This window comes from Sebastes umbrosus, chromosome 8, assembly GCF_015220745.1.
Source record: "Sebastes umbrosus isolate fSebUmb1 chromosome 8, fSebUmb1.pri, whole genome shotgun sequence".
Lineage (NCBI taxonomy): Eukaryota > Metazoa > Chordata > Actinopteri > Perciformes > Sebastidae > Sebastes > Sebastes umbrosus.
The window spans coordinates 10,454,852-10,526,940 of record NC_051276.1 but is presented as its reverse complement, the minus strand read 5'-3'; the positions used below and the strand labels follow the sequence as shown (position 1 = coordinate 10,526,940).

Sequence of the window (72,089 nt, the reverse complement as noted above, 5' to 3'; positions counted from 1 at the left end):
GCTGTAGAACTTGAGAGAATTTTGGTTCAGCATTTGAATACCACGTATCAATGCAATCTAGTCTAGTTGTCATATTTTGTTGTTAATCTAAGTGTTCCTTTAATGACACAGCGTGCCACCGCCCTGTGTAACATAGAGAGCTTGTACCTGGCTGTGTAACTGCCAAGCATTCCACAGCCTGAGTTAAGATAAGAGCCACAGTGTGCTAAACAGCCCTGTGATATAAGTTTGCACCCAGCTGTTACTTCCACGTGTCCAGCTTGAGTCACCTTTAAGAAACATCATCACAACTGTTACTGCCGTGCATTTTCAGTTAGTGCATGTTGTGTGTAAGCAAACTTCTTTTGTAAACCTTTGTTTACTTTACTGGCCTTTTGTTGATGCCCACTAGAGTCACTAGTTGGTCCCTTCCTCCACAGGGAGCTACCCCCCATAGTGTAGGGGCATTGTTGTTTTTGCTAGTGTACCTCCCAAACTACACCACAAGGTGTCTGCCAACGCAACACCATAGCCAACAACAATTGTTTTGTTTTGTACTAGACATCCTGTTTAGTTTCACCCTCCATTCCAGGTATAACAATGGATAACCCCTGTGTAGAGCTTTTTATTTCTTCCCTAGCACAGAGCCTAAACCCTGGCTGCCCTGAACTCATCAGCAGGTTGAGTTTCAGTGAATGCAGGAAAGAAATGGAATCGCTCCTCACAGACAGGTGTGATGCGCAGACCGCATCCAAGATTCATTGTTAAAATGCTTACTTCGGATTTTTCACAGGCAAACCAGTCTTGCCATTCAGAGTAAAGCAGCCCTGGAAAAAGAGGTAGATAGCCTAAGAACGCAAAGTGCTGATCTCCTCCATGAAGTTCAGTCAGTTGATAAGAAAGCCATGCGTTACTTAGAAGACCTGCATTCAGCAGAGTTAGCTCTTTTTCAATACATAGAGAAATTGTAAGGGCTTAGATTAGAACATCTTGCCCCACCACAGTCTGTCAGTCACTGTGATTTCTGGTTACTCAGATTCACTCTCCTCACTTGATGAGAGGTTAACTCCCTCTCCACTCAGAAGTGAAAGATTTCCAACCGACTCAAAGTCCTTGGAATGAAGTTCAGCTCCTCAACCTCCACTGAGAGAAAGAGTGAACAGCTACCTGACTACTTATTGTTCTGAAACTGAAAGTGAAGACACATGTAGTTTATCTTCAAGAAGATATCCTGCCTCATGTTCTTCTCAGCCACAGAGAAATGACACTTTCCTCTGTGCTCCTCCCTCCAAATGTTCAGCCTCCTTTCCACTCTGTCACAAGGGTGATGACAGCTGTCCAGCCTCTGCCTCTCAGCCAGAGAGAAACTTTAGCATGTGATGCACCAGTGCATTGTAATGCTAATCTAGGTCTTGCCTTCAGCAGAAAGGACCCCCCGGGGTCCACGCCATGAAGTGCTGGAATTCATAGCTAAGGACATTGAATGTTTGATCCAGGCAACTGTGATCAACACATTGATGACTATTTTAAGGAATTAGATCACAATCTAATTGACTTAACACACGCCACCCAAAGGGAGAAAGTTAAACTTGTGTGGAAAACCACATAACAAATAACATACTAAAATATGACATTTTTTTATGGAATACTATACTATGTCTTTTATAAAAAACTTTTATGGTATACTATATTATTTTATTTTTTTTACGCCATTTTTTGCTCAACTTTCTTGCTATTTTTTATGACACTAAGAGCTTTATATTTTCACATATTGCAGTAGACTTCCTCTTTACCACGGCTCATTGCATGAGTCACATCTTTTACACACTTTTATTTATTCAAAATTATTTTCCTTCTTTCTGTCCTTTCAGAAGCAGATCTCATAATGGAGGAAATATTTCATCCGACAATTGATTACGATTTAATTCAGATTGACACCTTAGTATTAATATTAACGCTATTGACAAGTAATGCCCCTGACTCGGTGCCCACGTAGCAATCACTTTCAAAATCATCAAAATGTCTGCTGAGAAGGCCCATCAGTGTTGCACTTTACATTATCACCACCAGAGAGCACTCTCTTCATTCATACCCACCCAGCTGCAGTGAGCCTGAGCTGCCTGTAGTAGGCGTGACACACATCAAGTCCATCACATTAACTCATTTGGTCTCATCTGGAGTTTTAAAGTCATGTAAAAATATAATTTCATACTGGAGATAACCATTTTTGATCATTTTCCTACAACATTGTATTCACTAAATGAAATAAGTAAACACAGCACTAGTTTATTTACTCTCAAGACAGATTTTTTTACTTTTTTGTGAAAAACTCAAAACTGGACTACATGACCTCTGGAGATGGGCTGATGATTACTGCTGGACGGCCGGGTTGTGGAAGGTCAACTGACTCATGTGACCGGGCGTCTCTGGAAAAATGTGACTTTATTGAGTGCAACCACATAGAAAGTTCAACAACGTATATTATGAGGCTGATGGAGTCCTGCCAGGGACACTGCAGTCTGTTCTGACCTTGATGATCAGATATGAATCGGGCTGCAGGATTTTCCAATTTCCCTGCAGGCCAAGATCCATATCACATCACTGCTGTGGAACGGGTTCAGATCCATTTAAATTTTACAGATCTTAGTTTACAGGAATCCAGATGTAATCTTTTTGCTGTTAATTTTGAAAGAGCTCTCTTGACTTGTATTCACTTTATTCTAAAGACATTTGATGTTAATTAGAAATTACATGACTGATCCAATGATTGATCTCTGTTAGAGCTTTCACCATGCATACAGTATTCATACAGACCAGATGCAGCTACTGGCTATCACTACCTGGGGAGAAGGGGACCCTAATAGTTGTTAATGGACCCACTCATTAACCCTTGACCTTAAAGAAGATGCACATGATTTAGAGATGGCTCTATGAATTTTGCCAGCTGCCATCTATTTCCTGACCTGTCATGTCCATTGTATTATGGGTGAATATCATACAATGTAGATGTAGTATTCATCAAAACATGTGTTACATATGTACATGGAGTCTAGGGTCTGAACAATATATTAACAGAGAACACTGCTGTGTTTCTGTATGTACTGTATAGGGCTCTGCAGACTGAGACCAGCATGTCGTCCTGAACGGGCAAAAGCCCCCAGTAATGCTGCAATAATGCGTGCCTACTGGGAGCTAAGCACTCGTTCCGAACGGCCGCGGCAAACGTTGTCTGGCTTTATCTTTCACCCTCTGGACATGTTGGTTTTGGCAGTGGTAGAAGAAGTAGGCTACTCAAAATCTTTTTTTCTGAAGTAAAACTATTAACTGTTAATAGTAAAACTATTAACACCACACAGTAAAGAGTGACAGAGAGGTATTATCAGCAGAATATACTTAAATGTACTTAACGTCTCTTCAAGGTGGAGCTTACGATTCTAATATGATGCTGGATAGTTTAATGAATAAGACTGCATCATATTTTAATTGTTATATTTTGTGAGTCAAATCTGCAATGTAACTAGTAACATTTTCTCTGTCAGGTAAATGTAGTATTAACAATGTTTTCCTCTGAAGTAGAATTACATAGTAAGTAATATACAGTTGAGTTGCATATACTTAGTGCTTTGGGGGCCTTTTGTTGGTTATTTTGGGGGTTCAATGAGTTAGAGGAGTAAACATAATTCAATATTTTTTGTTTATGTATCTAAACATCATAATAAATCTGTAGCTGTTTGGGCCCCTTTTAGTTTGGGGTCTGTCCTGCATTTAAAATGCAGATGTATTATAGTAAAATATACTAAAGCTATCAAAAGTAAAAGTACACATTATGCAGAATGGGGTTTAAGAGCCTCCATCTCTCTCACTCTTTATGTTAAACCTTCATCACTCTTATTAATACATGGAGTCATGGTGGCCTCATAAATTCCCAGCATAGCTTTGCACAACTCCAACCTGACCAGATGTAACCAGCCACAATACCTGCAAACACCTGTGTGGGTGTGCAGGACCTTTAACTTGTAATAATACAGCATACTTTATGAGTTTGATCATATATATTGTATGTAAAGAATGTCAGTCAAACCTATTACTTAAATAAGTTACTTGAATTGCAGTTACCTTCCACTGCAGCTGGGTGGTTTAATGTATAACATGCACAATCATAAAGCATCATATTCGACAAACCTGTATCTTGAATGTAAAATCTTTATTTGCATTTATTTTTATAATAAACAGCTACATTGTTTCAATGAAATACTGTAAGTAGAATCTAAAACACAAAATGGAAGTAAAGCACCTCAAAATTATACTTCAGTGAATTGTGAACTGTTACATTCCATACTGTAAAATTGTATGTAATCTAAAAACATACCAGTAGTGGAATCAGGAACGATATTGTTTCTATGCTGATGATACGACCTGATAATTATTGTTCGTTTATGTAAAAGAAAAATATAATAATAATGCAATGTCATCAGTCATTGCTCCTCGGATGAAAGCTGCTCTGGGCTGTTTAAGCGGCAAATAACATGAAAAGCAGGAGCTTAGTGAAATAATGCTCTGTGTATACTTGTCATCCAACATTCAATTTGCACTGAGCCGCCAAAATAAACAGAGAAAATACAAACAAAAGGAAAACTAATGGAAGCTGAAGCGTAAAGGCTGTTTGCACATCAAAACACTCCTCATGATGATCTAGTGCGGAACATTACAAATGAAACTCCCGTAACAGCATTTTGCTGTTCCCTGGGGTACTGAATGAGAAACCTAGATATTGAGCTCACAATTATACATTACGTACCTGTTCACATAGTGACAAGCACACTATGACAAGTGTGCGTTGCAAAAATCTATTTACATGAACCAGATTAGTAATAATAATAAAGTACAACCCACACTGTCACTTGGTTAAATCTCAAGCATTGTGCTGATTGTAAATACCCCAACATTAAAGTGATTCTGACACGTTATTTAATTGGAAATTAGCTAACCTACTCTATCTTCTAACAAATAAATCTCCTACATTTATCTGTTCCTTTCTTGTATTTTCTCATTTTTAATGAAAGCATTGCTTGAGATTTAACTAAAACTGCTGACATGGAGCATATCACAGGACGTTAGAGTGGCAGGATAAATACAGTCCTCATTATCACTGTTTGTTCTCATCTGAATTCTTTGAGTTTCTATCAGATTCCCTGAGTCAGTGCCTGACATGTTACACAAGTTAATCAAAGCAGTTCAGGATATTCTTTGACTTAAAAATACACACAAAATATAAAAAAACCCTGTTTGACATTAAACCCAATTTAAGTTAAACTCAATATTCTGTACCATTATTGTGACAAAATAACACAACTTGTATAAAACGACGGCTCACATTCAGGGCCTAGTTGCGCTAACGCTAACCCTAGAGTATAAAAAAGTGCCTTAAAAAAGCAAAAGCTCATCCTGTAATAACAAGTCCTCAGTGCATAGCATGCCAACAGTTTAAAGTCCAGTTTGTCCGTCGTGCAACGCTGCACGTCACCGGTACAACCACTCCATCCGGGTTCCCGGTGGGGACAACAGACAGAGGTGAGTATCCCCAGGTTTAGGACATCAGACCTTTGGTGGAGGAAACTGGTCTCAGAGCCTATGGAAGACAAAAAAAATGAAATATATTTAATGACTAAACTTTACTGAAACATTGGACATTTTCTGAAATACGTTTATTCTCTTTCTTGCCGAGTTAGATGATTGATACCACAGTCATGTCTAGTACGCTAAATAGGAATCTACATCCAGCCAGCCGATTAGACTGTTATCAGGCTATTAAATAGGCGTTATCAGTCGCTATAAGCCCCATAGATGTGGGTCAATAGGGGCCTACTACACCCACCAGTATATTTTATCATCTATTCACATGGTAGATCATCGAAAGAAGGTTAAATAACACAACAGCGACCTCTAGTGGCCGTAGTAATTATGACAGGAGCAGAAATCAGGTGCTGTAGTATAGACAGATTGAAACTCCATATGGTGTTGAGGTCAGGTCCGATGGATGATGGATGGGTAAACACATGACTTTCACCAAGAGACTGGAGTTTTGCATCCCGTGTGAACCACAATGTGTAGTGTCTTTGTGTTCGTAGTTATTTTAACCCCTACAACACGTTTTTTTCCCTAAACTTAACTAAGTGTTTTTTTATTGTCTAAACTTAAAGAAGTTGTAGTTTTGTCGCCTAAAGCTAAAGAAGTGTTTTTTGTTTTTGTTCAAAATGTGATGTTTCACAACATGTTAGAACGTGTTGCTTTCAAAGTTTCGTTTTCACTTTACAAATGTAGTAGGTGTAGTAAGGGCCCCTACTGACACCACATCTATGGTGCTTATAGCGACTGATAACGCCTATTTAATAGCCTGATACCAGTCGAATCAGGTGATCCAGCAGCCAGTTAGTTTAGCTTAGCATAAAGAACAACTAGCCTTGCTCTGTCTGTCCTAACAGCACCTAAAGCTCACTAATTAACACCTTCTATCATGTTTGTTTAGAGCGCCCAAAAACCACAGAGCGAAATGTGAATTTTTGGTTTTACGGGGATTATGAGTGGATTATTTCCAAGTGTCAGTAGCGGATTAAACAAGCGAGATATAACTTTAATTTATGAGCTTTATGGAGCTGGCGGGTGGATTTAGTTACCTTTGGAAAGAGCCGGCTGTTTCCAGTCTTGATGCTAAGCTAAGCTAACCAGCTGCTGCCTGTAGCTTCATATTTAGCAAACAGATATAGTTTATTCATGTCTCTTGGCAAGAAAGCAAATAAGTGCATTTATACCCAGTGAGGTCACAAGTACAGATTATCTTTTTTTTTCCTTCAGAACTAAGTGAACTCAAGTCAACGTTTGTTTGTCATTGAATCATTCAGATGTCTGGTTACATCTGAGAAATACTAAACTTGTGATCTTGTTTTGTGCTTTTCTCTGTAGTTTTAATAGAAGTTAACAGGTGGAGGAAACACGTGGCTTCCTGTGGCTGCGTGCACTGTTATAGGAAACGAGAGATTCATTCAGCATTGCAAAGGTGAGTTTACAGCAGCATACCTGCACATCGGGTGATAGTTACTTACGTTGGCAGCGTGGGATGTGGAACAGAAATCAGTTTAGTTTGGATGCAGCAGGTGACTTAAAATTGAATGTTAGTTGTGCAGAAAGCGCATGTTTTTTATTCTGTATACATTAACAAGCGGCAACGTGGAAGTGCCAAAACTGCAGTTCATTGAATGGCTACTGGAGGCTCCAAAAGGGAGTCAGTCCCCCAAACCTCCATGTTATAATGACCCACTTTACAGCAGAAATCAACATGTTTACAGCCTGGTACAAAATACTGTTTTGGTCTCTACAGCTAATTTCCCCGAGCAGCTTGCAGGTTAGAGCCCCAAGTGAATCAATGTGCAGGAAAATGAAGTAGACACTAGATTTTCAAAAAAAATACATAAATATATATATATATATATAAATATACACTACAGTGACACCTGGAAGTGTGAAAGACAAACCGGAAGTAGCGTGGGCTGAGGGAGAGCAGCCGCTTTAATATTAATAAATACGGATCACAATGATAATTTTGACACTGAAGAGGTTGAACATGTATATAGCGTGGCCGCTTTGAGCAATAGGTCACAGGCTATAGCTGCTAGCTCGGCCATGTTTGTGTCCTTTTGGAGAATTTTTCATGCAAATATCGGACAAATAATTTGACTTGCTGTGCAGTTAATTGTACTAAGGTTTGTGCTCTAGTTTGGCTGTTCACATGTTGTGTTTTATCCAAGGTGCTTGGAGGTTGCGCTCCCGTCTGCACCTGACTTTACTAAGCAACCAAAACCTGCACGCCGTGATGACGGTGATGAGGAAGTTGTGGTAATTTAGCAGTAAAAACCTCACTGACTAAATTAGACAAAGATAAATGGATTTCCAGCACCGTGAATCCTTCACAGCAGCTTCACTGCTCCATTTGTTTGTGTCAGTTTTGAGCTGTTGTGATGTTCTTGGAGGGAAACGGTGAAGCCTGTAAAAACGGTCCGTGTGACCAACCGTAGAGCTCTGGGTCGTCCTATTGTTACAGTAGACTGATATGTCTTTGGCTCCATAAAAACCACGATGGCACCAAATAGGTCGTTTGTAGGTCATTCGAGGTCAGATGCCTATAAACCTTAACCATCTTTGCGAGAGTTTGGCAGCGTGACATCACAGTGACTACGTGCACTTCTTCCATACCGTCTATGTGCGTTGATGAACGACTGTCTCACCGTAGAAGAGGGACTCAAAGACGCGTTATTTGGAGTTGCAGTGAAGAGGCATCCAGCCAGGCTCACAGTGACACTCACTTCTGTGGATTACACACCTGAAGAACACAAAAGAATCCAGATGTTATCAGATTGTTCTCATGCAGCAGCAGACCTGCTATATGCATTAACATCCAAACTAACCAGTAGCAACACAAACGTTCAGGAACTCTTAATCACACTGTACTTAACTTTACCCAACCTCACTGCAAAAAACATTTACCACACTTAGTCAGATCGAAACATTCAGCCCCACTCCTCTATGATTTTAACGTTCTCTCCATTTCCAATATAAATACATATTTAACAGGTATTTTTTTATCTGCAAGTGTGTATCAGTCTGATTTGGTGCATGTAACATTTCTATTGACATTTTTTTCAGACAAATTCAGTAAATCTGCAACGTTTAACCACCAGACGTGTAAATGGAATAAGTACCATTATATCACAACTCAAGTCTCATCCTCCTCCTCACAAACTTTAAATTCAGGATTGAAGCTTATTTGATGAGACAAACTACTTAAAATGTGTATATTGTGTCTGTCTTTCTTAGCAGTTGTATGCCATACACACCGATGGTTCGAGCAATTTGGGGTTAAGTGTATTGCTCAAGAACACTTGGACATGTGACCGGAGCAGCTTGGGATCGAACCACCGATCTTCTGTTTGGTGGACGACCTGCTATTGAGGCCTATCTTCATTTTATTGTCAGCTCACATAATTATTGGCTTTTCTTTTTTTTCTATTTCCTTTTGTTTACTGTGCTGATGTGCTTCATCACTTTAGTGTTCATTGTTTTGTTTTTTGGGGTTTCAACACTTTTAATGTTTTAATGTATTATTTGTGTTCCCTAAAGAGCAAAAAACTAAACTGAACTAAACTGTGAGCAGTGTTGGCGTGTACTTACAACGTTGCCGCTGCATTCTGCTGAAACAGTTTGTGTTTTCTGTACACTGTCTGAAGCTCCATGCACTCATTCTGGCTGCACACCTGGAGAGAAACAAGTCAGCGACAAAGACCGTTGTTGAAATTAATACACATTTAGATTTAGTGTTCACTAGTGTTCCTAGTTACAGAATGAATAATTTACTTCAATTCATCAAGACTTTACTTACTTTAGTTTTTTTGATTCTCCGTTCAGCGTGGAGGCATGAGAGGAAAAACAACGTTTTCTTCAAGAATTCAAGGTATAATGGGGGGAGTAACTGTTATACAAATGGTCATTTTGTGGTTGAAGTATTCCTTTGAAGAGACTAACTGTTACCTTTCCATCCCACACATTTAGTGCCGGTGTCCACCTGGCCGTAGTCCTTTGGGTGTAGTCTCCAAAGAAGGCGGCCTTGCAGGTGCCTACTCTGACCATGCGGCCGTAGTTTGGGTTGTCATTACCGCCTTGGCAGAAGAGCTTCCCACAAAACACGTCTCTGCAGAGGAATAGAGGGTCAAATATGAGCTCACAGTCACTTCAGAGACAATCCCTACTAGTTCTGAAAATAAATAAACTCACATTTATTCCACACAGGTTGATGAGTCAGCATAGTAATAAGACTATAAGACTAACTAGCTGAGACTCACTCTTTCTGACAGGGGATGTATGTGTTTTCATCGGGGCGTCTGCAGAAGGCGTAGTAGGTTCCTCTGGTGTTCCGGTTGTAGCAGGACGGAGCGTCTGTAGCAGCTGATCACAGGAGAGGATTACACAGTTAACCTGTCCAAAGATCATCTCTTCTCCTTTACAAAGCACAACAAATATAACACGTAAGAGCAGGACACTCACTAGGTCCATACAGTTTGACACACTGGTTTGGCCTCTGTGGACACTGGCCGTTGTAGCAGTACCCCAGACCTCCATCACATGAGACGCCATTCACAGTAAACACGTCCTCGGGACAGGTGGCGTTCTTCCCGTCACAGAACTCTGCCAGGTCACATTCATCCTGCCGCCGGCGGCACTACTCCCTGGACCGAGGCGAGATCTATATGGATCACATCAGAGTACATTGTATGTAAAACACTATGAAGTGTGCCAGATAAATCGGCATGCTTAGCTTTGCTTAGCCCTTAGGTTGTGGCCAATATACACACATTTGAATAATATATTAAATAGTATGTCATTGATTGATTTGTTTTTGTTTTTTATATCAGGTTTTCCTTAAACCTCTAATAACTGGCAGCATAAACAGGTTGTGAACACAACATTAACATATCAGTGAACATGTAGCAAACCGTTGAATTATTGAATCCCCATCATTTGGAGTCGTGTTTGTGGCCACCTAATGAATGTCAGTCTAATGTTCCCACTCTGTTATGTTCAGCAGCAGCTCGTCTCTAACTGACTGTCGGATTTTAGAGCTTTTATGATGAAAACAGCGTCCTGCTGCGGCTGAAAACGGCACCATGAGAGCAGTGGGAGTGGGCGGACAGCTGAAACGCAGCTGATCTTTCTCTGTAGGTTCATCACTACGAGCGACTCCTTTCACATTGTCACAGTGTTTTTCATATCGTCACTGATTCATTGTTGCTATAAAATATAGATTAGCCATTTCAAGGTGATCACCAGCTGGAGGTCAAAGGTCAGTTAGGCTACTTTATTAAGTAGTTACAGGGTAAAGGACTAATACAGTGACACTGAAATCTCCAGGAATTTTTGAACATACTTTATATACAAAAAGGCTCTAAATGGAATCATATTTAGGTGTCTGATATATTTTTCCACGCAAAAGTTCAATTACCTCGTTAAAAAAAAATCAAAATACTCCTTTCCCCTCATTGAAAATCCAGACACATCATTTTTTAATTTCTAAGGTTCAACATGCTGGACACAAGATGTCTCCTACTTCACTGTAATCATCTCACACGTACACGTCTTACAACACTGCACACGTTCCAGGTGAAGTAACAATAAGCCAAACACTGGCTGCATCCCAAGTGTCTTAAATGCATCCATGTTTCCCTCACTTGTGTCTCTCCATGCATCCCCAGGTGGGAGGGACTGAGATGCAAGTGAGGGAAACGTGGATGCAAATAAGAGACTTTGGATGCTCCTATAGTTTCAACTGGAGGGTCTAACAGTAACCAACAGTCCTCCAGCTCAAATATTTGTTAATACCTTAGATTCCCACTAGAGGAGGCTGCAGCAGATCAAACTATTGGATCACCATATCTCAGAAGATTTCATGTAAAGAAGTAAACATTTAAAAAAAAAAAGTCCCTGTTGGAGGTGAAGTAGCATTTCTTCATCCATACTGACCTTACAGTCTTCGCAGCACCTCTCCCTCAGCACACTGTGAACCCTCCTTCAGTGTGCAGCTGGTGGCGTTTGCAGCACGGGTTGGTGCACTCCTATAAGAACAACACACACCTCATTAGACTCCTGGTGATCCTTCTCTTCATCATGTTGTTGTTATGTTCCTTTGAGTGATGTGTGTTTTTTCTTTCAAAATAAGAGCGAGCTTTCCCGTCCCCTTATTAACTCAGCAGACACTGTGGAGACTCGGCAGATACTAGACAAAACTGGATCTAAGTCGACAGTTTGTGAGAACTATTACTCGTTTTTCATTTCCCTGTGATACTTGATTCTTGTGGTATTTATATATTAATTGATTTAAATTATCAGAAGAAAATGTTTGTGGTATTGTACCATAATGCTTCTGGTACATTAAAAGGTGCATATGATAACGGCTGAGGTTCATGACTTCAAACCACAAAATGTACCTGTATTGTGATTTTTGTCCTGTGAAAAACTGACTGAAATCTCAGTGTTAATAATGAGCGTCTAACTATTAAAGGGCAGATATCTCCAGCATCAGGGCCCTCCTGCTGCATGCCACATGGAGCTTGTTGTGCCCTACTTAATACCAGCAGAAGCAGAAACAGGTCTGAACATGATGATGATTATGATGATTATCACTGGAATGAACAAGTTAGTGGAAATTACAAGTTGTGGAACTGTTCATTACGGACTGGTGTTGAGGTTGGAATGAACAAAAAGCTTTAAAAGAATCATCCTGAAGCCACAAAGAGTGAATCAATATTCAAATAAATTCAACTTTATTGTCAATATACTATAGATTATATATAGATTTCATATCAAGAGTTCACATTAATCTACCTGCTTTCATTCTCTTTTAAAAGAAGATCGACTCTTAATGTCAAACGTCTTGGTGCATGTCAAATAGCCTCTTTCCAAATATGCCTCTTGGCAAAATAACAAACTGAAAGAAGTCAAGATCAGACAGGGACAACAAGATGTACACGCTTACTGTCTGGAAACTACGGCCCTGAGGCACACAGGTCTAAAATAATTTAACTCAGTAAGCTGTCAGAACGCTTCACATTGTTATACTGTTATAGATCTTTATAGATGTTATAAATTAGATATATTAAGATAGATTATAGAGGATACATAGAGGATTATTTAAATATGGTTTAGGACTGCTCTATATGAAATCTTGAGATAACTTCTGTTATGATTTGACGCCGTATAAAAATAACTTGGTGTAACTTCCATAGCTTCTGTATTAATACCATCATCAAGGCTTATTGATAACTGAGGGGAGAATATAGGTTTGAATATAGAATATGTTTCCTCCTGATGATGACGAGTGCTTGTTACCTCCAAGCTGCCACAGTCACACTGTTCTCCTTTCTCCACGAAGCCGTTGCCGCAGAACGACGGGGCCTCCAGCGTGCTGTAGTCTGGTTTGTCCAGCAGGCAGCTCGGGCTGCGGTTCAGCAAGTATTTCTCATAGAAGTTGGTGCTGCAGCTGCTGAAGGTCCGAGGAATATTCCAGCTGAAGAGAAATAAAACAGCAACACCTGTTTTCATTGTTAAGTCCAAAGTCACATACTTGAACTTTAACCTTGTCTATACTTCTACTTCTTTTAGCCTTTCAACACAGCCTCAGAGAAACTGTTTTTGAGTGAATCTGTTCTTATAGAAACACAGCAGACTTTATGACCTGTCATAGGAGGAGAAAGCACAGGTATACATAATAACATGAATGACTTTTAATGACTGCGTTATTTAAACCAAATCATGACAGCCAGAACAGCAACACGAGGAGCCTGAAACCAAAGCAGCTAAATGCTTTTATTATCATGTCTTTATTTCACCTGTGCTTTTTCCTAAGGAGACGTGTCAGAATGTCGTCTGTTAAAGGAGTACGCCACTGATTAATGCTGCACTTTTATAAAAAAGTTGGACTCACGATGGATAGTTTATAAAAAAAAAATACAAAATCAATGCTGCAGAACCAGAGATATCACCTTTTTCATTCCATGCAGTCTCCTTCCCCTGTTTAAACCTGCCGCCTACATTACCCACAATGCAACTCGACTGCCGACAGTTCAGCTAATGTTAGCCGCTAGCCTCAACAGCTACAGAGGTCTGGTGAGATCACTTCTTTCTACCTCAACCACATTTTTCTCATTTTCAAACTCGTAGTCTTCAGACCCAACCGATGCTGACTCAAGGTGACATCACTTGAGGCAATTTATCAGACTCACACAGCTCCCTCTGGAGGCAATAAAGGCTTTATACTACTTTTATGCAGTAGTACTCTCCAACACCTTAAAACAGACTGTGATGTTATGTAAAAAACATGCTTGCTTTTGACTGAGGTTTTGTAACACGGTTTGTTACCTGAGTGCTGCAGCCATGATGCAGCTATCACCAGAACAAGCGCAGCCGCTGGAGTCATCGTGGTTCATGCCCAGGTTATGGCCCATCTCATGGGCCAGAGTTGCTCCCACTGCAATGGGCCCGGTCATTGTGATCCTGAGAGGTGAAACTCTTTACATTTAGTTGGTAGAGTCTAGACGTGCGTTGCTCTACAGTTTGAAGTCTTTCAAATCACCATGTAAAAAAAAAGTTACTCTTCCTCTTTAAAATAATGAATAACAGAATTTTGGTCACTTATTGACGATAGTTGGGAACTTGGTTGGCAAAATAATGACATTTAAAGAATGGCTTATAGATATTAGGTTGTGTTGTGATACTAAATAAATACACAGAGGCAGGGAGAGCTCCGTACACTGATACAGAGACACAGTTCAGGTTTTACACTTAATGAGATTTGGCCTTTTTTACTCAGAATAACAAGTCTACAGCTAGTGGCCCTGTGAGGCTGGTTTTTGGTCACCTTACACATCATGTGAGAATCACAGCATCACATATCACATGAAAATCCCTAGTTTAGTGCGTCACATGTAGCTCCCACACTTCACAAGACACGGGAAACCTCTGTTGGTCTGGAGGAGCTGCAGCATTTTTTTTCTGCACAAACGTCCACTGTGCATTCACTAGATATTCTCAGAGCTAAACTAACTCCCTCTGCAGTGAGGAGTGATGCGCGCGTTCACGTCTAGAGGTGGAGCGATGCTGAGAACGCGCGCGCTCTCTGAGCGAAGGCAGGCAGGCAGAGTTGGAGAGGCAGCAGCCACACACGAACGCGCATACTGTGAGCGTGCATGTGTGACGACCCGCTACATTTATGCGCGTACAAAGTTACAAATAGTCCCTTTAAGTGTCGAGCCGCTCCTCTGAGTTTTGCTCAGCTTTTTAATTAATTATTAATATTTCTTTAAACCGTTTAACCGATGGCGTTAATCAGTTAAAATGCGTAATGTCGATTAAACGGTTAACTATTAACATCCCTAGTCTGAACAACCACAGACGGACATTACCATGGTAGAGCCATGCTGTTAGTGTGGCTAATATAAATTCCCTGGTTACAAACATTACACCCGGGCCAAGACTATATGGTGTAAATAAAAGATGTAGAGATGGAACAAAGTTAGTGTCTCTCAGGAAGGAGCTCCTACCTGTACAACTCCAACAGAGTGAGCTGAGCAAAGAGTCCCACTGAAAGCCAGCCACGGTGGCTCCTTCAAAGTCAATACCACTGAAAGACAAGTAAGGATAGTATGAGAAACACTTCAAAAAACATATCTATGCTGTCCATCCATCCATCCAGTTCTCTATTTATACTATATTATATTGAAATAAAGAGGAAACATGGCTGGATGACTGGCATCAACAGTTCTCCGGTTCTCCGGCTTCCTCCCACAGTCCAGAGACATGCAGGTTAGGTGCATTGTTGACTCTAAGTTGAATGTGAGTGTGACTGGTTGTCTGTGTCAACCCCTGTGATAATCTGTTGACATGGGTCGGTTAGGTGGTTACAGATAAACGGTGGATGTTTCCACGACGTTTTGTTTGTCTGTTTGTTTGTGGGGAGGAGAGTTTTCTTTTGGCAATCAACAGGTGTTGAACAGGTCAGGTCGGCAGCTCCTGAAAGTCAAAAGTAACTTTCAAATCCATGTTTGTTCAGCTTATCGAGGGAAAACTCACACGCCTCTTCCTCATGACTGGAGTGATACAGGCTATTGTTTAATGGAGGAAACCTGTGGGACCTCTCTGTACTTAGCTGAAATTTGAAATATACACACGTTATCTGTGACATCAATTCTAGTGTTGAAGCCAGTCAGGATCCAATTTGCAAAGACACGGAAGTTACACAGGCATAATGTGGAAACTTCCAGTTCACGTATAGAACATCCAGAACGGACGCACCAAAGTGGCTAAACTTATGAAACAAATGTGAGAGATCACAGCTTCCTTCTATTTAACAAGATATATAAAGTGGGATAGAGATGCTGGATTTTTACTGCCAGGTTGGACAAGTTAAAGACTGTTCAGACCTGATGAGATGTGCATTGTCGTGCTTTTTCCTCTTCATCAGCTCAGAGTTCCTCCACTTCATGAAAGCGTCCAGGTTGTTGCCCCGGCTTGGGGGGGGTCACAGAGATCAAGTCACCACTGGACCAGATTTCCAGCCCCACCAGAGCAACGAAGGTCCTCAGAGGCTTGTAGGCCTGCAAGACAGCAGGACATCACCAGAAATAAACCATGAGACAGGTTATGTCTACACCTGTTCACTCCGATCAAAAACAGGACCAAATTATCAGGAAACGTTTGCCGCAAATACTAGAAATGAATATGTGGCTTAAACGTAACAAACAGACAGCTGTTATGTGTCATTTGTGATCTGGAATTTGCCAGAAATCATAAAAGCACTGACTCAATGACTCTCTTGGCAAAATGTACAGTGTTACGTCATGCCAATAAAGCCATTTGAATTGACTCACCATATTGACAAAGTTGACAACTTCAAATATCCGGTTTCTCATCGCTGTCCGATCTCGATTCATCTTCACGTACTGAAACATCATGGCATCATGTTAGAGTGAGGTCACATCCTGTTTCTCAGCAGTGGATCCATCATGACTCACCAATGACCAAAATAACAACATAATGTGATTCTAGATATAGACCCAAATAGTCCAAAGGTTTTTTTTTTTTTACATTTACTCACATTACAAAGAAGTATTTAGTCATATCCTTCACAAAAGGAGTGCAACATAGCCAACTTCCTTTTTCTGAAATTTCTGTTTTTTTTTTTACAGTAAATTTCCATGTGTGTATCTTACCGCACGGTTTATCAGCAACAAGGTAGAGCTCAAGGTATTTCTGTTTCTGGACGATAGATATACCCTGGAGGACAACAGAATCAAGCAGATGAAGACAACTTTTAGTTAATGTCCTCTTTCAGCTTTAATTGTCAGATTTATTTCGTCTTTGTGTTGTGATTATGAGACTTAAGGAGGTTTTCTTTGCAGGCTGTTATGACAGCAAGTGGTGTTACCGCTGATCTGGAGCGGCTCCGGCTCGTTTGGGGTTCAAAGTCGTCACTCCAGCTGGTGTTGGTGACGCCGCACATTGCAGGTGTGGAGTTCTGTCATCAACGGTCATCACTGCGTTGGTCCCCCTCATCGCCGCCAGAGAGGGGCTCAATCAGGTACCTCTGGCTGACGTTTTTGAAGTAACCCTGCAGAAGATCACGCCAGTTAGCCTCTAGCTCGACGCACAGTTCGAGACACGGTTTTAACTACTTATATCATATACGGTAATGTACTTTAATCTACTGGTTCCCAATAGATCGGAGGATGTATGTGAGATGATAAAAAGAAAAACAAAGTTCTGTGAACCAAATTTGTATGAATGAATGAAACATAACAAGGAGCCTCAAATAAACACTGCTTTTTGAAAGGGTCACAAGCCAAGATGATTGGTAAACACTGGTTTAATCTTTACAATGTGTTTTATAAGTTTCTTATATATTTTAAAATCTGAACAGTAACTGTCACATGAATGTAGTGGAGGTAAAAAGTGCAATATTTCCCTCTGAGATGTAGAGAAGTAGAAGTAGAAATAAAATGGAAATAATCAATATACCTCAAAATTGTGACTTAAGTAGATTACTCGATGATTTAAGGACAACTTTTTTCATGAAGTAAAGTTAAAGAGAGGACGGTTTGAGGGCTCACCTGAGTCCATCACAAGTGCGATGCTGACAGATGATTGGCTTCGTTCACAATGCTGCCATGATAGTAGCAGTGATCCTGGTGAAGACAGGAGCATGATGACCAGGTTATCAAATAAGAAAAGGCCAAACTATCATTTACTCACATTGTTCAATCACAACTGTTCAAAGTCAAAGAAATGTTCATGGAATTTGGTCTTAGAAGCTTTAAAAGATGTGGTTTAGAAAAGACAGTTGTACTTTGACGTACGTTCGGGAAAGTACAAAACACTTACGACGTCATTTTGGAGTTGTGGTGACTCGAGTCCCATCTTCTTGGTAGTAAGTCTCAGTGTAGCTTTGGTGAGTAATTCACTGATGATGACAAGATATGAACATAAATGGCCATCATGCCATACTATGGTCATGATTATCTGACTACACCCCAAATGTCCCTGTTGAAAATAACCAATGTGTAATATCTGATTCTGAGTCTTGCAGAAATCTCAAAAGAAATAGCACAGCTCAGTGTGTCTAAAGGCAAAGATTGAAAACACAACGACATGATAACCACAAAATTCTGTGGAAGGCAAAAGAGAAGTAAAAGCAGAAAATAGCTCTGAGACAGTAAAAGTAAAGTAAAAACATACTTATTTCTTTCGAGTTGCATTCAATATCTCGTCCTCACCACCGTCATTCCATACTAACAGTCTCTGGCCTGAGATGCTGCGGAAAGGAAACATTCATCTTATTTCCATAACTTACATCATAGCTGGCTGTGTATAAACAGCAAACACATGTACAGTATCTCTGTGACACTAAACATAGGAACAAGTGAAAGACTGTACCTCTGCATGTCTCTTTCTAACTGTGTGAAGTCTGACGGGTCGAACCACCTCATAGTCCTTCACATCTTCAAAGTCGTGACCGTGGCTTTCTATGGAGATGCAACATACATCACGTCACGTTGATGTTATAGGGTATAAGACGAGTTAAAGGTGATTTAGTAACTGTCAACTAACTAGTCTAGCAGTTAACCCCCTGCGCTTTCCAGTCCTACGCTTTTCCAGTCCTACGCTTTCCAGTCCTACGCTTTCCAGAGTTTGACCATATATACGTTTCAGTGTCGTGCTGCCGCTGTTCATCCATTTGTGTTGATATAATCCAAATTCTTTCGTGTTCATGTTGATGTTGCTTTACACTTCAACATTTTTTTTACATTGCGTTTTGCTTTTTATTTGGCGCGTACGTCATACCCCCGCCCCAAGTGTTAAAGAAACACACAACTATTCCTTTAACAAGGTAAAGATAAGGTGAGGGCAGCAAATGAGCCGATAGCTCAGGGTTGCTGTGACCCCACCTGCTTACTGAATGACCCCCAATCCGGGCCCTGACCCCAAGGTTGAGATCTCTGCTCTAGCCCCTGACCTATGTAAAAAAAAAAAAAGACAGAAAAACAATTGCACCCGCTGCAACTCCACAGGTAGGGGCTTAATTAAAACATATTGCTGTATGTTAGCAAAACGATTGCAGCTTTTCCAGACGGATCCTTCAGATGAAAGTTAGTTGTAGAGATTGTTCAGTTATTTAATATCAACCTTCACAGCAGGCTGGAGATAATATCAGGGCCGATTAGTGCCACTAATGTTGCTGAACTGCCTGCATGCCCTCTGTTGTACCGTAATTACGAGATATTCTGTTGCCTCTGCTCACCAACCCATGACACATTCATATGAAGAGTATGAGTGTATACAGTATCAACACAGTAGCAGTTCTCTGTCTGAAACCAGTTATCAGTGAAAACCTTATCAACAGAACACTGAAGGCTTTGTGTAGCAGGAAAATGTGTGTGTCCATATTATATCAGGCTAATCAAGTTACCTTACATTATAATTTGGATCAAAAATCAAGTGTAACGCAGTGAAGCACACAGAGCTTGTTATATTAAATATGCAAACACAACATAATGTCTATCAATGAAACTACATGATTTAAGCATTTTGTTGTTGACGAAACAGCAGACGTTAACATAGAATTTCTATTTTCTTTTTCTATCTTTATGTTTTTTTTCAAAAGTTTTTCTCATTTGCTTTGGCTCAATTCCTGAATGAGAATATTTCTTAATTTTTTCTCATGTGTGTTTATAGTGGAGTCAAACTGTCCATTACTTGCATATTAATAAGGAACAAAACATAAAACACAAGTCCTACTTCATGTTTGTGGTATCAGTTCCTCACCAACATTAAGAAACTTTTTGACCAATACTTGGTTACTTCCAGTGAGCAAAAGCATGCCTGAAAGGATAGAGTCCCTGTTAGTCATGGTTACCTGTGGACAGGTAAGCAGTAGCATCTGAGAGGGTGGTGGCTTTTTTTGTGATCTGAATTCCAGCCTTGACAGTGTGGCCACAATATCAGCAATGTGTTTAAAGTAATTCCACTCATTGGTTCGGCTTAGGAAGCATCATTAGATGGTAGCTACTGAGTGTGCTTCCAATGTAACCACAGAAATTAGGGCTCATTGCTTAGCAGGATTTCACAGCAGGCAGGATGAAGACACACAGTCGGTATTTCCTTGCTAATCACATGTTGCACAAGCAAATGCATCAGGTCCAAAAAGTTCCATTATCACTGATGCACACGAGGTAAACTCAGCTAAAGGTAGATCAACCACATTTTCAGGTGGAGACAGATATCATTCATTATCCTGAAACTGATGGAAGTTACATCCCTATAGTGCCTTTAAGTCTTACATTTATGATATATCATATCCTATCTGATCATGTCTTTTAGAGCAGTGTTTTTACTTATGCTCAGGAGCAGAAACCCACAAGTTAAAGTGCTTTGAATAAATAGGACAGGCCAAATGTAGGCTTTTGTTATTAATTAGCCACTGTGCTGAGTGGAGGTAACAATATCCAGTGACTTACCTGAGGGCTTGAGCGAGGCAATTAGGATGAGGAGCCACAATAGGAGCGTTGGCGCCATTGTCCAAGTGCAGACAGTCACTGTAATAGAGCAGATGGATGCTCTGATCAGGCTATATGAGGTGTACATGCATCCTGTGTTGCTGTTCTTGCGAGGCCACACCTTCGCCTCCTGAAATTCTGTCTCATAGAAGACATACAGCGGGTAAAATAAGTATTGAACACCTGGTTGTGGCCAGTTTATGGTGAAATGATGTTCTTTCCACTTCCGGATTATGGCCCCAACAGTGCTTACTGGAACATTCAGAAGTTTAGAAATGCGTCTGTAACCAATGTCATCAGTATGTTTTGCAACAATAAGGTTGCGAAGGTCTTGAGAGAGCTCTTTGCTTTTACTCTTCATGAGATGTTTCTTGTGTGACACCTTGGTAATAAGACACCTTTTTATAGGCCATCAGTTGGGACTGAACCAGCTGATATTAATTTGCACTGACAAAGGGCGGGATTGCTTTCTAATTACTGATAGATTTCAAATGTTGTCTTGGCTTTCCATGCCTTTTTGCACTCCCTTTCTTCATTTGTTCAATACTTTTTCCCTGTGTCATTTCACATTATTACACATCACTTAATTTCTGAACTTATTTGTTTTTGGTTTCTTTGTATGTATAGATCACTTGGGTTGTTACCAACATCTGGTGAATATTTCATGTCAATAGCACCTTTGGAAATATATTTACTGAGAAATATGGTGACGTGTTCAATACATGCGTTTGGGCATCTCCGGGTCCACCTTGCCGGCCACCATCCAGCGGGAGTTGTGAACTTATATCTGCAGTCATCAGCCGCCACGATGTCCATCATGACTATACAGCTCTGGAAAAAATTAAGAGACCACTTCAAAATTATCAGTTTCTCTGGTTTAATTATTTATTGGTATGTGTTTGAGTAAAATTAAAAATGTTGTTTTATTCTATAAACTACTGACAACATTTCTCGCAAATTTCAAATACAAATATTGTCATTTAGAGCATTTATTTGCAGAAAATGACAACTGGTCAAAATAACAAAAAAGATGCAGTGTTTTCAGATCTCGAATAATGCAAAGAAAACAAGTTCATATTAATTTTTAAACAACACAATACCAATGTTTTAACTTAGGAAGAGTTCAGAAATCAATATTTGGTGGAATAACCTTGATTTACAATCACAGCTTTCATGCGTCTTGGCATGCTCTCCACCAGTCTTTCACATTGCTGTTGGGGGACTTTATGCAACTCCTGGCGCAAAAATTCAAGCAGCTAGGCTTTGTTTGAGGCTTGTGGACCATCCATCTTCCTCTTGAACATATTCCAGAGGTTTTCAAAGGGATTCAGGTCTGGAGATTGACGTTTTGGTCATTTTTCCCTGATTCCAGGGTGGTGCCCCGTTTATTATTAATGTTTATTGATAATCTTTATTAATATTAATAATTATATTATTATTTATTCATTATTTTGCTAATAACCAAAACCTATTAAGTAGAATCCCTACATAATGGTGCCCCGTGTGAGGCATATTATTCTTGTTGGCAAATGTTCATAATTGTGCAATATTAATTTTCAGCATAATTTTTAGTCAAAAACAAAAATTTCATATTCCATTTCTAAACAAACCAAAAGTGTTTACATTCTACACCACTAGTCTTCCACAGGAGTAGAAGTCCAGTTGTACTTTTAAACAAGTACATTTTGGTTAGAATTGTTTATTTAAGAGATGTTGAGTATTAACACTTTAAGCCTTTATGGTGTTAATTTTAATAATTTGCTTTTGCTGCTAATTCAAGTTGACCTACGCTGTAGAACTTGAGAGAATTTTGGTTCAGCATTTGAATACCACGTATTCAATGCAATCTAGTCTAGTTGTCATATTTTGTTGTTAATCTAAGTGTTCCTTTAATGACACAGCGTGCCACCGGCCCTGTGTAACATAGAGAGCTTGTACCTGGCTGTGTAACTGCCAAGCATTCCACAGCCTGAGTTAAGATAAGAGCCACAGTGTGCTAAACAGCCCTGTGATATAAGTTTGCACCCAGCTGTTACTTCCACGTGTCCAGCTTGAGTCACCTTTAAGAAACATCATCACAACTGTTACTGCCGTGCATTTCAGTTAGTGCATGTTGTGTGTAAGCAAACTTCTTTTGTAAACCTTTGTTTACTTTACTGGCCTTTTGTTGATGCCCACTAGAGTCACTAGTTGGTCCCTTCCTCCACAGGGAGCTACCCCCCATAGTGTAGGTGCATTGTTGTTTTGCTAGTGTACCTCCCAAACTACACCACAAGGTGTCTGCCAACGCAACACCATAGCCAACAACAATTGTTTTGTTTTGTACTAGACATCTTGTTTAGTTTCACCCTCCATTCCAGGTATAACAATGGATAACCCCTGTGTAGAGCTTTTTATTTCTTCCCTAGCACAGAGCTTAAACCCTGGCTGCCCTGAACTCATCAGCAGGTTGAGTTTCAGTGAGTGCAGGAAAGAAATGGAATCGCTCCTCACAGACAGGTGTGATGCGCAGACCGCATCCAAAGATTCATTGTTAAAATGCTTACTTCGGATTTTTCACAGGCAAACCAGTCTTGCCATTCAGAGTAAAGCAGCCCTGGAAAAAGAGGTAGATAGCCTAAGAACGCAAAGTGCTGATCTCCTCCATGAAGTTCAGTCAGTTGATAAGAAAGCCATGCGTTACTTAGAAGACCTGCATTCAGCAGAGTTAGCTCTTTTCAATACATAGAGAAATTGTAAGGGCTTAGATTAGAACATCTTGCCCCACCACAGTCTGTCAGTCACTGTGATTCTGGTTACTCAGATTCACTCTCCTCACTTGATGAGAGGTTAACTCCCTCTCCACTCAGAAGTGAAAGATTTCCAACCGACTCAAAGTCCTTGGGAATGAAGTCAGCTCCTCAACCTCCACTGAGAGAAAGAGTGAACAGCTACCTGACTACTTATTGTTCTGAAACTGAAAGTGAAGACACATGTAGTTTATCTTCAAGAAGATATCCTGCCTCATGTTCTTCTCAGCCACAGAGAAATGACACTTTCCTCTGTGCTCCTCCCTCCAAATGTTCAGCCTCCTTTCCACTCTGTCACAAGGGTGATGACAGCTGTCCAGCCTCTGCCTCTCAGCCAGAGAGAACTTTAGCATGTGATGCACCAGTGCATTGTAATGCTAATTTAGTCTTGCCTTCAGCAGAAAGGACCCCCCGGGGTCCACGCCATGAAGTGCTGGAATTCATAGCTAAGGACATTGAATGTTTTGATCCAGGCAACTGTGATCAACACATTGATGACTATTTTAAGGAATTAGATCACAATCTAAGTGACTTAACACACGCCACCCAAAGGGAGAAAGTTAAACTTGTGTGGAAAACCAAATAACAAATAACATACTAAAATATGACATTTTTTTATGAATACTATACTATGTCTTTTATAAAAAACTTTTATGGTATACTATATTATTATTTTTTTTACGCCATTTTTTGCTCAACTTTCTTGCTATTTTTTATGACACTAAGAGCTTTATATTTTCACATATTGCAGTAGACTTCCTCTTTACCACGGCTCATTGCATGAGTCACATCTTTTACACACTTTTATTTATTCAAATTATTTTCCTTCTTTCTGTCCTTTCAGAAGCAGATCTCATAATGGAGGACAATATTCATCCGACAATTTGATTACGATTCAATTCAGATTGACACCTTAGTATTAATATTAACGCTATTGACAAGTAATGCCCCTGACTCGGTGCCACGTAGCAATCACTTTCAAAATCATCAAAATGTCTGCTGACAAAGGCCCATCAGTGTTGCACTTTACATTATCACCACCAGAGAGCACTCTCTTCATTCATACCCACCCAGCTGCAGTGAGCCTGAGCTGCCTGTAGTAGGCTGACACACATCAAGTCCATCACATTAACTCATTTGGTCTCATCTGGAGTTTTAAAGTCATGTAAAAATATAATTTCATACTGGAGATAACCATTTTGATCATTTTCCTACAACATTGTATTCACTAAATTGAAATAAGTAAACACAGCACTAGTTTATTTACTCTCAAGACAGATTTTTTACTTTTTTGTGAAAAACTCAAAACTGGACTACATGACCTCTGGAGATGGGCTGATGATTACTGCTGGACGGCCGGTTTGTGGAAGGTCAACTGACTCATGTGACCGGGCGTCTCTGGAAAAATGTGACTTTATTGAGTGCACACATAGAAAGTTCAACAACGTATATTATGAGGCTGATGGAGTCCTGCCAGGGACACTGCAGTCTGTTCTGACCTTGATGATCAGATATGAATCGGGCTGCAGGATTTTCCAATTTCCCTGCAGGCCAAGATCCATATCACATCACTGCTGTGGAACGGGTTCAGATCCATTTAAATTTACAGATCTTAGTTTACAGGAATCCAGATGTAATCTTTTTGCTGTTAATTTTGAAAGAGCTCTCTTGACTTGTACTTCACTTTATTCTAAAGACATTTGATGTGAATTAGAAATTACATGACTGATCCAATGATTGATCTCTGTTAGAGCTTTCACCATGCATACAGTATTCATACAGACCAGATGCAGCTACTGGCTATCACTACCTGGGGAGAAGGGGACCCTAATAGTTGTAATGGACCCACTCATTAACCCTTGACCTTAAAGAAGATTCACATGATTTAGAGATGGCTCTATGAATTTTGCCAGCTGCCATCTATTTCCTGACCTGTCATGTCCATTGTATTATGGGTGAATATCATACAATGTAGATGTAGTATTCATCAAAACATGTGTTACATATGTACATGGAGTCTAGGGTCTGAACAATATAATAACAGAGAACACTGCTGTGTTTCTGTATGTACTGTATAGGGCTCTGCAGACTGAGACCAGCATGTCATTCTGAACGGGCAAAAGCCCCCAGTAACGCTGCAATACCGCGTGCCTACCGGGAGTTAAGCAATCATTCCGAACGGCCGCGGCTCATTGACTACCTTTGGAAATGATCTCCACAAGGTATATTTCACCGATGTTTCTGAACGCGACTAACAGCGACCTGGGTGTGTTTTTCAGGGGTGGATTTAGTGATTTGGGGGCCCCAGGCAAACGTTGTCTGGCTTTATCTTTCACCCTCTGGACATGTTGGTTTTGGCAGTGGTAGAAGAAGTAGGCTGCTCAAAACCTTTTTTTCTGAAGTAAAACTATTAACTGTTAATAGTAAAAACTATTAACACCACACAGTAAAGAGTGACAGAGAGTATTATCAGCAGAATATACTTAATGTACTTAACGTCTCTTCATGGTGGAGCTTACGATTCTAATATGATGCTGGATAGTTTAATGAATAATAATGCAATCATATTTTAATTGTTATATTTTGTGAGTCAAATCTGCAATGTAACTAGTAACATTTCTCTGTCAGGTAAATGTAGTATTACAATGTTTTCCTCTGAAGTAGAATTACACAGTAAGTAATATACAGTTGAGTTTGCATATATTTAAGTGCTTCGGGGGCTTTTGTTGGTTATTTTGGTACAATGAGTTAGAATAGTAACATATTTCAATATTTTTGTTTATGTATCTAAACATCATAATAAATCTGTAGCTGTTTGGGCCCCTTTTAGTTTGGGGTCTGTCCTGCATTTAAAATGCAGATGTATTATAGTAAAATATACTAAAGCTATCAAAAGTAAAAGTACACATTATGCAGAATGGCCCCTTTCAGAGGGTTTAAGAGCCTCCATCTCTCTCACTCTTTATGTTAAACCTTCATCACTCTTATTAATACATGGAGTCATGGTGGCCTCATAAATCCCAGCATAGCTTTGCACAACTCCAACCTGACCAGATGTAACCAGCCACAATACCTGCAAACACCTGTGTGGGTGTGCAGGACCTTTAACTTGTAATAATACAGCATACTTTATGAGTTGATCATATATATTGTATATAAAGAATGTCAGTCAAACCTATTTACTTAAATAAGTTACTTGAATGCAGTTACCTTCCACTGCAGCTGGGTGGTTTAATGTATAACATGCACAATCATAAAGCATCATATTCGACAAACCTGTATCTTGAATGTAAAATCTTTATTTGCATTTATTTTTATAATGAACAGCTACATTGTTTTCAATGAAATACTGTAAGTAGAATCTAAAACACAAAATGGAAGTAAAGCACCTCAAAATTATACTTCAGTGAATTGTGAACTGTTACATTTCCATACTGTAAATTGTATGTAATCTAAAAAACATACCAGTAGTGAATCAGGAACGATATTGTTTCAATGCTGATGATACGACCTGATAATTATTGTTCGTTTATGTAAAAGAAAAATATAATAATAATGCAATGTCATCAGTCATTGCTCTTCGGATGAAAGCTGCTTCTGGGCTGTTTAAGCGGCAAATAACATGAAAAGCAGGAGCTTAGTGAAATAATGCTCTGTGTATACTTGTCATCCAACATTCAATTTGCACTGAGCCGCCAAAATAAACAGAGAAAATACAAACAAAAGGAAAACTAATGGAAGCTGAAGCGTAAAGGCTGTTTTGCACATCAAAACACTCCTCATGATGATCTAGTGCAGAACATTACAAATGAAACTCCCGTAACAGCATTTTGCTGTTCCCTGGGGTACTGAATGAGAAACCTGGATATTGAGCTCACAATTATACATTACGTACCTGTTCACATAGTGACAAGCAACACGATGACAAGTGTGCGTTGCAAAAATCTATTTACATGAACCAGATTAGTAATAATAATAAAGTACAACCCACACTGTCACTTGGTTAAATCTCAAGCATTGTGCTGATTGTAAATACCCCAACATTAAAGTGATTCTGACACGTTATTTAATTGGAAATTAGCTAACCTACTCTATCTTCTAACAAATAAATCTCCTACATTTATCTGTTCCTTTCTTGCATTTTCTCATTTTTAATGAAAGCATTGCTTGAGATTTAACTAAAACTGCTGACATGGAGCATATCACAGACGTTAGAGTGGCAGGATAAATACAGTCCTCATTATCACTGTTTGTTCTCATCTGAATTCTTTGAGTTTCTATCAGATTGCCTGAGTCAGTGCCTGACATGTTACACCAAGTTAATCAAAGCAGTTCAGGATATTCTTTTGACTTGAAAATACAACACAAAATATAAAAAAAAAACTGTTTGACATTAAACCCAATTTAAGTTAAACTCAATATTCTGTACCATTATTGTGACAAAATAACACAACTTGTATAAAACGACGGCTCACATTCAGGGCCTAGTTGCGCTAACGCTAACCCTAGAGTATAAAAAAGTGCCTTAAAAAGCAAAAGCTCATCCCTGTAATAACAAGTCCTCAGTGCATAGCATGCCAACAGTTTAAAGTCCAGTTTGTCCGTCGTGCACGCTGCACGTCACCGGTACAACCACTCCATCGGGTTCCCGGTGGGGACAACAGACAGAGGTGAGTATCCCCAGGTTTAGGACATCAGACCTTTTGTGGAGGAACTGGTCTCAGAGCCTATAGAGGACAAAAAATGAAAATATATTTAATGACTAAACTTTACTGAAACATTGGACATTTTCTGAAATACGTTTATTCTCTTTCTTGCCGGGTTAGATGATTGATACCACAGTCATGTTTAGTACGCTAAATAGGAATCTACATCCAGCCAGCCGATTAGACTGTTATCAGGCTATTAAATAGGCGTTATCAGTCGCTATATGCCCATAGATGTGGGTCAATAGGGGCCTACTACACCCACCAGTATATTTATCATCTATTCACATGGTAGATCATCGAAAGAAGGTTAAATAACACAACAGTGACCTCTAGTGGCCGTAGTATTATGACAGGAGCAGAAATCAGGTGCTGTAGTATAGACAGATTGAAACTCCATATGGTGTTGAGGTCAGGTCCGATGGATGATGGATGGGTAACACATGACTTTCACCAAGAGACTGGAGTTTGCATCCCGTGTGAAACCAACAATGTGTAGTTGTCTTTGTGTTCGTAGTTATTTTAACCCTCACACGTTTTTTCCCTAAACTTAACTAAAGTGTTTTTTTATTGTCTAAACTTAAAGAAGTTGTAGTTTTGTCGCCTAAAGCTAAAGAAGTGTTTTTTTTGTTTTTGTTCAAAATGTGATATTTCACAACATGTTAGAACGTGTTGCTTTCAAAGTTTCGTTTTCACTTTTACAACGTAGTAGGTGTAGTAGGCCCCTACTGACCCACATCTATGGTGCTTATAGCGACTGATAACGCCTATTTAATAGCCTGATACCAGTCGAATCAGGTGATCCAGCAGCCAGTTAGTTTAGCTTAGCATAAAGAACAACTAGCCTTGCTCTGTCTGTCCTAACAGCACCTAAAAGCTCACTAATTAACACCTTCTATCATGTTTGTTTAGAGCGCCCAAAAACCACAGAGCCAAATGTGAATTTTTGGTTTTACGGGGATTATGAGTTGGATTATTTCCAAGTGTCAGTAGCGGATTAAACAAGCGAGATATAACTTTAATTTATGAGCTTTATGGGAGCTGGCGGGTGGATTTAGTTACCTTTGGAAAGAGCCGGCTGTTTCCAGTCTTGATGCTAAGCTAAGCTAACCAGCTGCTGCCTGTAGCTTCATATTTAGCAAACAGATATAGTTTATTCATGTTTCTTGGAAGAAAGCAAATAAGTGCATTTATACCCAGTGAGGTCACAAGTACAGATTATCTTTTTTTTCCTTCAGAACTAAGTGAACTCAAAGTCAACGTTTGTTTGTCATTGAATCATTCAGATGTCTGGTTACATCTGAGAAATACTAAACTTGTGATCTTGTTTGTGCTTTCTTCTGTAGTTTTAATAGAAGTTAACAGGTGGAGGAAACACGTGGCTTCCTGTGGCTTGCGTGCACTGTTATAGGAAACGAGGATTCAGTCAGCATTGCAAAGGTGAGTTTACAGCAGCATACCTGCACTCGGGTGATAGTTACTTACGTTGGCAGCGTGGGATGTGGAACAGAAATCAGTTTAAGTTTGGATTGGCAGCAGTGACTTAAAATTGAATGTTAGTTGTGCAGAAAGCGCATGTTTTTTTTATTCTGTATACATTAACAAGCGGCAAACGTGGAAGTGCCAAAAACTGGCAGTTCATTGAATGGCTACTGGAGGCTCCAAAAGGGAGTCAGTCCCCCAAACCTCCATGTTATAATGACCCACTTTACAGCAGAAATCAACATTGTTTACAGCCTGGTACAAAATACTGTTTGGTCTCTACAGCTAATTTCCCCGAGCAGCTTGCAGGTTAGAGCCCCAAGTGAATCAATGTGCAGGAAAATGAAGTAGACACTAGATTTCAAAAAAAATACATAAATATATATATATATATAAATATACACTACAAGTGACACCTGGAAGTGTGAAAGACAAACGGAAGTAGCGTGGGCTGAGGGAGAGCAGCCGCTTTAATATTAATAAAATACGGATCACAATGATAATTTTGACACTGAAGAGGTTTTGAACATGTATAGCGTAGCGTGGCCGCTTGGGACGATAGGTCACAGGCTATAGCTGCTAAGCTCGGCCATGTTTGTGTCCTTTTGGAGAATTTTTCATGCAAATATCGGACAAATAATTTGACTAAGGTTTGTGCTCTAGTTTGGCTGTTCACATGTTGTGTTTTATCCAAGGTGCTTGGAGGTTGCGCTCCCGTCGCACCTGACTTTACTAAGGCAACCCAAACCTGCACGCCGTGATGACGGTGATGAGGAAGTTGTGGTAAATTTAGCAGTAAAAAACCTCACTGACTAAATTAGACAAAGATAAATGGATTTCCAGCACCGTGAATCCCTCACAGCAGCTTCACTGCTCCATTTGTTTGTGTCAGTTTGAGCTGTTGTGATGTTCTTGGAGGGAAACGGTGAAGCCTGTAAAAACGGTCCGTGTGACCAAACGTAGAGCTCTGGGTCGTCCTATTGTTACAGTAGACTGATATGTCTTTGGCTCCATAAAAACCAAGATGGCCCAATAGGTCGTTTGTAGGTCATTCGAGGTCAATGCCTATAACCTTAACCATCTTTTGCGAGAGTTTTGCAGCGTGACATCACAGTGACTACGTGCACTTCTTCCATACAGTCTATGTGCGTTGATGAACGACTGTCTCACCGGTAGAAAGAGGACTCAAGACGCGTTATTGGAGTTGCAGTGAAGAGGCATCCCAGCCAGGCTCACAGTGACACTCACTTCTGTGATTACACACCTGAAGAACACAAAAGAAATCCAGATGTTATCAGATGTTCTCATGCAGCAGCAGACCTGCTAATGCATTAACATCCAAACTAACCAGTAGCAACACAAACGTTCAGGAACTCTTAATCACACTGTACTTAACTTTACCCAACCTCACTGCAAAAACATTTACCACACTTAGTCAGATCGAAAACATTCAGGCCCCACTCCTCTATGATTTTAACGTTCTCTCCATTTCCAATATAAATACATATTTAAACAGGTATTTTTTTTTATCTGCAAGTGTGTATCAGTCTGATTTGGTGCCTGTAACATTGTCTATGACATTGTTTTCAGACAAATTCAGTAAATCTGCACGTTTAACACCAGACGTGTAAATGGAATAAGTACCATTATATCACAAACTCAAGTCTCATCCTCCTCCTCACAAACTTTAAATTCAGGATTGAAGCTTATTTGATGAGACAAACTACTTAAAATGTGTATATTGTGTCTGTCTTTCTTAGCAGTTGTATGCCATACCTGCTAGAGTATATATATATAATAATTATATTATATATATCTGACATATAGCGCTGACTTAGTTACACTACATGTCAATATTCACCCATTCACACACTGATGTCAGAGGCTGCCATACAAGGAGCCAACCTGACCATCAGGATCTAATCTAAATACTCATTCACACACCGATGGTTCGAGCAATTTGGGGTTAAGTGTATTGCTCAAGAACACTTGGACATGTGGACCGGAGCAGCTTGGGATCGAACCACCGACCTTCTGTTTGGTGGACGACCTGCTATTGAGGCCTATCTTCATTTTATTGTCAGCTCACATAATTATTGGCTTTTCATTTTTTTCTATTTCCTTTTGTTTACTGTGCTGATGTGCTTCATCACTTTAGTGTTCATTGTTTGTTTTTTGGGGGTTTTCAACACTTTTAATGTTTTAGTGTATTATTTGTGTTCCCTAAAGAGCAAAAAACTAAACGGAACTAAACTGTGAGCAGTGTTGGCGTGTACTTACAACGTTGCCGCTGCATTCTGCTGAACAGTTTGTGTTTCTGTACGCTGTCTGAAGCTCCATGCACTCATTCTGGCTGCACACCTGGAGAGAAACAAGTCAGCGACAAAGACGTTGTTTAAATGAATACACATTTTAGATTTAGTGTTCACTAGTGTTCCTAGTTACAGAATGAATAATTTACTTCAATTCATCAAGACTTTACTCAGTTTTTTTTGATTCTCCGTTCAACGTGGAGGCATGAGAGGAAAACAACGTTTTCTTCAAGAATTCAAGGTATAATGGGGGGAGTAACTGTTATACAAATGTCATTTTGTGGTTGAAGTATTCTTTTGAAGAAGGACTAACTGTTACCTTTCCATCCCCACATTTAGTGCCGGTTTCCAACCTGGCCGTAGTCTTTGGTGTAGTCTCCAAAGACGGCGGCCTTGCAGTTGCCTGCTCTGACCATGCGGCCGGTAGTTTGGGTGTCATTACCGCCTTGGCAGAAGAGCTTCCCAACAAAACACGTCTCTGCAGAGGAATAGAGGGTCAAATATGAGCTCACAGTCACTTCAGAGACAAATCCCTACTAGTTCTGAAAATAAATAAACTCACATTTATTCCAACACAGGTTGATGAGTCAGCATAGTAATAAGACTATAAGACTAACTAGCTGAGACTCACTCTTTTCTGACAGGGGATGTATGTGTTTTCATCGGGGCGTCTGCAGAAGGCGTAGTAGGTTCCTCTGGTGTTCCGGGTGTAGCAGGACGGAGCGTCTGTAGCAGCTGATCACAGGAGAGGATTACACAGTTAACCTGTCCAAAGATCATCTCTTCTCCTTTACAAAGCACAACAAATATAACACGTAAGAGCAGGACACTCACTAGGTCCATACAGTTTGACACACTGGTTTGGCCTCTGTGGACACTGGCCGTTGTAGCAGTACCCCAGACCTCCATCACACGAGACGCCATTCACAGTAAACACGTCCTCGGGACAGGTGGCGTTCTTCCCGTCACAGAACTCTGCCAGGTCACAATCATCCTGCCGCCGGCGGCACTCCTGGGACCGAGGGCAAGATCTATATGGATCACATCAGAGTACATTGTATGTAAAACACTATGAAGTGTGCCAGATAAATCGGCATGCTTAGCTTTGCTTAGCCTTAGGTTGTGGCCAATATACACACATTTGAATAATATATTAAATAGTATGTCATTTGATTTGATTTGTTTTTGTTTTATATCAGGTTTTCCTTAAACCTCCAATAACTGGCAGCATAAACAGGTTGTGAACACAACATTAACATATCAGTGAACATGTTAGCAAACCGTTGAATTATTGAATCCCCATTCATTTGGAGTCGTGTTTGTGGCCACCTAATGAATATCAGTCTAATGTTCCCACTCTGTATGTTCAGCAGCAGCTCGTCTCTAACTGACTGTCGGATTTTAGAGCTTTTATGATGAAACAGCGTCCTGCTGCGGCTGAAAACGGCGCCATAAGAGCAGTGGGAGTGGGCCGGACAGCTGAAACGCAGCTGATCTTTCTCTGTAGGTTCATCACTACGAGCGACTGCTTTCACATTGTCACAGTGTTTTCATATCGTCACTGATTCATTGTTGCTATAAAAATATAGATTAGCCATTTCAAGGTGATCACCAGCTGGAGGTCAAAGGTCCAGTTAGGCTACTTTATTAAGTAGTTACCAGGGTAAAGGACTAATACAGTGACACTGAAATCTCCAGGAATTTTTGAACATACTTTATATACAAAAAGGCTCTAAATGGAATCATATTTAGTGTCTGATATATTTTTCCACGCAAAAGTTCAATTACCTCGTTAAAAAAAAAATCAAAAATACTCCTTTCCCCTCATTGAAAAATCCAGACACATATTTTAATTTCTAAGGTTCAACTGCTGGACACAAGATGTCTCCTACTTCACTGTAATCATCTCACACGTACACGTCTTACAAACACTGCAGAGTGAAGTCACACGCCCCAGGTGAAGTAACAATAAGCCAAACACTGGCTGCATCCAAGTGTTCTTAAATGCATCCATGTTTCCCTCACTTGTGTCTCTCCATGCATCCCAGGTGGGAGGGACTGAGATGCACGTGAGGGAAATGTGGATGCAAATAAGAGATTTTGGATGCTCCTATAGTTTCAACTGGAGGGTCTAACAGTAACCAACAGTCCTCCAGCTCAAATATTTGTAATACCTTAGATTCCCACTAGAGGAGGCTGCAGCAGATCAAACTATTGGATCACCATATCTCAGAAGATTTCATGTAAAGAAGTAAACATTTGAAAAAAAAAAAGTCCCTGTTGGAGGTGAAGTAGCATTTCTTCATCCATACTGACCCTTACAGTCTTCGCAGCACTCTCCCTCAGCACACTGTGAACCCTCCTTCAGTGTGCAGATGGTGGCGTTGCAGCACGGGTTGGTGCACTCCTATAAGAACAACACACACCTCATTAGACTCCTGGTGATCCTTCTCTTCATCATGTTGTTTATGTTCCTTTGAGTGATGTGTGTTTTTTCTTTCAAAATAAGAGCGAGCTTTCCGTCCCCTTATTAACTCAGCAGACACTGTGGAGACTCGGCAGATACTAGACAGAACTGGATCTAAGTCACAGTTTGTGAGAACTATTACCTCGTTTTCATTTCCCTGTGATACTTGACTCTTGTGGTATTTATATATTAATTGATTTAAATTATCAGAAGAAAATGTTTGTGGTATTGTACCATAATGCTTTCTGGTACATTAAAAAGGTGCATATGATAATGGCTGAGGTTCATGACTTTCAAACCACAAAAATGTACCTGTATTGTGATATTTTGTCCTGTGAAAAACTGACTTAAATCTCAGTGTTTAATAATGAGCGTCTAACTATTAAAGGCAGATATCTCCAGCATCAGGGCCCTCCTGCTGTATGCCACATGGAGCTTGTTGTGCCCTTACTTAATACCAGCAGAAGCAGAAACAGGTCTGAACATGATGATGATTATGATGATTATCACTGGAATGAACAACGTTAGTGGAATTACAAGTTGTGGAACTGTTCATTACGACTAGTGTTGTGGTTGGAAATGAACAATATAGCTTTAAAAGAATCATCCTGAAGCCATAAAGAGTGAATCAATATTCAAATAAATTCAACTTTATTGTCAATATACTCTCATTTCAAGATGGAGCAACTTGCTAAAAAATAACTGTAGGAGCCTTTGAACAATTTCCGAAATGTTTGTATTCATGTTTAATTAGGTTTGTGATGGTTTACATTTTTTTGGGTATTCGTTAATGTCTATGATATTGGAATTTATTATTTTGCCATTTATTATGTGATCGCGATGATTTGGGAGATTTGGGTCACATGGATATTATGGGTGGTACTCATAGTTAATAATATCAGCTGTTCACCTGGTGCCGGAAAGGGGGAGAGGGCCAGCCTAATGAAAGCAGCTGTTTGTGAGCCAGATGTGCTGTGCAGTCTCTCAGACACTAGCACTTCATATACAATCCAAACACCAGATTTCATATCAGGAGTTCACATTAATCTACCTGCTTTCATTCTCTTTTAAAAAGAAGATCGACTCTTAATGTCAAACGTCTTGGTGCATGTCAAATAGCCTCTTTCCAATATGCCTCTTGGCAAAATAACAAACTAAAAGAGTCAAGATCAGACAGGGACAACAAGATGTACACGCTTACTGTCTGGAAACTACGGCCCTGAGGCACACAGGTCTAAAATAATTTAACTCAGTAAGCTGTTCAGAACGCTTCACATTGTTATACTGTTATAGATCTTTATAGATGTTATAAATTAGATATATTAAGATAGATATAGAGTATATTTAGGAGGATTATTGAATATGGTTTAGACCTGCTCTATATGAAATCTTGAGATAACTTCTGTTATGATTTGATGCTGTATAAAAATAATTTGGTATAACTTGCATAGCTTCTGTATTAATACCATCATCAAGGCTTATTGATAACTGAGGGGAGAATATAGGTTTGAATATAGAATATGTTTCCTCCTGATGATGACGAGTGCTTGTTACCTCCAAGCTGCCACAGTCACACTGTTCTCCTTTCTCCACGAAGCCGTTTGCCGCAGAACGACGGGGCCTCCAGCGTGCTGTAGTCTGGTTTGTCCAGCAGCAGCTCGGGCTGCGGTTCAGCAAGTATTTCTCATAGCTGTTGGTGCTGCAGTTGCTGAAGGTCCGAGGAATATTCCGGCTGAAGACAAAATAAAACAGCAACACCTGTTTTCATTGTTAAGTCCCAAGTCACATACTTTGAACTTCAACCTTGTCTATACTTCTACTTCTTTTAGCCTTTCAACACAGCCTCAGAGAAACTGTTTGGAGTGAATCTGTTCTTATAGAAACACAGCAGACTTTATGACTTGTCATAGGAGGAAAAGCACAGGTATACATAATAACATGAATGACTTTAATGACTGCGTTATTAAACCCAATCATGACAGCCAGAACAGCAACATGAGGAGCCTGAAACCAAAGCAGCTAAATGCTTTTATTATCATGTCTTTATTTACACTGTGCTTTTCCTACGGAGACGTGTCAGAATGTCGTCTGTTAAAGGAGTACGCCACTGATTAATGCTGCACTTTTATAAAAAACGTTGGACTCACGATGGACAGTTTATAAAAAAAAAATACAAAATCAATGCTGCAGAACCAGAGATATCACCTTTTTCATTCCATGCAGTCTCCTTCCTTGTCTAAACCTGCCGCCTACATTACCACAATGCAACTCGGACTGCCGACAGTCCAGCTAATGTTAGCGCTAGCCTCAACAGCTACAGAGGTCTGGTGAGATCGCTTCTTTCTACCTCAACCACATTTTCTCATTTTCAAACTCGTAGTCTTCAGAACCCAACCGATGCTGACTCAGTGACATCACTTAAGGCAATTTATCAGACTCACACAGCTCCCTCTGGAGGCAATAAAGGCTTTATTCTACTTTTATGCTGTAGTACTCTCCAACACCTTAAAACAGACTGTGATGTTATGTAAAAAACATGCTTGCTTTTGAATGAGGTTTTGTAAACACGGTTTCTTACCTGACTGCTGCAGCCATGATGCAGCTATCACCAGAACCAACACAGCCGCTGGAGTCATCGTGGTTCATGCCCAGGTTATGGCCCCATCTCATGGGCCAGAGTTGCTCCCACTGCAATGGCCCGGTCATTGTGATCCTGAGAGGTGAAACTCTTTACATTTAGTTGGTAGAGTCTAGACGTGCGTTGCTCTACAGTTGAAGTACTTTCAAAATCACCATGTAAAAAAAAAGTTACACTTCCTCTTTAAAATAATGAATAACAGAATTTTGGTCACTTATTGACGATAGTTGGGAACTTGGTTGGCAAGCTCGCGCTTGCTCGCTCTCAATATACCTGAACGAGCATCACTGAAAACAGTGAGGCGACACGAGTCAGCTAAAACCACAATATCACTCTATATTTCAGCTGCTTGGCAGTAATGTTAGCTGACCAGACGAAGGTCTCTCCATGAACATGATTTAGATCTGATCCTAGTGTTGGCTTTTCCTGCCTAAGTGCAGGCTGAAGCAGCGGGGCTCTGCAGCGTGTCTCCCTGCTCTCTCCTCCCGCAGCCGGAGAGAGCAGAGGAGACACCGGCACCCGGTCGGTAACGAGAGGGTAACATTACTAGCTAAGGAGCTCCCACACTTCACAAGACACTTGAAACCTCTGTTGGTCTGGAGGAGCTGCAGCATTTTTTTTCTGCACAAACGTCCACTGTGCATTCACTAGATATTCTCAGAGCTAAACTAACTCTTCTGCAGTGAGGAGTGAGCGCGCGTTCACGTCTAGAGGTGGAGCGAGCTGAGAACGCGCGCGCTGTCTGAGCGAAGGCAGGCAGGCAGAGTTGGAGAGGCAGCGGCCACACACGAACGCGCATATGTGAGTGCGCATGGTGACGACCCGCTACATTTATGCGCGTACAAAGTTACAAATAGTCCCTTAAGTGTCGAGCCGCTCCTCTGAGTTTTGCTCAGCTTTTTAATTAATTATTAATATTTCTTTAAACCGTTTAACCGATGGCGTTAATCAGTTTAAAATGCGTAATGTCGATTAAACGGTTAACTATTAACATCCCTAGTCTAAACAACCAACAGACGGACATTACCATGGTAGAGCCATGCTGTTAGTGTGGCTAATATAAATTCCTTGGTTACAAACATTACACCCGGCCAAGACTATATGGTGTAAATAAAAGATATAGAGATGGAACAAATGTTAGTGTCTCTCAGGAAGGAGCTCCTACCTGTACAACTCCAACAGAGTGAGCTGAGCAAAGAGTCCCAATGAAAGCCAGCCCCACGGTGGTTCCTTCAATGTCAATACCACTGAAAGACAAGTAAGGATAGTATGAGAAACACTTCAAAAAACATATCTATGCTGTCCATCCATCCATCCAGTTCTCTATTTATACTATATTATATTGAAATAAAGAGGAAACACGGCTGGATGACTGGCATCAACAGTTCTCCGGCTTCCTCCCACAGTCCAGAGACATGCAGGTTAGGTGCATTGTTGACTCTAAGTTGAATGTGAGTGTGACTGGTTGTCTGTGTCAGCCCTGTGATAGTCTTGTGACCTGGGTCTGGTAAGTGGTTACAGATAAACGGTGGATGTTCCACGAGGTTTTGTTTGTCTGTTTGTTTGTGGGGAGGAGAGTTTCTTTTGGCAATCAACAGGTGTTGAACAGGTCAGGTCGACAGCTCTTGAAAGTCAAAAGTAACTTTCAAATCCATGTTTGTTCAGCTTATCGAGGGAAAACTCACACGCCTCTTCCTCATGACTGGAGTGATACAGGCTATTGTTTAATGGAGGAAACCGTGTGGGACCTCTCTGTACTTAGCTGAAATTTGAAATATACTGTACACACGTTATCTGTGACATCAATTCTAGTGTTTTAGCCAGTCAGGATCCAATTTGCAAAGACACGGAAGTTACACAAGCATGATATGGAAGCTTCCAGTTCACGTATAGAACATCCAGAACGGATGCACCAAAGTGGCTAAACTTATGAAACAAAATGTGAGAGATTCACAGCTTCTTTCTATTTAACAAGATATATAAAGTGGGATAGAGAATGCTGGATTTTTACTGCCAGGTTGGACAGGTTAAAGACTGTTCAGACCTGATGAGATGTGCGTTGTCGTGCTTTTTTCCTCATCATCAGCTCAGAGTTCCTCCACTTCATGAAAGCGTTCAGGTTGGCCCCGGCCGGGGGGGGTCACAGAGATCAAGTCACCACTGGACCAGATTTCCAGCCCCACCAGAGCAACGAAGGTCCTCAGAGGCTTGTAGGACCTGCAAGACAGCAGGACATCACCAGAAATAAACCATGAGACAGGTTATGTCTACACACTGTTCACTCCGATCAAAAACAGGACCAAATTATCAGGAAATGTTGCCGCAAATACTAGAAATGAATATGTGGCTTAAACGTAACAAACAGACAACTGTTATGTGTCATTTGTGATCTGGAATTTGCCAGAAATCATAAAAGCACTGACTCAATGACTCTCTTGGCAAAATGTACAGTGTTACGTCATGCCAATAAAGTCATTTGAATTGACTCACCATATTGACAAAGTTGACAACTTCAAATATCCGGTTTCTCATCGCTGTCCGATTTCGCTTCATCTTCAAGTACTGAAACATCATGGCATCATGTTAGAGCGAGGTCACATCCTGTTTCTCAGCAGTGGATCCATCATGAATCACCCAATGACCAAAATAACAACATGATGTGATTCTAGATCGGACCCAAATAGTCCAAAGGTTTTTTTTTACATTTACTCACATTACAAAGAAGTATTTAGTCATGTCCTTCACAAGAAGGAGTGCAAAATTAGCCAACTTCCTCTTTTTCTGAACTTTCTGGGTTTTTTTTTTACAGTAAATTTCCATGTGTGTATCTTACCGCACGGTTATCAGCAACAAGGTAGAGCTCAAGGTATTTCTGTTTCTGGACGATAGATATACCCTGGAGGACAACAGAATCAAGCAGATGAAGACAACTTTTAGTTAATGTCCTCTTTCAGCTTTAATTGTCAGATTTATTTTGTCTTGTGTTGTGATTATGAGACTGAAGGAGGTTTTTCTTTGCAGGCTGTTATGACAGCAGGGGTGTTACCGCTGATCTGGAGCGGCTCCGGCTTGTTTGGGGTTCGAAGTCGTCACTCCAGCTGGTGTTGGTGACGCCGCACATTGCAGGTGTGGAGTTCTTGTCATCAACGGTCATCACCGCGTGGTCCCCCTCATCGCCGCCAGAGAGGGGCTCAATCAGGTACCTCTGGGCTGACGTTCTGAAGTAACCCCTGCACAAGATCACGCCAGTTAGCCTTCTAGCTCGACGCACAGTTCGAGACACGGTTTTAACTACTTTATATCATATACGGTAAGGTACTTTAATCTATTGGTTCCCAATAGATCGGAAGAGTTGTGAGATGATAAAAAGAAAAAACAAAGTTCTGTGAAACCAAATTTGTATGAATGAATGAAACATAAACAAGGAGCCTCAAATAAACACTGCTTTTTGAAAGGGTCACAAGCCAAGATGATTGGTAAACACTGGTTTAATCTTTAAACAATGTGTTTTATAAGTTTCTTATATATTTTAAAATCTGAACAGTAACTGTCACATGAATGTAGTGGAGTAAAAAGTGCAATATTTCCCTCTGTGATGTAGAGAAGTAGAAGTAGAAATAAAATGGAAATACTCAATATACCTCAAAATTGTACTTAAGTAGATTACTCGATGATTTAAGGACAACTTTTTTTCATGAAGTAAAGTTAAAGAGAGGCTGGTTTGAGGGCTCACCTGAGTCCATCACAAGTGCTGATGCTGACAGACGATTGGCTGTCGTTCACAATGCTGCCATGATAGTAGCAGTGATCCTGATGAAGACAGGAGCATGATGACCAGGTTATCAAATAAGAAAAGGCCAAACTATCATTTACTCACATTGTTCAATCACAACTGTTCAAAGTCAAAGAAATGTTCATGGAATTTGGTCTTAGAAGCTTTAAAAGATGTGGTTTAGAAAAGACAGTTGTACTTTGAGGTACGTTCGGGAAAGTACAAAAACACTTACGACGTCATTTGGAGTTGTGGTGACTCGAGTCCCATCTTCTTGGTAGTAAGTCTCAGTGTAGTCTTTGGTGAGTAATTCCCTGATGATGACAAGATATGAACATAAATGGCCATCATACCATACTATGGTCTATGATTTATCTGACTTACACCCCAAATGTCCTTGTTGAAAATAACCAATGTGTAATATCTGATTCTGAGTCTGCAGAAATCTCAAAAGAAATAGCACGGCTCAGTGTGTCTAAAGGCAAAGATGAAAACCAACGACATGATAACCACAAATTCTGTGGAAGGCAAAAGAGAAGTAAAAGCAGGAAGTATCTGTGAGACACTGCTTTAAATATTGATTTTAAACAGCAGGGAAGTAAAAACATACTTATTTCTTTCGAGTTGCAATTCAATGTCTCGTCCTCCCACCGTCATTCCATACTTAACAGTCTCTGGCCTGAGATGCTGTGGAAAGGAAACATTCATTCTTATTTTCCCATAACTTACATCATAGCTTGGCTGTGTATAACAGCACACACATGTACAGTATCTCTGTGACACTAAACATAGGAACAAGTGAAGACAGTACCTCTGCATGTCTCTTTCTAACTGTGCTAAGTCTGACGGGTCGAACCACCTCATAGTCCTTCACCTCTTCAAAGTCGTGACCGTGGCTTTCTGTGGAGATGCAACATACATCACGTCACGTTGATGTTATAGGGTGTAAGGACGAGTTTAAAGGTGATTTAGTAACTGTCAACTAACTAATCTAGCAGTTAACCCCCTGCGCTTTCCAGTCCTACGCTTTCCAGTCCTACGCTTTCCAGTCCTACGCTTTCCAGAGTTTGACCATATATACGTTTCAGTGTCGTGCTGCCATTGTTCCATCCATTTGTGTTGTTAAATCCAAATTATTTCATGTTCATGTTGATGTAGCTTTACACTTTAACATTTTTTTTTACATTGCGTTTTGCTTTTTATTTGGCACGTACGTAATACCCCCGCCCCAAGTGTTAAAGAAACACACAACTATTCCTTTAACAAGGTAAGATAAGGTGAGGGCAGCAAATGAGCCGATAGCTCAAGGTTTACTTTTTCAGTCTGACACACCTCCTGTGACCCGACCTGCTTACTGAATGACCCCCATCCGGGCCCTGACCCCAAGGTTGAATCTCTGCTCTAGCCCCTGACCTATGTAAAAAAAAATAAGACAGAAAAACAATGGCACCCGCTGCAACCCCAGAGGTAGGGGCTTAATTAAAACGCATGCTGTATGTTAGCAAAACGATTGCAGCTTTCCAGACTGGATCCTTCAGATGAAAGTTAGTTGTAGAGATTGTTCAGTTATTTCATATCAACCTTCACAGCAGGCTGGAGATAAAATCAGGGCCGATTAGTGCACAAATTGTTGCTGAACTGCCTGCATGCCCTCTGCTGTACAGTAATTACGGGATTTTCTGTAACCCACGACACATTCATATGAAGTGTATGAATGTATACAGTATCAACACAGTAGCAGTGTCTGTCTGAAACCAGTTATCAGTGAAAACCTTATCAACAGGAACACTGAAGGCTTTGTGAGCAGGAAAATGTGTGTGTCCGTATTATATCAGACTAATCAAGTTAACCTTACATTATAATTTGGAACTTAAATCAAGTGTAATGCAGTGAAGCACACAACTTGTTATATTAAATATGCAAACACAACATAATGTCTATCAATGAAACTACATGATTTTAAGCATTTGTGTGTTGACGAAACAGCAGACGTTAACATAGAATTTCTATTTTCTTTTTCTATCTTTATGTTTTTTTCAAAAGTTTTTCTCATTTGCTTTGGCTCAATTCCTGAATGAGAATATTTCTTCATTTTTTCTCATGTGTGTTTATAGTGGAGTCAAACTGTCCATTACTTGCCATATTAATAAGGAACAAAACATAAAACACAAGTCCTACTTCATGTTTGTGGTATCAGTTCCTCACCAACATTAAGAAACTTTTTGACCAAACTTGGTACTTCCCAGTGAGCAAAAGCATGCCTGAAAGGATATGACTGAGTCCCTGTTAGTCATGGTTACCTGTGGACAGGTACGCAGTAGCACCTGAGAGGGTGGTGGCTTTTTTGTGATCTGAATTCCAGCCTTGACAGTGTGGCACAATATCAGCAATGTGTTTAAAGTAATTCCCACTCATTGGTTTCGGCTTAGGAAGCATCATTAGATGGTAGCTACTGAGTGTGCTTCCAATGTAACCACAGAAATTAGGGCTCATTGCTTAGCAGGATTTCACAGCAGGCAGGATGAAGACACACAGTCGGTATTTCCTTGCTAATCACATGTTGCAAATGCATCAGGTCCAAAAAGTTCCATTATCACTGATGCACACGAGGTAAACTCAGCTAAAGGTAGATCAACCACATTTTCAGGTGGAGACAGATATCATTCATTATCCTGAAACTGATGGAAGTTACATCCCTATAGTGCCTTTAAGTCTTAAATTTATGATATATCATATCCTATCTGATCATGTCTTTTAGAGCAGTGTTTTTACTTTATACTCAGGAGCAGAAACCCACAAGTTAAAGTACTTTGAATAAATAGGACAGGCCAAATGTAGGCTTTTGTTATTAATTAGCCACTGTGCTGAGTGGAGGTAACAATATCCAGTGACTTACCTGAGGGCTTGAGCGAGGCAATTAGGATGAGGAGCCACAATAGGAGCGTTGGCACCATTGTCCAAGTGCAGACAGTCACTGTAATAGAGCAGATGGATGCTCTGATCAGGCTATATGAGGTGTACATGCATCCTGTGTTGCTGTTCTTGCGAGGCCACACCTTGTTGGATTTATTATGTACAAAAGTGCTTACAATGACCTGAAATAACCTGATTGTTGGATTTGTTGTGCATGAAGTGTTTGCGAGGACAGGGAGGATGCACGTTCTGTTCTTTTTGCAAGGTCAAGGAGAGAAAGGAGTCAGAAGGAGAAACAAAGAAGAAGATATGCAGCAAAGACATCACGTGCCATAATCTCATGAATATTACTATTGTGTAAACCATGAATAGACTGGATCAGGGATAGCTCGGGATTCAGACTTCACGAACTGACCCATGCACTGTATGTTGTCAGGGACACGTTGATTGGATCCAGATATCTGTAAACTCTTTTATTTTACTTATGCAACATTGATTGTTCGGAATAAATTGAATCATTATGCTTTAAACTCATCTGTTTGGAAATTCTCTTTGTCACACAAGATTAACCAACACGTAACTGGGCCTTGACCTCTTGGAGGTAGAAGGCCAGTTCCTTCAATTGGTGAACCTGACATGATCTTCGGCATTGAGAAGCGTGTCCAAAGGACGGACAGACCGGTGAGAGAGAGAAAGGGCCCTGAAATCTTAAGGTAAGCAGAACCTGTTGTATCGAACTCTGCATATTGGCTTACTCTAAATTATCTCTCTTGTTGTGCTGAATCTCCTTTGTAGTGATAAATGTTGCAAAAGTAAAGACTTTCTGTTAAAGCGTTTGGAACGCTGCGCTTGGAGCGCTAGAGTAGTGCGCTTGGAGCGCTAGTCTTTAGTAACGTCTGGGACGTTAGAGAAGTATTTGGAACATTAGAAAAGCGTTTGGAACGCTGCGCTTGGAGCGCTAGAGTAGTGCGCTTGGAGCGCTAGTTTTTAGTAACGTCTGGGACGTTAGAGTTTAGTAAAAATAGCGCTTGGAGCGCCTGTATGAGTAGTGCGCTTGGAGCGCTAGTTTAGTAACATCTAGGACGTTAGAGTTTAGTAAAAATAGCGCTTGGAGCGCCTGTATGAGTGTACATTAATAACTAGTATTCAGAGGAAAATTAAAACTTACTGTTGATACTGGGCCAACATCGCTGGAACATCAAAGTGTCCAGTAGAAGCTTATGTTGGTAGGATCACAGCGAGGGGCATAGCGACCCATTTACTCTGAATCTAGTTACTGTCATAAACTGAATAAACCTGTGTGAAATAGTACTGGACAGAATGGACGGAGAATTTGACAAAGACTGTGAGGAACGGGGTGGCTGTGGGCCTCCCCGTTTATCATTTGGACAGCAATGGGCTAAAGTCAGGACAAATGTAATCTGTACATTTGATCCCAAGACTAGAAATAAAGAGACTCAAGACCTAGATGAAGGCTGCACGGTGGTGCAGTGGTTAGCACTGGCGCCTCACAGCTAGAGGGTCGCAGGTTCAAATCCGGCTTGCGGCCCTTCTGTGTGGAGTTTGCATGTTCTCCCCGTGTTAGCGTGGGTTTTCTCCGGGTACTCCGGTGTCCTCCCACAGTCCAAAGACAGGTTAGGTTAATTGTTGACTCTAAATTGCCCGTAGGTGTGAATGTGAGGGTGAATGGTTGTCTGTCTCTATGTGTCAGCCCTGTGATGGACTGGCGACCTGTCCAGGGTGTACCCCGCCTTCGCCCAATGTCGGCTGGGATCGGCTCCAGCGCCCCCCCCCCCCCCCCCCGCGACCCCCCCCCCCCCCCCCCCCGGATAAGCGGTTGCAGATGGATGGATGGATGAAGACCTAGATGAGTGGTATAACATGACAGTGAAGGAAGGGCATTTTCCAGCCACGGAAAGTGAAGCCAAATTCATGCCAGTGATGAGAGCATTAATACAGGTGGTTCATAGAAAGCTGCTGCAAGCAGGACAAGACAAAGAAAAGGGACATATGTTTGTAAGGAGGAAATTGAGGAAGAGTTGGCAAGTAAATTGGTAAAATATAATGTGATACAGATGGCTGCACTATCAGCCTTAGGCAGCCAGACGAAAGCCACCCACGCAAAAAACGCTGAAGCAAAACCACTAGTGAAACCCTCACCCAGTCCTAGCGCACCCCCACCACCAAACCCACATACTAGCCAGCCGCCACATTACATGTCCCTCCATCAGCAGTACCCACCTGGCCCACATCCCAACCCCCCTCCTTATCCTCCTCCTACCCCTAGTCCGGTACCAACCCCACAGGACAGTGATTATACAAACAAAGTTATGGCACCATTGTTTCAAGTGTTAGGTGGTACTTTGGAACTAGAAGAGGAAATAGAAAAAGAACAAGGAGCAGGTTCAGCCTCAGAGGCGGGTAGTATGTCTGATGTAGCCAGAGAAATAGACAGGCTAAGGGAAGAACTGAGAGATCAGGCTGAACAATACAGGATAGGACAAGCCATGTTACCACCAGACTTGCGTAATGGAGGCGTAAGAGGGAGAGCTCAATCTACCCCTAAACCCCACACAGAGAGTCCGGACATAGGTGACTGGATGCAGAGAACTGAGAGAGACACAGAGGGTACGTTCCAAAGCTCTTAATTTTCGTTTCCTCGCTCCTCGATCCTCGCTTGAACCGGAAGTTGTTCTGGTGCGCCATTTTGAAGACCGTTCCAAAGCCCTTATTTGTGCATCGAGGAGCGAGGATCGAGGATCGAGGATCGAGGATCGAGGAGGCTTGCCGGAGGAGCGATGAGCGAGGATACACCAGTGTATCCTGCACGGAAGTCTTTTACCGACCGACATGCCCTCTTATTGGATATCAGTTACTGATTGGACGCTGCTGCCGATCAGACTGATCTGATAACTTTACCTCTCAACATCACTGGAGTTTTATACCGGAGTGAAAACAGATCACATATTAAACGTTTTATAGTTTAGTTGTCTTCTGATTCACCATCTAGTTATAATCTGTGTTAACTGAAGCTCTGAGCAGCAGCAGAAGGACCTGCTGTATCTCTCCTTCACACACCGTCAGTGAAGCAGCCTGACACTGAGAGGGGTTTATAGAACCTGACAAACTGACTTAAAATAACTTTCTGCATTTTTTAGAATGATTTGTCTTTTTATGATCTGTTATTTCCCCTGTTAACTTTTATTAATGAAACTATTAAAGTAAGAGAGAGAAGGAGAGTCTGTCTGTCAGCAACAAACACCTTTTACATAATTTATCCTCATTTCCATTCAGTCACATGAGGCTGATAATTCCTGAACGTCGGGTTTGATATGAGTTACATCATTTACATTTTCCCTTTAGCCTAATAAATAATGTCCAGTGTTCAAAAAACACCACAGTCATATTCTGGGTTATGAAATAATTAACTCACAATCAGAATATCAATAACTACAGACGCTAATAATGAATAAATAATATAAAGTTATTGTTCCAGTAGAGATGGTTCCTGAGCCTCTAAGCAGTCCACAGTAGAAATACAGGCTGCAGCTTGCACTTGTCTTTATTAGTATTAGTACAGTTCAGACACAAACAGCTGTTAAAGTTGACTGACAGCTGATCCAGATGTGATCAGCTGCTGCTGTCATCAGAAACGGACGTCGCTTCACGTGACGCTTCAGAGGAATCGACCGTCCCATGTCGCTTAAATTGTATTTCCTCGTTTCCTCTCTCCTCGCATGGTTTCCTTGCGTCTCTCCATGCTTCCCTGGTGGGAGGGACTAAGACGCAAGGATGAGACGCAAGTGAGGGAAACAGGGATGCAATTAAGAGCTTTGGCATGTACCCAGAGAGATCCAGTGCAGAGTATCATGATGTCCACACTAGTGGAGAGGTAGATGAGGACGCTGATGACGAGGATAGTAGAGCAGTAGAGGAGGGTGATGATGATGAAGACGAAGACATTCCTATCACTATAGAGGGAACCATGAGAACGCACTCCAAAAGAGGGATACATAGGAGACGGGAGGGTGGGGACGAAGAGGCGAGACCATATACACCCCCCAAAACTAGGTCACATAAAGTTTATGGAAAGTACGAAGACAAAGGTGACAAACAGAGGAGTCAGTGCGTTGGCATGTTTCTCATTGTGGCCAAAAGCAACGGTAGAGACGAGTATCAGCCGTTCACCTTAGGTGACATTCAAGCACTGAGTGAGCTCCTCCCAGGAATTCAAGAGGGAGGCGGAGTGTGGCTCACGAGCCTGTATAACAAGACCCGAGGGAAGACTTTAGCTATGGGCGATCTCAGGGCTATTTTGGGTTTCTCGGTTTCGGACTGGGCACTGAAAGAATTAGAAGCAGCGGCCGGAACAGCCCAGGTGTTAGATAGGAGCCCCCTTAACCCCTACGCTACCTCCTTCGGTAATGCTATTAGACAAAAGTATCCCATACCAGCGGGCAAGCTCCACAGCTTGGTGTTTAAGATTAAGAACGGGGAGAGCGGACGCACGTTCATAGAAAGAGCAAAGACAGAGTTGGCGGGGGCTACGGGGGTGAACCCAGATAAAGAATCACAGCAGTCTCTGTTCAGAATAGCTCTGTTAAAACATGCTCCGGAAGGAGTTAAGAGAAAGATGCAAGAGAATCCAGATATGGCAGGGGCAAAATCATCAAGATGGGAAACACATTTCTGCCATCATCAGGATGCAGAAACCAAGGAGGAGGAAGAGGAAAATGAGTCATTAAAAGAGATGGTAGCTCAGTTGACTAAATTACAGTTGGCAGATGCACGGACTCGTGCAACAGATAAGAAAAAGGGAGGGAAAGAGAAAGATACCCAGATGGCTCAAATTGTAACACCAGCTCCAGCCCCGCCACAGAATCCTTATCCACTGCAGGGCCCGCCACAGGCTATGTATCAACCCCAGTATCATGTTCCTTACCAAGCTGCCCCATATCAGCAGCCCCCTTATCATGAAGGCCGGAATAGAGGCAGAGGGAGAGGAGGAGGAGGCAGGGGGAGGGGGTATGCCCAACCAAGAGGAGGCAGTTGTTTCATCTGCGAAAGCCCGGATCACTGGGCACGTGACTGTCCTCAGAAACAACAACAGCAGATGAGAGGGCCTCCACAGCAGTCATATCAGCCAACAATACAGACTCCACCAAACCAACAGCTAGCTCCAATGCAGGCATACAGCGGGTACTCTGCGCAGGGACCTCCACCTGGTCCATATACACCAGGAATGTTCCCATAGGGGTGCCCGACGGAGATGGAGGGGCAGGAGCTGGCAGAGCCCTGTCTCCAGTTGACAGTGAACGGAAAACGAAGATGGTTCATGGTGGATACGGGAGCACGTTACTCCACCTTAGCTGAACCTATGTGTTCCCTTTCCTCTCACTATGTTTCCGTTTTGGGATTTTCCGGCACTGAACAAAGACTGCCTTTTACTGTTCCCCTTCCTGTCCGGCTTGGGAGACAGGTGATGGAGCACCCCTTTTTGTATGCACCTGATTGTCCACGTGATCTCCTGGGAAGAGATGTTTTGGCAGCACTGGGGGCTTCTGTACATAGTTCACCAGAAGCTGTGATAGTGAGTTTCCCCGGAGGAGAAGAAATGGTGTGCTCCTCGCCCTCCAGTGCTGATCGCATGTGCATGTTGAGTCCTGATACCTCACCTGATGCCCCACCACCCTGTGCAGACATATATTGGGCCCTGCTAGCCGACAGAAACCCTCTGATTGACTTTTACAACATGTGGCAACCATGGATTAGGGCTCTACACCCTTACCTCCCTGTTCCCGATCCTCCCCACTGCACTCTGAATTATGACAGAAATAATGATCTTACGTATCAAGATGAGTTCCAACAGAACCTGTTAGATACAACCTGGGGGATAGGGGTATGAGATGTTTATATAGCACCAGCAGGAGTAGCAGCCGCAGTAAAACTAACCCCAGCACAAGAACAATGGTATCGCATGTCAGAAGAAGCTGTTCCCCATGTGTCCCTAGCCATAGCTCCAAAACATCAGGCTAAAGACTTAGGCCCCATGGTTAAAGCAGCAGTCGCTCTGACAGACTGGGTTCCCACTTCCCTTTTGGGGGTTTCAATCTCACCATCCTCTAACATATATAGACTCTCCTTTTACAATGCAGTGTCAGGTATTTGCAAACATGAGTTACTAACACGCCACCACGGTAGGGAGATGTTAGATGGTGAAGGAGCCACTTCCATGTTGGCAGCTCTCCCTTCCTCACTGTGGTCTACGGGCCCCTTTGATGTTGGCAGGTGCAGCATGGAACCGGTAACTTTCGAGATGAATACTTACTGCCCTATCTGGAGACCTCAGTATAAGCATAAAGTGGAAGCAGCCCAGGGTATCTCCCCTACGATTGAAGGACTGATAAAGGCGGGAGTATTAAGAAAATCTTACTCTCAGTGGAACACTCCCATTTTGCCAGTAATCAAACCCTCCGGCTCATACAGAATGGCTCATGATTTAAGAGCCATCAATGAGGTGGTTTTGACTCCTGTTACACCAGTACCGAACCCCCACTCTGCTCTCTCAAAGCTCACCCCAGCCCATACATCTTTCACATGTATAGACTTGGCTAACGCCTTCTTTTGCCTGCCCTTAGCAGATCATTTACAGGACATTTTCTCATTTACATATGAAGGCCAAAGGCTGACATATAATGTGTTACCACAGGGGTTTATACTCTCCCCCTCTATTTTTAACGAAACCTTGAGAACTCACTTAGCCGGCCTTGAACTCCCTGAGGGGTGTTGTATTGTACAATATGTAGATGACTTGTTAGTGGCCGCACCCTCGGCTGAGGTATGCCTGTCACTAACTCATGCATTGTTATTGAGGTTACATAACTGCGGTTTCAAAGTCTCAAAGGAAAAACTTCAGTGTTGCCGCGCACAAGTTTCGTTCCTAGGTAGAATGGTGTCAGCAAAGGGCACCACAATGAGAGAAATTTCACTTCCTTTCCCAAACCAGTATAAAATAGGACCACCCAGATAAAAGTTTTTCAGTTGCGCGCAGGAAAACAAACTAGAAGCATCATGCAGTACGGCAAATTTCTAGTAGCGTTTGTTGTAGTATCTGTGTTTACCTCTCTTGTCCTCGTTTTTCTAGACAATCCTCGACCAAAAAAGGAGAAGCCAGAAGGAACAGGGAAGAATGTAACGATTAAACTAGCACCAAACGACACCGAGGCACATCAAAATCGCACTGAAACCGTAAATACAACTGCACACCATAGATCAAAAAGGTCCACGTGTCCTGAAGCCAGGGTTCAATTAAATTATACGTTGGGAAGTAATACCAGTTATCAGGTAGACTTATGTGATATCATTGACTGTTGGGGGGGGGGGGGCGGGGGTAAATGGCGGTGGTATGATTTCTATCTATGTGGTTTCAGCAGAAGGCACCAGTGGTGTCCTTCATGGTCATATGTATGGTCATATACTGGTCCTCATTGGGATCCAGATGGTTCCGCGGCCACTAGGACTCAAGGCTCGGTTCCCCTGAAGGAACACATAACCGTTATGCGAGGCTCACTAATAAGGGTAAAGAGAGGACTAAGCCAGGGGCAAAACCCTCTTATAATCACCATACGCAACCTGCATATTAACCCCCTACCAAATTCCCCTTGTGGGAATAATGAAACCGCCAACATGATTGTGGGGGTGGACCATTCAGACAAAGACACCATGGGTTTGGTTAAAATTAATTTTAAAACCAAGGCAATCTCAATAGCATCACCATCCCCGACAACACCACCTCCTCCGTTACAGAAAATAGTTGAACTAGACTTTAACCTGTTGACCACGAATGATATAGTAAGAATAGCCACAGGATATGGGGATAAAAACATCTGGCTAGACTGGATGATATACACAGCCAGAAAACAGAACCAGGGTAATTGTATTGCCTGTTCTACAGCCCGTCCCTCCCTGTTCATGGTGCCAGGACCTGTACATTTGAATGATACCGATGGCTTAGACTGTTTAACTGCTATGTACACACCTGGTACAAATCTCACTAACTGTACTGCTCTGCTTGAAGTGTATCCCCTGATTCCCAACACCACCATTCCTCCCCTGTTTGTACCCAAAAAAGGACATTACGTATGTTTTAACAGAACAGGGAAAATAAATATGTCACTTGGGAATGGTTCATGGTGTGACAGTATGGTAGATGTAACCAATTGGACCAACTCCGCCAACTGGACTTTAGCTAGAGGAGACCTTTTCTGGTACTGTGGGAAGGGTACCCTAACAGTAAGCCTGCCGGCCAATTGGTCAGGTGTGTGTTCCCTAGTTAGACTAGCTGTCCCGATGACCATAATTGGCTCAGAAGTGCACACCCGAAAGAGGAGAAGTTTCGATCTCCAGATTAACAATCCTACATACGTCGATGCCATTGGAGTACCTAGAGGAGTCCCTAATGAATATAAACTAGCTGACCAAATAGCTGCAGGTTTTGAAAACATACCTATAATAAGTGCTCTGATCCCTATCACTCCTAACAAAAATGTTGACCGCATTAACTACATCCACTATAATGTTCTCCGTTTGACTAATCTAACCCGTGATGCAATTGCCGGACTAGCTGAACAAATGGCTCCTACGTCACTGATGGTGATCCAAAATAGAATGGCATTAGATATGCTGCTGGCAGAGAAAGGCGGTGTATGCTCAATGTTCCAAGACTCATGTTGTATTTTCATCCCTAACAATACAGCGCCGGACGGGACTGTAACTAAGGCGCTAGAGGGGCTCCGGACGCTGTCTGAATCCATGCACGATGACTCAGGTATCAACAGCCCCATTAACGACTGGTTAGACCGTACCTTTGGGAAATGGAAGTCCATGGTGGTATCTCTATTCTCCTCAATCCTTGCTGTGTGTGCATGCTTAGTATTATGCAGTTGTTGCTGTATTCCATGTATTCGCCACCTCACTGAGCGTGTGATTATTTCTGCTGTGCAACGAAAGCATCCGGATGCACCTCCTTCTTATCAGATGGCCATGTTCCAAGCGGAGAGACAGGGTCTCCTGGAAATGGTGGGGGATAGTGAAGATGTTGATCCTGAAGAGGTTGTGTGATGATGCTTATAATTAATACATCTGTACGTAACATGATGATGCTTATAATTAATACATCTGTACGTAACATGATGATGCTTATAATTAATACATCTGTATGTAACATTATCTGTAGGTGAACTTAGTTAAGTTCAAAAGAGGGTCTGTTGGATTTATTATGTACAAAAGTGCTTACAATGACCTGAAATAACCTGATTGTTGGATTTGTTGTGCATGAAGTGTTTGCGAGGACAGGGAGGATGCACGTTCTGTTCTTTTTGCAAGGTCAAGGAGAGAAAGGAGTCAGAAGGAGAAACAAAGAAGAAGATATGCAGCAAAGACATCATGTGCCATAATCTCATGAATATTACTATTGTGTAAACCATGAATAGACTGGATCAGGGATAGCTCGGGATTCAGACTTCACGAACTGACCCATGCACTGTATGTTGTCAGGGACACGTTGATTGGATCCAGATATCTGTAAACTCTTTTATTTTATTTATGCAACATTGATTGTTCGGAATAAATTGAATCATTATGCTTTAACTCATCTGTTTGGAAATTCTCTTTGTCACACAAGATTAACCAACACGTAACTGGGCCTTGACCTCTTGGAGGTAGAAGGCCAGTTCCTTCAACCTTCGCCTCCTGAAATTCTGTCTCACAGAAGACATACAGCGGGTAAAATAAGTATTGAACGCGTCACCATTTTTCTCAGTAAATATATTTCCAAAGGTGCTATTGACATGAAATGTTCACCAGATGTTGGTAACAACCCAAGTAATCCATACATACAAGGAAACCAAAACAAATAAGTTCAGAAATTAAGTGATGTGTAATAATGTGAAATGACACAGGGAAAAAGTATTGAACACATGAAGAAAGGGAGGTGCAAAAAGGCATGGAAAGCCAAGATAACAGTTGAAATCTATCAGTAATTAGAAAGCAATCCTGCCCTTTGTCAGTGCAAATTAATATCAGCTGATTCAGTCCCAACTGATGGCCTATAAAAATGTGTCTCATTACCAAGGTGTCACACAAGAAACATCTCATGAAGAGTAAAAGCAAAGAGCTCTCTCAAGACCTTCGCAACCTTATTGTTGCAAAACATACTGATGACATTGGTTACAGACGCATTTCTAAACTTCTGAATGTTCCAGTAAGCACTGTTGGGGCCATAATCTGGAAGTGGAAAGAACATCATTTCACCATAAACTGGCCACAACCAGGTGCTCCTGGCTGAAGTACTCCAGATTTCTGACAGAGGAGTGAAAATAATTATCAGAAGAATTGTCCAAGAGCCAAGGACCACTTTTAGGGTGATGTGCAGTGCCATTTGTCCTCCAAACACAGTGTGTATTATGGCATCCAAAGAGTTCAATTTTGCTCTCATCTGACCAGTCTATATTCTCCAAGTATTTCACAGGCTTGTCCAAATGTTGTGCAGCAAACTTTAAATGAGCTTCAACATGCTTTTTCTTCAGCAATGGAGTCTTGCGTGGTGAGCGTGCATACAGGCCATGGCAGTTGAGTGCATTACTTATTGAGTTCTTTGAAACAATTGTACCTGCTAATTCCAGGTCTTTCTGAAGCCCTCCACAAGTGGTCCTTGGCTCTTGGACAACTCTTCTGATAATTATTTTCACTCCTCCGTCAGAAATCTTGCGAGGAGCACCTGGTTGTGGCCAGTTTATGGTGAAATGATGTTCTTTCCACTTCCGGATTATGGCCCCAACAGTGCTTACTGGAACATTCAGAAGTTTAGAAATGCATCTGTAACCAATGTCATCAGTATGTTTTGCAACAATAAGGTTGCGAAGGTCTTGAGAGAGCTCTTTGCTTTTACTCTTCATGAGATGTTTCTTGTGTGACACCTTGGTAATAAGACACCTTTTTATAGGCCATCAGTTGGGACTGAACCAGCTGATATTAATTTGCACTGACAAAGGGCGGGATTGCTTTCTAATTACTGATAGATTTCAACTGTTATCTTGGCTTTCCATGCCTTTTTGCACCTCCCTTTCTTCATGTGTTCAATACTTTTTCCCTGTGTCATTTCACATTATTACACATCACTTAATTTCTGAACTTATTTGTTTTGGTTTCTTTGTATGTATAGATCACTTGGGTTGTTACCAACATCTGGTGAATATTTCATGTCAATAGCACCTTTGGAAATATATTTACTGAGAAATATGGTGACGTGTTCAATACTTATTTTACCGGCTGTATGTCCTAAAGGTGCTGTACGGCAGCTTCACGACATCATTTGTCTTCACTATGTGAAATCTTGGCTGGTATTTGTACATCGAGTTGAGAATTGTCTGCAAATCAAAAATTAACTTAACGGTTATGGTGAAGACATGAGCAAGAAAACATCAACATCATATTCAATTCAACACTTCATTACTTCATTTCAGCAAATCTATTTCAATGTTTGAGAAACACTAGAAAATACCGCAAAGGCCCTCAACTGGCTTTAAAACAGATTGCCTGACAGCATCTTGGTTATTATTATTATTATTAATATTATTATTATCATTATCATTATTATTATAATTATTACTATTATTATTATTATTACTATTATTATTATTATTGTTATTATTAACTGAAATTCGTTACATTTTTCAAAATTAAAATCCAAACATACAAATCCATGCTTATCGGACATGTTGTTGGTGAGTTTCAGTTTGTGGAAGTTGACCACTTTGGACATCCACTGCTCGCCGGTGGCCGGGCTGTCCGGGTGGATGTACATGCGTTTGGGCATCTCCGGGTCCGCCTTGCCGGCCACCATCCAGCGGGAGTTGTGAAACTTATATCTGCAGTCATCAGCCGCCACGATGTCCATCAGGACTATACAGCTCTGGAAAAAATTAAGAGACCACATCAAAATTATCAGTTTCTCTGGTTTAATTATTTATTGGTATGTGTTTGAGTAAAATTAAAAAATTTGTTTTATTCTATAAACTACTGACAACATTTCTCCCAAATTTCAAATACAAATATTGTCATTTAGAGCATTTATTTGCAGAAAATGACAACTGGTCAAAATAACAAAAAAGATGCAGTGTTTTCAGATCTCGAATAATGCAAAGAAAACAAGTTCATATTAATTTTTAAACAACACAATACCAATGTTTTAACTTAGGAAGAGTTCAGAAATCAATATTTGGTGGAATAACCTTGATTTACAATCACAGCTTTCATGCGTCTTGGCATGCTCTCCACCAGTCTTTCACATTGCTGTTGGGGGACTTTATGCAACTCCTGGCGCAAAAATTCAAGCAGCTAGGCTTTGTTTGAGGGCTTGTGACTATCCATCTTCCTCTTGATCACATTCCAGAGGTTTTCAATGGGATTCAGATCTGGAGATTAACGTTTTGGTCATTTGTCCCTGATTCCAGGGTGGTGCCCCGTTTATTATTAATGTTTATTGATAATCTTTATTAATATTAATAATTATATTATTATTTATTCATTATTTTGCTAATAACCAAAACCTATTAAGTAGAATCCCTACATAATGGTGCCCCGTGTGAGGCATAGTATTATTGTTGGCAAATGTTCACAATTGTGCAATATTAATTTTCAGCATCATTTTTAGTCAAAAACAAAAATTTCATATTCCATTTCTAAACAAACCAAAAGTGTTTACATTCTACACCACTAGTCTTCCACAGGAGTAGAAGTCCAGCTGTACTTTTAAACAAGTACATTGTGGTTAGAATTGTTTATTTAAGAGATTTTGAGTATTAACACTTTACAAGCCTTTATGGTGTTAATTTTAATAATTTGCTTTTGCTGCTAATTCAAGTTGACCTACGCTGTAGAACTTGAGAGAATTTTGGTTCAGCATTTGAATACCACGTATTCAATGCAATCTAGTCTAGTTGTCATATTTTGTTGTTAATCTAAGTGTTCCTTTAATGACACAGCGTGCCACCGGCCCTGTGTAACATAGAGAGCTTGTACCTGGCTGTGTAACTGCCAAGCATTCCACAGCCTGAGTTAAGATAAGAGCCACAGTGTGCTAAACAGCCCTGTGATATAAGTTTGCACCCAGCTGTTACTTCCACGTGTCCAGCTTGAGTCACCTTTAAGAAACATCATCACAACTGTTACTGCCGTGCATTTCAGTTAGTGCATGTTGTGTGTAAGCAAACTTCTTTTGTAAACCTTTGTTTACTTTACTGGCCTTTTGTTGATGCCCACTAGAGTCACTAGTTGGTCCCTTCCTCCACAGGGAGCTACCCCCCATAGTGTAGGTGCATTGTTGTTTTGCTAGTGTACCTCCCAAACTACACCACAAGGTGTCTGCCAATGCAACACCATAGCCAACAACAATTGTTTTGTTTTGTACTAGACATCCTGTTTAGTTTCACCCTCCATTCCAGGTATAACAATGGATAACCCCTGTGTAGAGCTTTTTATTTCTTCCCTAGCACAGAGCTTAAACCCTGGCTGCCCTGAACTCATCAGCAGGTTGAGTTTCAGTGAGTGCAGGAAAGAAATGGAATCGCTCCTCACAGACAGGTGTGATGCGCAGACCGCATCCAAAGATTCATTGTTAAAATGCTTACTTCGGATTTTTCACAGGCAAACCAGTCTTGCCATTCAGAGTAAAGCAGCCCTGGAAAAAGAGGTAGATAGCCTAAGAACGCAAAGTGCTGATCTCCTCCATGAAGTTCAGTCAGTTGATAAGAAAGCCATGCGTTACTTAGAAGACCTGCATTCAGCAGAGTTAGATCTTTTTCAATACAAAGAGAAATTGTAAGGGCTTAGATTAGAACATCTTGCCCCACCACAGTCTGTCAGTCACTGTGATTCTGGTTACTCAGATTCACTCTCCTCACTTGATGAGAGGTTAACTCCCTCTCCACTCAGAAGTGAAAGATTTCCAACCGACTCAAAGTCCTTGGGAATGAAGTCAGCTCCTCAACCTCCACTGAGAGAAAGAGTGAACAGCTACCTGACTACTTATTGTTCTGAAACTGAAAGTGAAGACACATGTAGTTTATCTTCAAGAAGATGTCCTGCCTCATGTTCTTCTCAGCCACAGAGAAATTACACTTTCCTCTGTGCTCCTCCCTCCAAATGTTCAGCCTCCTTTCCACTCTGTCACAAGGGTGATGACAGCTGTCCAGCCTCTGCCTCTCAGCCAGAGAGAACTTTAGCATGTGATGCACCAGTGCATTGTAATGCTAATTTAGTCTTGCCTTCAGCAGAAAGGACCCCCCGGGGTCCACGCCATGAAGTGCTGGAATTCATAGCTAAGGACATTGAATGTTTTGATCCAGGCAACTGTGATCAACACATTGATGACTATTTTAAGGAATTAGATCACAATCTAATTGACTTAACACACGCCACCCAAAGGGAGAAAGTTAAACTTGTGTGGAAAACCAAATAACAAATAACATACTAAAATATGACATTTTTTTATGGAATACTATACTATGTCTTTTATAAAAAACTTTTATGGTATACTATATTATTATTTTTTTTACGCCATTTTTTGCTCAACTTTCTTGCTATTTTTTATGACACTAAGAGCTTTATATTTTCACATATTGCAGTAGACTTCCTCTTTACCACGGCTCATTGCATGAGTCACATCTTTTACACACTTTTATTTATTCAAATTATTTTCCTTCTTTCTGTCCTTTCAGAAGCAGATCTCATAATGGAGGACAATATTCATCCGACAATTTGATTACGATTTAATTCAGATTGACACCTTAGTATTAATATTAACGCTATTGACAAGTAATGCCCCTGACTCGGTGCCCACGTAGCAATCACTTTCAAAATCATCAAAATGTCTGCTGACAAAGGCCCATCAGTGTTGCACTTTACATTATCACCACCAGAGAGCACTCTCTTCATTCATACCCACCCAGCTGCAGTGAGCCTGAGCTGCCTGTAGTAGGCTGACACACATCAAGTCCATCACATTAACTCATTTGGTCTCATCTGGAGTTTTAAAGTCATGTAAAAATATAATTTCATACTGGAGATAACAATTTTTGACCATTTTCCTACAACAGTGTATTCACTATATTGAAATAAGTAAACACAGCACTAGTTTATTTACTCTCAAGACAGACTTTTTACTTTTTTGTAAAAGCTCAAAACTGGACTACATGACCTCTGGAGATGGGCTGATGGTGCTGCTGGATGGCCAGGCTGTGGAAGGACAACTGACTCATGTGACCGGGTGTCTCTGGAAAAATGTGACTTTATTGAGTGCACACATAGAAAGTTCAACAACGTATATTATGAGGCTGATGGAGTCCTGCCAGGGACACTGCAGTCTGTTCTGACCTTGATGATCAGATATGAATCTGGATGCAGGATTTTCCAATTTCCCTGCAGGCCAAGATCCATATCACACGCTGCTGTGGAACGGGTTCAGATCCATTTAAATTTGACAGATCTTAGTTTACAGGAATCCAGATGTAATCTTTTTGCTGTTAATTTCAAAAGAGCAATCTTGACTTGTACTTCACTTTATTCTAAAGACATTTGATGTTAATTAGAAATCACATGACTGATCCAATGATTGATCTCTGTTAGAGCTTGCACCATGCATACAGTATTCATACAGACCAGATCCAGCTACTGGCATCACTACCTGGGGAGAAGGGGACCCAGATAGTTGTTAATGGACCCACTCATTAACCCTTAACCTTAAAGAAGATGCACGTGATTTAGAGATGCCTCTATGAAGTTTGCCAGCTGCCATCTGTTTCCTGACTTGTCATGTCCATGGTATTATGGGTGAATATCATACAATGTAGATGTAGTATTCATCAAAACATGTGTTACATATGTACATGGAGTCTAGGGTCTGAACAGATGTGACAATATATTAACAGAGAACACTGCTGTGTTTCTGTATGTTGGCTCTGCAGATTGAGACCAGCATGTTGTCCTGAACGGGCACAAGCCCCCGATAACACTGCAATACCGCGTGCCTACCGGGAGCCTACTGGGAGCTAAGCAATCGTTCCGAACGGCCGCGGCTCATTGACTATCTTTGGAAATGACCTCCACAAGGTATATTTCACTGATGTCTCTGAACGCGACTAACAGTGACCTGGGTGTTTTTTTAGTGATTTGGGGGCCCCAGGCAAACTTTGTCTGGTTTTACCTTTCACCCTCTGGACATGGCAGTGATAGAAGAAGTAGGCTGCTCAAAACATTTTTTTTACATCATGAGTTTTTTTCACGAGTTGATCATATGTATTGTATGTAAAGAAACTACTGACTATAGCTGCTAAATAAATGTAGTGGAGTAAAAAGTATAATATTTACATATTATTTCTAAGCATAAATTGAAAAAACTCACAAAGTTAAGTTGTACCTCAGTGCAGCACTTCAGTCAATGTAGCCTATTTACTTAAAGGGACTATTTGTAACTTTCAGAAATGCTTCTTAACAGCGACACCTGTGGCCCTGAAATCAACGAAAGTCAGCGTCGGGCTCGCGCTTGCTCGCTCTAAATATACCTGAACGAGCATCGCTCAAAACAGTGAGGCGACACACGTCAGCTAAAACCACAATATCACTCTATATTTCAGCTGCTTGGCAGTAATGTTAGCTGACCAGACGAAGGTCTCTCCATGAACATCATTTAGATCTGATCCTAGTGTTAGCTTTTCCTGCCTAAGTGCAGGCTGAAGCAGCGGGGCTCTGCAGCGTGTCTCCCTGCTCTCTCCGCCCGCAGCCGGAGAGAGCAGAGGAGACACCGGCACCCGGTCGGTAACGAGAGGGTAACGTAACTCTCTGAAGAGCTCCGTCACTTCACAAGACACGGGAAACCTCTGTTGGTCTGGAGGAACTGCAGCATTTCTTTCTGCACAAACGTCCCCTGTGCATTCACTATATATTCTCAGAGCTAAACTAACTCTTCTGCAGTGTGGAGTGAGCGCGCGTTCACGTCTAGAGGTGGAGCGAGACAGCGAGGACGCGCACGCATTCTGAGTGAAGGAGAGCAGGCATCGGAGACGAGGCTCCAGCCACACGTGAGCGCGCATATGCGAACGCGCATGTGTGGCGACCCGCTACATTTATACGCTTAAAAAGTTACAAATAGTCCCTTTAAGTTACTTGAATGCAGTTACCTTCCACTGCAGCTGGGTGGTTTAATATATAACATGCACAATCATAGAGCGTCATATTCGCCAAACCTGTATCTTGAATGTAAAATCTTAATCTGCAAATTAACTTGTAACTTTAATGAACAGCTACATTGTTTTCAATGAAATACTGTAAGTAGAATCTAAAACACAAAATGGAAGTAAAGTACCTCAAAATTATACTTCAGTAAATGTAAACTGTTACATTTCCATACTGTGAATTGTATGTAATGTAATAAATAAAACACCAGTAGTGAAATCAGGAACGATATTGTTTCTATGCTGATGATACGACCTGATAATTATCGCTCATTTATGTATATAAAAAAAAAAAAAAGAAAAGTTAATGCAATGTCATCAGTCATTGCTCCTCGGATGAAAGCTGCTCTGGGCTGTTAAGCGGCAAATAACATGAAAAGCAGGAGCTTAGTGAAATAACGCTCTGTGTATACTAGTCATCCAACATTCAATTTGCACTTAGCTGCCAAAACAAACAGAGAAAATACAAACAAAAGGAAAACTAATGGAAGCTGAAGCGTAAAGGCTGTTTTGCACATCAAAACACTCCTCATGATGATCTAGTGCGGAACATTACAAATGAAACTCCCCTAACAGCGTTTTGCTGTTGCCTGGGGATATCGTAATCATGTTGTAAATATGTAACACCACACATGCAGAGATCCATCTTTCTTTGTTCTGCCATGCTCGTGCACAAGCCCTCCCATCTCTGCAACAATTCTCCCCCTTTGGATTAGCTTCTAATGTTTGACAGTCTGTATATTTATGACTCGTCCTTCAGCCATTCTTGGGTTGTTTTGTATCTATTCTTTGTCTTCTGTGCAATCATTCCTAAGTTGCTGTATAATATCAAATGTGTCAGAAGAAGTGATGTTTTCTTCATATTTCTACCAGATCTTGGCCATCGACGACAGCTCGAAGATGAAGGCTCGAGCTGCATTAGCGAACACACACACGGCAGTTTTTTTATTGACGCCACGTGCTGCAGCACAAACTGGAGCATGGGGATGATGCCTGCCATGCTGTCTTCTCTACCGCAAAACATGGGCTTACAATCAGCGGCCCTTTAGTTGAATGCTGAATTCTGAACCTTATGACTCCATAAGTATTGCAGTGTGCGTGCTGAGTGTCAAAATTGAGTGCCTGGTGACCTAATTTCTATGTTTTCTTTCGTTATCTCTCACCTCCACACCTCCCTCTCTTCCCTTCTCCTCTTTGTTGCTGTTGTCTCATATTTTATGATGTGTTTAACGTTAGATCAAGATGCCAAAGCTCAGATGAGAGATTTACTTTTAATTTCCCCTATTGCTCTCACCATGTATTCTCTATTATCTGCCATGGACATAGTACACAAGACCACGGGACTGAATCTCTTGTTACTGACAGACCGGTTTGAACCAGCCTGAAGCTGAAACTAACCGGGCGAGCTCTCAGTTCCACATCCAACCTCCCACAGTAAGCACCATTAAACCTCCCTGAGCTCATAGGGAAAAAACAGCTGATAGACTTCCTCTTAATCTGTCTAGTTTCATGATTATTAACCAACACTGATGCATATGGACTTCTTTCTTTATTGAATGTTCATAGAAATGTTTTATTAAAAATATACACATCATATAAGTAACTGTTGCTTTTGAGCTATTGGTTTTGTTTTTACTGCCCAGAAACTGGGATCGGCTGGCAGGAATAGTCTCTTAAAGCTACTCCCCAATTTTTCAGTCGGTGTCACCGCAGTCTAATAAATGTCTAATGACGGTAAATGAGAAGTGGTTTATTTTGTATAAGTGGTGTTTTCCTCTCTGTCTCAGCAGCAGTCTGAAAGTGTCTCAGCCTGTCGGTCACGCCTCTTAAAAAGGGATGAGTCAGTTTCATGGTTCCCCTGTGTCTGGTTTGGACTGACAGATGTGGCGGCAAGTGCAAATAAGTCCTTTTCATGTAATCTGGACAGAAGTCACACTTTTGAACCTCTCTGCCATCTAATTATAAAGTAACGGATATCTGTGTGTCTGTGTGTGTGTGTGTGTTTGTCCTTCACATTCACACTTGGCGGTAGTATTTCTAGGGACCCACGGACATGCAGTGTTGAAGTTGGTGCAATTTAGACATGCGACACGTTCAATATTAATAAACTTTGAATACACCAGCGATAGCGCTTTGTGCTCTTTACAGGCCGTGGCTCATTGAATGCAGTTCACTTTTACTGCTGGATGCTGGATATACTGATGCTACAACCAAACTCTTCTTCAGCAATTGTCCCTTTCCGAACAGGCACTGCACTAGTTTTTCAAAATAACACAAACGACAGGGAGGCCCGAGGATCAAAAGGGACGAATTCAACCAAACTGTTTTTTTTTCAGGTAGAATTTACCTGGGAAAAAAAAGAAAAAAATCATAGTTTGGTCTGTACATCTTAATTAGCTTTTAAATTAACACTTCAAGCCAATAGTACCAGAAATATCAAATTTTGGGGAATACACTTATTTGCTTTCTTGCCAATAACTGGATGCAGCTGATTATAGCACAAAGACTGGAAACAATTAATTTGATTCATTAATCGTTGAACAAAAAAGCAATACAAACCCCCAGAGTTGACACGTGAGTACACTTAGCAGGACATTTCCTATCAAAGGCTGTATTGTCTCAGATTTATCAAGACAGATGACTTGTTCATCAATTCAGACTTGCGTGTTTCTCCCTCCGGTCTCTCCGATATGACCTTGCCCTCCCGCCACGATGAACAATGGGCCCCGCTGTCGACCGGCTCCAGCACTTTCCTTTACCTGGCGCTGGACCAAACCCCATCAATTCATGTGGCTCTCTGTTGTACTGTTAACCTAATGCGGGGTCAGCGCATTTGACCATCTCACATCCGCCCATTTATGTCGTACAAGACTGTGGTTGAGATGGAAATCTCCCAGTGTCTGAATAAATAAATTAAACATTTTCATTTCATTTATTTCAATTATGTATTATTTTACAAAACAAACTTGAAAAATTGTGTGAAAAAAAAAAAATCAAATCAAGTGACAGCATACAAACGACCACCTACAAACCTAATTCTTCAATATCAAATGCTGTTGAATTATATTATCACCTTTTCCAGTTCAGTCAGAGGAGCATGAGACTATCGCCTGGCTCCATAGAGACTGTTTCTGCTTCCAGTGTAACAGGACATGAAACACACTGAGTCACTGCTTGTTTGCTGCTGCAGTGTTATGGTGACCCAGTCAAACCTAACGGTATCCTCCCTGCCTCTCCACCTCCACCCTCTGACTCTCTTGTTGCCATCCGCTGTATTACCATGGAGACAGTCCGGTATCTGAACTCCTGCTAAGCTATCAGCAGCAGGGCATCCAGGGTTACCCCACCCATGGGTGGAGAGCGCTCTACTGCGCTGCAGGCTCAGCTAATGATAAACAGAAAACAGTAACAGTGTATAAGGGCATGTGTGTTTTATAGGTCTCCATGCTGATCTGAGCTTTGTACTGATCAGGGTATTCCTGTGTAAATAGAACTCGGTAATTAACCATCAAGCCTCTGCAAGATTGTTATCATGTGTTTTGTGTGTAAATTAAAGCACTTAGTTCTGTTTTACATGTTGCAGGAATTAGTTCAGACCAGGAAAACTTTAATACAAAATGCAGAGTCTACCGCCACGCTAGCGCCTCTCTACTTCGGCATAGTGGCACTTTGAGCTAAATGCTAATGTCAGCATGCTAGCATGCCCACCATGGATGTATAAAGAGAACTGGATACAGCGTTGGAGGGAGTGTCTCGTTCATTCCTATGAAAGTTTATCAGTGGTGCATGAAGACAAAATGGCTCGACTATTAAAGTACCCGGATCTTCCGGTGATCTTCCGCATCCATTGGGCCCATGGAGCAGGCGCAGTAGCGTCCGCTCGGTCACATGACTCCGCCACGAGGTCACAACGTCACGCTGTCGTCACGCTGTCGTCACGCTGTCGTCACGCTGTCGTCACGGCTCGCGAACTCTGCCTCCCAGCCCTCGCTCCAGCCTCGGTCTGGGTCTCATTCACATGAACGGAGGAAGGGAAATAACTCTCGATTCAGCTATTAGTGCATTTCACAACTTTTAGTTCCTAATGATTTAAATGAGAGTATTCACACTGGGAAGTTGATTCATGTCAAATTAAATGATCCTCTGAGTTACAGACATAAAGACAGAAAGTGAGAAGAGAGAAGAGAACAAGAAAAAGTCATTTGGGGCCCAATGGCATCATGTGACGGACATGGAAGTTGTAATACCGACGTTTGGCCAATACGAAAATTGACATCAACGACCGGCGCTCTTCCTGGGGGGCTTGATGCCCACAGTGATTAATGCTTTAGCCTGTTAGCATACTAAGATTTCCTAATTAGCACTAAACACAAAGTGTTACTGAGGCTGATGGAACATCATTAGTTTTGTCATAAACCAAAATATAACTTGGACCCAATGATGGCCTGAGATGAAAAGGCACCCCAGGAGGCATTAGAGGACATTGTATATCTGTAGCAAGTTGTACGGTAATCCATCCAGTAGTTGGATTCATCCTGTTGGGAACATGAATGTCTGTACAAAATCACCAAGGTCATCTTCTGGGAAACATGTCTTTAGCTGGCCTGCATTCTTTTTGGTCCAATAGTTGTTGAGATATTTTAGTCTGCACCAAAGTGGTGGACCGACTGACCGGCTTTGCCATCCGTAAAATGTTTTATGTTGATGTTATGAAGCATTTATATACAGGAACAGTGCTCATATTAAATAAGATATGTGCACAACAACAAAAGCTCTTTCAGCAGCCACCCTGTAGGCCAGTGACCTCAATATGATCCACCTGATCCAGCGGGGCCTGAACACGCAGGCACGGCTCTGCATCCTGACCGGAGAGCATCGAGTGGACAGATGTACAGTAGATTTGCCCTCGGGGCCCCCGTGGTGCAGCCAGCCGTGAACCAGGCAGCAGTAGCCGGATTGAGCCGGTTCAGTGTAATGGTGCCTTGCCTTGGTGGGTTCAGCGCTCAGTCATTTAATCTGCATGCACAGGCCGGTCTCTGGGCGGGGGGGCAGATCAAGTGAGGGAGGGAGGAGCCGAGGAAAGAGGAAACATGAACTCCGCTTTGCGTGCAAGTGTTAGCGCCGCCTGGTCTGTCGTGGCTCTGATGCTGCTGCTCACCCAGCAGGTTGTGAAAGCGCCACTTTGTGCAGGTTTTCAAAACAATTAACTCGAGCTGGTTCTCGTTTTAACGGCATTCTACGTAAGAAATGAGCAAGACATGAAAACAAACGAAGAATGCTTTATGAGGCAGCTGTATAACTCAGGCAGTATGTTAATAAAGTGTATTTTTTTGTTCTTTGTTTGATGATTACATTGTAAGACAGTCCAAGCCATGCTGGGTTTATAGTCTGCTTGTAATGTGTCATGATGTACTTCAAGTAAAATGTTACCCAGATCATCCTTTTCTGGGAAATCTGACCCTGATTAGCAATTTGGAACTATTATTTTCAACTCTTATTTACCATAATTGGCCCGTTTTTTATTGCTGCAGCTGGGCCCCCTGCTTGCACAACGCACTTGATACTACAACAAAATGCTCTAATAATATTGCTGCGTTTAGTGAGTCAAATTTGACCCGACTTAATGTCAGGTAATCAGACATAACACCCACACTGCCGGTTAAATTTGAGTAATGTTTACCGGCCACCATTCTGAATCCTGCAGAACCTGCCTTTTCCCTTCAGAGACACACCTACGCAGAGCTGTGTCCGCTGTGTCAACTGACTCTCCGTCCTCCCCTTCATGTGCTAATGTTACATAAGCAGCCAGCGATGAACAGACCCGCTGGGTGTTCGCTGCCAGCAACTATTCCAGTAAGGTCCTTCAGTCCCATATAAACACTGGTCCAAAGAAATGAATTGTCTTACTGTAACCACAAAGCCTGAGGGGAGTCATTATCCATCATTATTACCAGTGTGCATGTTATCGTGCTATGAGTCATTTAATACTGTTTTCCTCCATTGAAGGTTGTAACAGCTGTTAGATTGTTTCCCTGGATCACCTCCAGTGCTTCTTTTTTATAACTGTACTTAACTGGAATAGTTAAGTTGGACTAGTAGATTTCTTCTCAGGAATTGAATCAGTGTTTATATCTTCTCCATAATCCTAATAAGGGCATGTCAATATAGCATTATGTATTCTCTGGAGGGACAAAATGATATGAGATGTGAACTCAAAGGTCAAAGTCTCAGCAGAGCTGTGAACCGACTGTTTCTGCTTACCTCACTGGGATAGGTGCAGATTACACAAGAAAAAGAGCAACAAACAGCGCGTCCATTTTAGACCCTATAACCTGAAATCTGCTATTCATCTCCATCAGTCTAGTATTACAGAGGATAGTTTCTGTACATCTCATACTGTTTCAACAAGCACCACTGTCCAGAGGTGTTCCTATTGGATCATTTTTACAAGCTTGATTTGTATGAAATGTTATTGCACTAAACATGTGTTGTAATGCTAATGCCTATATAATTTGTACTTGTTATGACTTTATGTAAAAGAACAAGGGAAATAATAAAAGGCTTCGGAATAATGTAGATAAATCTGCTGCCTTTAAAGGAATAGTTTGACTTTTTGGAAGATTGATACCACTCTAAAGCTACACAACAAATAGCACACTAACTTCATCGTGTTTGTTTGTTACATAGAAAAACTGGTGTAAAAACAACAAGTTGTGTTTCACAAGAGGTCGTGTCCTGGACTATTTCATGGCTCAGTGTTTTCTGGCTGCTGCTTTGTGTGTTTTTCATATCTTCATAAGTTTTTATTGATTTTTCAAGAAGGTTTTGGTACATGGCAACAAGAAGAGCTTTTTCATTTCAGGGTTACAGGAGGGACACTATTACAAGACATGGAGTAAGAAATAAAAACAATAAAAAGATAAGTTAATTACAGTCAATAATAATAATAATGATAACTATATAGAGAAGTGAGAGATTCAGTCCACAATGAAATACAAAGAAAACATGAAGTTACAGGTGATATCTGGCTACTCGCTTGGTAAGGACCCGTTGGTGTCACCCAGGTTTACAACAAAACTACCTGGTGAGGGAAATGATCGCGGTTTGGGTTAAAACAACTTATGTCATGTACGTAAGTTAAGTAGTTACGTACGTGACGTAAGTTAAGTATGGTACAGAAGTTAACTTACTGTACATACGTAACTTAAAATAAGTCAACGTTGAGTTTTGAACACAGACAGCGTCTCCTGGGTGAAAGTCCTGTTTTTGGACCCATCTATCCACCCAGTCCTCCTCCCTACGAGGACTTTGTCGCTCTTTATACTACGTCGTCATCATGGACAGCCGAAGCAGTCGCTCTGAGTGTCTGATATTGCTGTGGAGGGGTTTACATTGGAATTAGTTGAAATCCTGGTTCGTCTCATGCAGATGCTAAAGGGGGCCTTGTGCATCGGTATCAGATGCAGAGCGGCGTGACAAAACATCTGTATTTGATGACCTGGGTGTGAGATGGGTCTGACATACACTCATAGGATGTAATCTCTACCATTGCATCTACCCAATCTTTCAAATCCTGAGCTTTTTAGTAATTTTCATTGCTTCAGAGCTAATTCTGCAGGCTGTAATCATACCTACAATAATAAACAGGCACATTTTGATAGATTTGGTCTTTGGCCTTTGTCCCCTCAACAAAAAACAGGAGTCAAAGAGATTGCTGAACCAAACCAAGGACCCAGGACTTCCATAACTTTGACCCAGAAGACAGTGGTATCGATCTTCTCAGCAAGAAAACAAATAAACATGTTTCCCAAGACGTTGAACTATTCCTTAAAGCACAGCATAGCATGAGACACGAGGCTAATTGCTGTCAATTTATCTATTTTCAAGGTAGACGCTGCCTTCTTGACCCCGGGGCTATTCTGCTGCTGTTGTTTTCGTATTCTGAAAAGTAGTACCAGGGTTGAAGACGTGTCTTAGCAGGTAGTAGGTTTTTGTTTTTTTAAATTCTGCTATGACTTTCTGAGGACACCAGTCTTAATTATGTGCTAGTGTTGGATAAAGAATAAAGGAAACAGACGTCTCACACTGTTCAGCAACTTGTCGTGCATTAGTTATCAACTAGGTCTCACAGGACTTCTATTATAGATAGAGAATATTGGCTCATTGGTCGATATTAGGCTCCATATCAAACAGCACAGGCTGTAAAGCTATTTATGTCTGGCTACCTGCTGCCTTATATAACTTTCCTGTTGCGTCCCAGACAGGGAGCGTCATGAAACATGAAATCAGTTGGGAACATTTCAAAATCCATTCTTGTTTTTAAGCTGAAGGATTACTAACCTCTTCTTTTAGTTTAGGACGTCTCACGAAAGAGACAAATAATTGTCGAGGCGGTTCAGAGACGTGTGCTATCAAATTTTATTGCCTAAAGTACAGTACAACCATAAACAAGGAGGCCTAGGAGGGAAACACAACGACATTGGTCTAGATAGATAACGCTGAACGTTGACCGTGTTACTTAATCAAGAGGACCCCTTGGTGCAAGTCTCAACATGCTGCCTCCTCTTCTTATCTGTGTGACCTGGACGGGCCTATTTTAGGGACATTTGGGAGTGTGGTTATGTCATTTGAGCCAAATGTTAAACATCTGCGGAAGGCATCTTATCTTTAAGGGATACATGAGGGAGTAAACTAAACTGTCTCCTGACAATTCCTCCCATTGGGGAAAAAAGATGAGAGAACTTTGACCCCCGGTTAAATTTAGTGTCCCCTTTGTTATAATGAAGCATGAATGCTTGGTGTGGACAGGAGGACAGGGTCAGCAGCTCAAGGCTCCACTCTCTGTCTCCCTGCTGATGTCTCATTGTGCTCTGCATGCCTCCCGTGCCGTGGGGACATCTTTGGGGTCATAAATATGCTGTTACCAGCAGCCGACACCTTTTTCTTTTCTTTATTTTTTGGGAGGAAGTGCCGTGTCTGTCTCCAGTCAGAACTGCCATGCCAGCTTGAGACAGTCAAGGTATCCTGTGGAGACATATTGTTCTGACAGACCTGGGTATTGTTTCACCTCACACTGAGCAAGAATCTTTGGTTTATTGTTCAACTCAGTCAGAGAGGTCAACAACACATGCCGGGAATACTGTGCTCTGGAGGAAAAGATACACTTCCTGGGCCACTTATGGTCACTGACGGTCTTTCTCCATATAAGGGACGATTGTGGTCACACTCGCAGAAGGGACAGTTTTTTTAGGAAAACATGAGACTGACAGTTGCTGTTTATGAGGAGATTTGCCTCTCGAGGGGGAATGCCTTGCAGCCTTATCAACTCAGATCAGCTGGGCTGCATGGGCCCGGGTCAACTCCACTTGTAAACACAACTCATAACACCCACACCGCCCCCACTATCTGAAGGCCAAAAATGCAAAGCACATATTTTTAGCCCTGCTTACATGAAAAGGGAGATATAATCTTCTGTAGCAGTTTTGGGAACAGTAAAAAAAAACACTTTTAGTAACCTGCATGACTAAAGTTGATTCAGTGTAAACTTCCTCTACAAGACTTCAGAAATAGATGGTAGTGTGAACACGGAACAGAAGGTGCTGTGTATAGAAAAGGATTATTAGAACATTATGACTAAAGACTACGTTTACGTCAGAGCTCCAGCCTGAACTCACTCAGTAAACACAGAGAAAACACTAACAAACTGATTTATCTGACTGTCGGTTAATAATAAACTGGTAACTGACGACATTAACAAATGACTCAGATGAGCCCAGATGTCGTCTTGAATGCCACATCTGGATCCTTCACATGTCACGTCCCTGGTAATAACATACATCATACAGATTACACACATCATCATACATTAATAATGTGTATATTAAGTAGACCAGTGTTTACTTGAGTATTTACATTTGGTGGTGCGTTAAACTCCACTACAGTTCAGGTGCACATATTGTCCTTTTTACCTCACTGATGTCACTATTTCAGCTATAGTTCCTAGTTACCAGTTACTAAATTTAGTTCCTAGTTACTAGTTATTTTGCAGATAAAGATTTAACAAATAAAATACACTATGAGTTTATTATATGATGTTTAGATTGAACCACCAAACAGTAAATAAAGTACTTGAATTTAGCACCTTAGCTTATCTGCAACAGTAAAAAAACTGCTTACATGTGAATGTGATTTCAAAATACTCCTGCTGGTTTACAAAGCATTAAATGGTTTAGGGTCTAAATACATTTCTGATCTTCTGCTATGTTATGAACCGTACAGACCTCTCAGGTCATCTGGATCAGGTCTGCTTAGTGTCCCCCAGAGTCACAACTAAACATGCAGACGCAGCGTTCAGTTTTTATGCACCAAATATCTGGAACAAGCTCCCAGAAACCTGCAGGACCAACTCCAACTCCAACTCTTTTAAATCAAAGCCTAAAACTTTCCTGTTTGCTGCTGCCTTTTATTAAACCAGATAATGATATTATATACTACACTATAACTTTACTCTTGTGTGTTATATTCTATTTTAGCTTCTATCCTAGCTTTTATTTTTAGCTTGTTTTTATTTTCTAATCTTTAATGTTTTTATGTTTTTATAACTGTTTTAAGTTGTCTTAATATTCTTTTTCACTTTGTCGCAATGTTCTTGAATGTTTATGTAAAGCACTTTGAATTGCCTTGTTGCTGAAATGTGCTTTATAAATAAAGCCGCCTTGCCTTAAACAATAGAGAGAAAGATAGACACAGAAAGATGGTGTATTGTGGATATTTTGTAGATTCATTGTTGAGCGTTGAGGTGTCTGCACTGTTACTGGATAATATGGAGAGAAACTGGACATTACAAATAAAAAAAATGCATTTTCTAGTCAGTGAATTCAAACAATACCAAACAGTAAATAAAGTACTTGAATTTAGCACCTTAGCTTATCTGCAACAGTGAAAAACCTGCTTACACTTGAATGATAATCCAATAATAAAATAATTCATATGGTGAACACGTCCAGGAGAATTTCTTCTCCACAAAGAGTTTGATAATTTAAGTATATTTTGTTGATAATACTTCTGTACTATAATGGTGTTTACTGTAAGTACA

General features: G+C 41.1%; 2 protein-coding genes, 1 long non-coding RNA gene and 1 pseudogene across 3 annotated transcripts; all 4 read right to left on the bottom strand.

Moving 5' to 3' along the window:
• Positions 1 to 8,345: 8,345 nt before the first annotated feature.
• On the bottom strand, positions 8,346 to 20,760 carry LOC119493233 (annotated as a pseudogene).
• A 10,064-nt stretch (positions 20,761 to 30,824) lies between these two features.
• Positions 30,825 to 32,268, bottom strand: LOC119493068. Its single transcript, XR_005207902.1, has 3 exons — positions 32,236 to 32,268; positions 31,885 to 31,965; positions 30,825 to 30,868 (listed from the first exon to the last, which is right to left on the bottom strand). It is a non-coding gene; the product is annotated as an uncharacterized LOC119493068 (long non-coding RNA).
• A 264-nt stretch (positions 32,269 to 32,532) lies between these two features.
• adam28 (ADAM metallopeptidase domain 28) lies at positions 32,533 to 53,609 on the bottom strand. The gene is given in 22 exon segments (XM_037778384.1): positions 32,533 to 32,651; positions 32,751 to 32,947; positions 34,229 to 34,323; positions 35,938 to 35,985; positions 35,987 to 36,036; positions 36,039 to 36,115; positions 36,962 to 37,044; positions 37,046 to 37,096; positions 38,187 to 38,268; positions 39,066 to 39,094; positions 39,096 to 39,158; positions 39,160 to 39,236; positions 39,511 to 39,583; positions 39,855 to 39,917; positions 40,068 to 40,251; positions 40,755 to 40,831; positions 41,029 to 41,107; positions 41,404 to 41,480; positions 41,605 to 41,693; positions 43,690 to 43,849; positions 53,448 to 53,464; positions 53,568 to 53,609. Coding segments are annotated over 22 exon segments (1,824 nt in total). The 5' UTR covers positions 53,602 to 53,609.
• Positions 53,610 to 55,027: 1,418 nt separating this feature from the next.
• On the bottom strand, positions 55,028 to 59,023 carry LOC119493231 (T-box transcription factor TBX3-like). Its single transcript, XM_037778383.1, has 3 exons — positions 58,958 to 59,023; positions 55,462 to 55,677; positions 55,028 to 55,132 (listed from the first exon to the last, which is right to left on the bottom strand). The coding sequence occupies exons 1-3, from the start codon at positions 59,021 to 59,023 to the stop codon at positions 55,028 to 55,030; spliced, it is 387 nt and encodes a 128-aa protein (XP_037634311.1).
• Positions 59,024 to 72,089: the final 13,066 nt, after the last annotated feature.

Excerpts from the sequence above, each read along its gene's own strand:
- LOC119493231 (XM_037778383.1), bottom strand. The coding sequence starts at position 59,023 with ATGAGTCAGTTGTCCTTCCACAGCCTGGCCATCCAGCAGCACCATCAG. Across the intron at positions 55,678-58,957 it reads AGCCCATCTCCAGAGGTCAT|AGCTGTATAGTCCTGATGGA; the intron begins GTAGTCCAGTTT and ends AATTTTTTCCAG. Across the intron at positions 55,133-55,461 it reads TGTCCGATAAGCATGGATTT|ACAATTCTCAACTCGATGTA; the intron begins GTATGTTTGGAT and ends TTTGATTTGCAG.